Raw genomic sequence first — 72,089 nt, forward strand, 5'->3', positions numbered from 1 at the left:
ATGACTACTAGTCCTTAGACCTGAAGTCACCATGGATCCCTACATAAGGAGTTATGTACTTTGGTTTCGTCAAACGTCACCCGTAACTGGATGGACTATAAAGGCGATTACTGGATATGTAACGAATTATGCAGAGGGATGTGAGTGATGTAGATAAGATCTATCCCTCCTATATGACGGGAGTGACATCGATATTTTTGATAGAGTAAGACCACGAAGTGCATGGCCATGCCCAAATGAGTCAATATGAGATATTGAGCTCATTTGATTTAGTGAGTCTACTTGGAGTTCAAGATTTAGATTGGTCAGAGGATGACACGGTCTATGCCTTACATTGATCAATCTAGATGTATAAGATAGAAGGACACTTGTCATATATTGTGAGGAGTCACAATTAGTAGTCACAAGGTGATGTTGGATCTCAACATTCTTGTAACTTGGGTAGTAATGATGTGTTGCTAGATATCGCTCATTACTTATGCTCCTAAATGGGTTTAGGGGCATTGTCAACGTTACAAGAACCTATAAGGTCACACACAAGGGACAATTAGATGGAGATTAGGTTCATATGATGAACCAAGAGGATTAGATTCATGTGATGAATCAAATTGGATTAAGAGTAATCTTAATTGGGGTAATTGAGTTAGAATCAAGTTGATTCATGTGTTCAATGAGTCTAATTTAGATTATGACTCATTGAATCAATTTAATTAAATGAATTAGATTCATTATATTAAATTGGCTTGAATTAAATGGTTGGATTAGATCAACCATGAGAAAGATTAAGTCAAGTTTGAATTGACTTGAGAGGAAGAGGAAGAGTCAAATTTGACTTGACTTTATGCCACATCATTTGTGACTTGGCATTAAGTGGCCAATGATGATGTGCCACATCATCATGTTTAGCACATGTGTGTGCCACTTCATGGAGGTTACATATTCCCTCTTTAATGGCCACTTAATGCAAAATTGGGGGTTACACTTCTTGTATTGGCCGGCCACTTTTGTGGTGTATGTGGAATTCATTTTTCATTCAAGGCTCATTCACATCTTCTTCTTCCTCAAGCCTCCCTCTCCTCCTCTTGGCGTGGCTGATCAAGGGTGCTAGCACACCTTTGTTTAGTTTTTCTCTACCCATTTGTTCGTGTGGATACTTCTAGAGGATCGTACGCTTGACGATCTTGAGATCCGGCAAACCATTGGACTAGCGGGATAGCGAAGGGCATCGCATCGAGGGTAACGCTCTTATCTAGTGTAGATCTAGACTTTAGAAACTCGTACTCGTATTTTTGTTTTTATTTTTTCTTCGCACGGATCCGGTGGCGGGGGTTTCGGGGTTTCTGCGACGCGAAAAAGCGATTTTCGCGGTCCGAAAAACCCAACAGTGGTATCAGAGCCACGTGCGAAGACTTGTACGAATTTAGTTTGTATTTTTATGAAAAATATAGATTCTGTAACATTCTGTAATTTTATGATTTTTAGAGTTTTTATGGGTATTTTTCTCGTAGAAGCGAAGCACAAGTGTTTCGACACTTGTAGGCTTCGACTACCGAGAAGATTTTTCCAAAACGGCAAGGTTTCGCCCCAAAACTTTTTGGGACAGCGGGCTAAGGCACTGTAGGATCGCTAAGGAACCCTCGCGATGGTTAGATCGCGGGTAGGGGTGCTGCCCCTGGCCCCGTAAGGGGATTCGTTCCGCGATTGCGCCCGAAAACCGCTAAACGGGATCGTCGGGAAATTTTACTCGTAAAAATTGATATTAAGATTACAGAAAATTATAGAAATTACATAATTTAGAATTATGTATAATTTGTGATAGTCATGGCCCAAAAAGACCCAATTGGATTGGTATATTTGTGTTGTAATTCATATTACGGCCTGCGCGTCGTCATTTGATTATGTGTGTTGTATATTTGATACGCGACCTGCACGTCGTGCCTTTCTCCATTTATTCTTGTTGTAAATTAGTTTAGACTCGAATGTAACTCGAGTTTCAAAATTGTAATGTACAAAATTGGAGCCGTGGAAGGTCCACGCGAGACGGAGTTACGAGGAGGGTGCGAGCAACACAAGGTGGTCAAAGGGAGGAGCTTGAGAAGCTGTTGACCTTAGGTTGACCATCCGATCTTCTCATTGGCTTGAGAAGATCGTAGTAGGGCCATGACTAATCACAAATAAATTTAATTAATTGCTTGTGTGTATGTGATGCATGATTAGTAATTAATTAGTGTCTAACGATTAGATTAGATCTAAATCATGTACAAGATGCACCCTTTAGATTAGATTAGATATATCGCGTATTTGATACACATCGACGATTAGATCAGATTTAAATCATGTCAACTCTAATGCCTACTGTGCCGTGATACCTATCACTACCTCGATCACATGTGTTGTTGAATCCGCCAAAGCAGAGTAACACATATTATCTTGGTAGGGTACGGAGGGACAATCTTGGTCTCGCTTATCAATGCATGGGCGAATACAAACTCAATTAGATTGAGTATTCCTAGTTAACTTTGTTGGATCGAGTATAACTATAGGCATTCTTCCAATGGTTGGAAAGATAGGACATAAATCACATTTATATTAATTCTTGGGCGTATTAGCCAAAGCTAACTCAAGTTTTAATATAACTGCGGATAATGATCCTATAAACAAGAGTTGCATAGAGATGTAATTGGTAAATCGTTACCTATCGATCATACTAAATCTTGGGCATATTAGCCAAAGCTAACTCAAGGGTTAGTATGATGTGGATCTTGTCCCACATGAATTATAGAATTCAGTGGGAGCATCATTTAGTTAAAGGCCTAATTAAATGATTTAAAAGAATATGATATTTATTTTCTGTATCTTTCTGTTGTAGATAACCATGACATCGAATATGAACACTTTCTCCCTGCGTTCTGTCCTTGAGAAGGACAAGCTCAACAAAGAAAAACTTGAGAATAGTTCTCACCCAGGAACGTAAATTGTACGTTCTGGAGCAGCCCATTCCGGAGGCTCCTCCTGCCATGCCCCGCAAGCAAACAAAGATGCTTACAAGAAGCATCAAGATAACGCATTAGATGTGTCCTGTCTAATGCTCGCGACCATGAACTCTAAGCTGCAGAAGCAACACGAGTTGATGGGCGCTTACGATATGGTTGAACATCTTCGTCAACTGTATCAAGGATAAGCGCGGCATGAGAGATTTGAGATCTCAAGGACACTATTTCAGTGCAAGATGTCAGATGGGGCTCCCGTAGGCCCATATGTACTCAAAATGATTGGGTACATAGAAAACCTACAGAGGTTGGGATTCCCGCTTGGCCAAGAGTTGGCCACTGACCTGATCTTACAATCCTTGCCGAATAGCTATAGTCAATTCGTTCTAAACTACAATATGAACGAAATTGACAAACCACTACCCGAGCTGCTTAGCATGTTAAGAACTGCTGAGCTGAACCTTAAGAAGGCAAAGGCCCACTCTGTTCTGATGGTTCAGAAACACAAGGGCAAGGGCAAGCCCAAAGGCAAAGGAAAGTCCCAAGCCAAGGGCAAAGGCAAGACACTGAAGCCTAAAGGAGGGGTCGCCAAGGATGCTACCTGCTTCCACTGCGGTCAGACCGGGCACTGGAAGAGGAACTGCAAGGTGTACCTGGAAGATCTTAAGAAGAAGCAAAGTGAGACTTCCACTTTAGGTATATATGTTATAGAAGTCAATCTATCTATTTCTTCATCATGGGTATTAGATATCGGATGTGCATCTCACATTTATACTAATGTGCAGGCGTTGAGAAATAGTAGGGCATTGGCAAAGGGCGAGGTGGACCTACGCGTAGGCAATGGAGCATGGGTTGCAGCTATTGCTGTAGGGACTTATTTTCTATCTCTTCCCTCTGGGCTTGTATTAGAGTTGGATGATTGTTGTTATGTGCCTGCATTAACTAAGAACATAATTTCTGTTTCTTGTTTGGACAAGAAAGGTTTCTCTTTTATAATTATGGACAAATATTGTTCTGTTTATTTAAAAGTTATGTTCTATTGTAGTGCACCTCTGATGGACGGGCTCTACATTCTAGACCTTGAAAGCCCTATCTATAACATAAATACCAAGAGGTTCAAGTCAAATGACCTGAGCCAAACCTATCTCTGGCACTGTCGCTTAGGTCATATAAATGACAAGCTCTTATCCCAGCTCCATAAGGATGGTTTGCTGAACTCATTTGATTTTTAATCTTATGAGACGTGCGAGTCATGCCTACTAGGCAAGATGACCAAGACTCCCTTTAGTGGGCACAGCTGATTTATTAGGACTTATACATAGTGATGTATGTGGCCCTTTCAATGTCACTGCTAGAGGCGGTTATAGGTACTTCATCACATTTACTGATGACTTCAGTAGATATGATTATGTGTACTTGATGACAGATAAGTCAGAATTCTTTGAAAAGTTCAAAGAATTCAAGAATGAAGTACAGAACCAGCTTGGCAAGAGTATTAAGATACTTCGATCAGATCAAGGTGGAGAATATCTTAGCCATGATTTTCGTGACTATCTAGCTGAGTGTGGGATTCTATCCCAACTCACTCCTCCTGGAACACCACAGTGGAATGGTGTATCCGAAAGGAGAAATCGTACCCTATTAGATATGGTACGATCTATGATGAGTCACACAGATCTTTCGACATTCCTTTGGGGCTATGCTCTAGATACGGCAGCTTTTATACTCAACCGAGTTCCATCCAAGGCCGTGATAAAGACACCATATAGGATATGGACTGGGAGAGATGCCCAGGTGTCTTTTATAAGGATTTGGGGTTGTGAGGCTTACGTTCGACGTCAAGTCTCAGACAAATTAGGACCCAAATCCGACAAGTGCTACTTTATTGGATATCCCAAGGAAACTAAGGGATATTACTTCTACATTCCCAGTCAGCACAAGGTAGTTGTGACAAAGACTGGGGTCTTTCTAGAAAGGGACTTTGTTTCTAGAAAGACTAGTGGGAGTACGTTCGATCTTGAAAAAGTTCAAGATGCAGACCATAGCACTGAAGCCTCTATGAAAATTGAACTGGAACCACAAAGTGTTGTGGATGATGTTGTTTCACAAAGAGTTGAGGAACAACAACCAGTTCAAGTAGACATACCTCTTTGCAGGTCTGATAGGGTACGTCGTCAGCCTGAGAGATACTCATTTCTCTTGTCTGACCATAATGACGTTGTGCTCATAGAGGATGAGCCTACCACCTATCAGGAAGTTATGATGAGACCAGATTCTGAGGCCATGAGATCCGAGATGGAATCCATGTACACCAACCAAGTATGAACTTTGGTTGATCCACCAGAAGGGGTAAAACCCATTGGGTGTAAGTGGGTCTTTAAGAGAAAGACTGACATGGATGGACTTATCTATAAGGGTCACTTGGTAGCTAAAGGTTTCAAGCAGATTCATGGCATTGACTATGATGAAACCTTTTCTCCAGTTGCGATGTTTAAGTCCATTCGGATCATGCTTGCTATTGCAGCCTACCATGACTATGAGATATGGCAGATGGATGTCAAAACCGCATTTCTAAATGGAAACCTACTTGAGGATGTGTACATGACACAACCTGAGGGTTTTGTAGATCCACAGTATGCTAACAGAGTATGCAAGCTACATAGGTCCATTTATGGACTAAAGCAAGCTTCTCGAAATTGGAATCTTCGATTCGATGATGCAATCAAATAGTTTGGTTTCATCAAGAACGAAGATGAGCCATGTGTCTACAAGAAGGTTGTAGGGGATATAGTTGTCTTCCTCATATTGTATGTGGATGACATACTACTCATTGGGAAGGACATCCCTTTGCTTCAGTCTGTCAAGACCTGGCTAGGGAGTTGCTTCCTCAATGAAGGACTTAGGTGAGGCATCCCGCATTCTAGGGATACAGATCTATAGAGATAGATCTAAGAGATTGCTTGGCCTAAGTCAGAGTACATACATTGACAAGGTACTCCTTCGGTTTGCCATGCAGAACTCCAAGAAGGGATTTCTGCCGATGTCACATGGCGTGAGTCTTTCGAAGACTCAAGGTCCCTCTTCTAGAGAGGAGAGAGACCGCATGGATCAGATCCCTTATGCCTCAGGCATAGGATCTATCATGTACGTTATGCTATGTACTCGACCTGATGTCTCGTATGCTTTGAGCATGACAAGTAGATACCAGTCAGATCCAGGTGAAAGTCACTGGATAGTAGTCAAGAATATTCTTAAGTACTTAAGATGGACTAAAGAATATTTCTTGATATATGGAGGCAATAATGAGCTAGCTGTAAAGGGTTACAGTGATGCCAGCTTCCATCGATCGAGATGATTATCGATCGCGATCGGGGTTCGTATTAGCATTAATGGTGGTGCTGTGAGCTGGAAGAGTTCGAAGCAGGACACAGTAGTTGATTCTACGACAGAGGCCGAGTACATTGCTGCATCAGAGGCAGCAAAGGAGGCAGTTTGGATCCGTAAGTTCATCACTGAACTTGGGGTGGTTCCCAGTATAGCTGACCCTATTGAGCTCTATTGTGACAACAATGGAGCTATAGCACAGGCGAAGGAACCTCGCTCACACCAACGGACCAAACACATACTACGGCGCTTCCATCTCATTCGAGAGATTATCGAGAGAGGAGATGTGAAGATATGCAGAGCACCTGGCTAATATCGCAAATCCCTTGACCAAGGCTTTGGCACAGAGGAAGCATGATGGTCACACTAGGTCATTGGGGCTTAGAGCCTACACTGATTGGCACTAGTGCTAGTGGGAGATTGTTAGTTAGAGCCCTAGAGCCAATCATTTGATGATTGTATTATGGACTTATTGTATCATATTCTTATATATAAATAAAGACATTTGTTTTGGTTATTATACTTACTTGTATTGGTGCCAAATAAACTAAGTATAATAGCGTCCTTGAGTAGAAGGTTCTCACCTATATCAATCGGTTAGTTGAACCGATAGTGAGATGATATAGGGAACACTACTCTTAATCATTCCTAGTCGAGTATTAACATTCAGAGACAATGTTAATGCAATAAGACTAGCATGTAGGTCAACTCGATGACTTGATCTCACAAGTCATGGATATAGAGATATCAAGTTGACACATGGGTATGCATTGGAGAATGTATACTGAATGACCCGCCATAAGAAAGTATCATGGATCGTTATATGAGTGTCATATACTTTCTCATGTGGCTATTAGTATGACTATTAGTCCTTAGACCTGAAGTCACCATGGATCCCTACATAAGGAGTTATGTACTTTGGTTTCGTCAAACGTCACCCGTAACTGGGTGGACTATAAAAGCGATTACTGGGTATGTAACGAATTATGCAGAGGGATGTGAGTGATGTAGATGGGATCTATCCCTCCTATATGACGGGAGCGACATCGATATTCTTGATAGAGTGATACCACGAAGTGCATGGCCATGCCTAAATGAGTCAATATGAGATATTGAGCTCATTTGATTTAGTGAGTCTACTTGGAGTTCAAGATTTAGATTGGTCAGAGGATGACACGGTCTATGCCTCACATTGATCAATCTAAATGTCTAAGATAGAAGGACACTTATCATATATTGTGAGGAGTCACAATTAGTAGTCACAAGGTGATGTTGGATCTCAACATTCTTGTAACTTGGGTAGTAATGATGTGTTGCTAGATACCGCTCATTACTTATGCTCCTAAATGGGTTTAGGGGCATTGCCAACGTTACAAGAACCTATAGGGTCACACACAAAGGACAATTAAATGGAGATTAGGTTCATATGATGAACCAAGAGGATTAGATTCATTATATTAAATTGGCTTGAATTAAATGGTTGGATTAGATCAACCATGAGAGAGATTAAGTCAAGTTTAACTTGACTTGAGAGGAAGAGAAAGAGTCAAGTTTGACTTGACTTTATGCCACATCATTTGTGACTTGGCATTAAGTGGCCAATGATGATGTGCCACATCATCATATTTAGCACATGTGTGTGCCACTTCATGGAGGTTACATATTCCCTCTTTAATGGTCACTTAATGCAAAATTGAGGGTTACACTTCTTGTATTGGCCGGCCACTTTTGTGGTGTATGTGGAATTCATTTTTCATTCAAGGCTCATTCACATCTTCTTCTTCCTCAAGCTCTTCCTCTCCTCCTCTTGTCGTGGCTGATCAAGGGTGCTAGCACACCTTTGTTTAGTTTTTCTCCACCCATTTGTTCGTGTGGATAATTCTAGAGGATCGTACGCTTGACGATCTTGAGATCCAGCAAACCGTTGGACTAGCGGGATAGCAAAGGGCATCGCATCGAGGGTAACGCTCTTATCTAGTGTAGATCTAGACTTTAGAAACTCGTACTCGTATTTTTATTTTTATTTTTTCTTCGCACGGATCCGGTGGCGGGGGTTTCGGGGTTTCTGCGACGCGAAAAAGTGGTTTTTTCCACTTGAAGGTGCCTTGGATCTTATTGAAAGCGTCTTTCACCCTCGGATAAGACTTTCAGGAGATATAAAAAAATCCCTCGAGCTAGGAAATATTCAACAAGTCTTGTACTCTTTCCTAGTAATTCTTTTGAGCTGTCAAATTCTCTAAGAAGCTTCTCCACCTGCAACGAAAAACAATTCTAGTAGAGCACTTTCAAAGCCTTAGATTACCAATCACTTAGGTTATAATCAAGTAAATGTTTAGTATTCTTACTTCTTTCTTTTAATTGTTCATTTTTATGTTTAAATTAATTGTGCCTACTAATTTAAGTTAAAATAATGAGGAGTTAATTTCATTTGATAGGCAATTCACCCCGTCTTGTTGGCTCCTACTGCCCCAACAGATAGTCCCTGTAAGATGAGCTTAGTATATAAAAGAAGATGCTCATGAATTAAGACACGTTCAAGAGCTTCGTCAACCTCCTTTCTTCCTATTGAGAGAGCTAACGATTGCTGTCGCCTACTATAGAAGACTATTCCACACTAACAGGAACTTGACGACAAGAACCATTAGTCTTTGTGATGAATTCAGATCAGAAATTTATGAGCTATTGTTTTGATTTCTTATTGTGATTTAGAGATTAATAATAACTAAATCTTATTATAGATGCATCTTAGTTTATGTATGATGTATTACAATTCTAACATAAATTACACCTAATCCTCCTGGGCCTATTACAAGTTCAATTCATATGAGGGTTTATTAATTATACAAGAATATATGGAATCGATATCTTTGACTAGAAAGGTTTCAGCAGTGGCAGCACTATATTTATCCTATCTGTGATAATATATCAGATACAAGAGTCATCAGTAAACCTAGATGTACAATGTACATGATCGCATTAGCAATAGGCTTGGCGAGCCCAACTACTTTGTCACTCCATTAATAGTGTCGGGAGACTCGTAGCCCCACGGGTTCTTGCTTGCCCAGTTCCATTGATCACGACACATCTCTTCGATTCCGTACTTAGCTCTGCAGTAGTCATTTTTCGATAAGTAATCAATTCATAGTTTTATGAAATCATAAGTCAATAAACCATAACAATAGTACCAAAACAAATACAACATAGGAACAAGAGCAAGTTAATGAACAAAAGCACAGCGAGTGCATACTTCCAGTTCAACTCTGTTTCTGCTTTGCTAGTGGATGCAAACAGGACTTCGGCATCACCAGGTCGCCTTCCAGCGAGGACGAGTGGGATTTTCTGAAACAGTATCAGTACGAATGAGGCCATTATTTTCACTAACTTGAAACTTTTGACTAAAGAAAAACATAGAAAGTTGGTTAGATCGTTTCCCATCTGTCAGGGAATTGTGGAATGTGTATTGTAGTACCTTTCCAGAAGCCTTCTCAAATGCTGCCACCATTTCCAAAACTGATGTTCCCTTTCCAGTTCCTAGGTTGTAAACTTCACAGCCTGCAGTTGCACAACGTTGTTAGACGAAAAGCCAAGTAGATTCTCTCCAAATTTTCCGAAATAAATACAACAATTCTTTAATTAAAAAGAAAACTTGGCAAGTAGTCATGATTATAAACAATGAGGAAAAAGAATGCATGCTATAAAACAGCATAGTGCATTTAACTTGTGTTAGAACTTAGAAGAGATGATTGCAACAAGTCTTTCACGAGTACAACAAGCTTAATGGAAGTCAATACCTATCTTCGGGTCCTCAAAAAGCTTCTTTAGAGCAGCAATATGTCCCTCTGCAAGATCAACAACATGTATGTAGTCCCTTATCTGCAGTAATATATAAGACGTCCTTAATAAGAGACGCTAGATAAAATTTATTTACATGATAGAAACATCCAGGTAAAACAATTCCTGCAAAGGGAAATGTAAAGGTGAATAGCAAGATTTAACCCAAGTGTTGCACAATTTTTTCTGTGTTTGAATAAAAAAAATAAAGAAAGAATTAAATAAAGCAAATGGTTCATGAAACAATACCCCAGTTCCATCCTTGGTCAAATAGTCATTTCCAAACACTGTTAGTGCTGGTCTCCTCCCAACAGCAACTTGCTGGACCAGGGGCATCAGATTATTAGGAATTCCTTGAGGATCTTCACCGATGTCCCCGCTCGGATGAGCTCCCACAGGATTGAAATATCTTAGCAACATTATCTTCCACTCGCTATCGGCTTGGTGAATGTCACGACATATATCTTCAATCATAAGCTGTAACCATGAAATGAGAAACAATTTGATCATTCATCAAAGCAATACGAGCATTAAATTATAGAGAATTATGGTAAAGAAGAATGAAGATACCTTAGTTCGTCCATAGGGGTTCATTGCGCTTAAAGGCGACTCTTCTGTACAAGGCAAATCCTTAGGCCACCCATAGACAGTTGCTGATGATGAAAACACAAGCTGAACACAAAAACATAAGACAATAAAATAATGTATGGAAAGGGTGCCTCATGCCTAAGAAACTACTGCAGACAAAACTTGGATACAAGCCATAGTTAATAATACCGAGCAGATACTGCTAGTCGAATACTTAACTTCATCATGCAACACAATAATACTTAATTGACAAGAGTCGTTCAAAAGATGAAATCAAACTGCTATATAATCTCATTGTTGTACTCTTTATGCTTTAACTTATATACTATGTACATATTCATGTGCTTAACTATATATTAGCAAGAAACAATGAGCTGCAATCTCTGATAGAATTTTACACTAACAATACCCTGTGCATCCCTCAATTCTTCTATGAAATAAAATAAGTGAATATTCAGTCACTACCTTCTTGCATCTGTGAGCAGCCATTACTTCCAAAAGAGTAATTGTACCAATGAGGTTGTTCTTATAATAAAGCAAAGGCTTCTGGACACTTTCACCCACAGCTTTTAAACCAGCAAAATGTATAATTGCATCAAACCTGTTGATAGAATCCGTTGTTTCCATTACTGTAATGTGCATAATAATTGCCATAATTTAGCGAAAAAATATGCAAATAAAACTAATGTTACTCGAGAAGATCAAAAGAATTACATAGGTTGTAACTACGATGCAGCTTTTAAAACCAAAAACAATCTTAACACAGGAAACCCACAAACCTGTACTAACCATAAAATGTCACTTTGTGAATGCCAACAGATTTGACTAAAAACAGTATTTACAAAAAAAAAAGAAGGGAAATGCATAAATAGAACCAATAACGTCGTTATAAGGCTAAAAAACAGGTATGCATGTGCAATTACATATGATGATAAAAAAAATGGTTAAGACCTACTCTGTCGATGCAAAAACTTCTTCCAATGCCTCTTTATCCCGAATATCAATCTGCAAAAGAATTAACATGTTTAGCAATCAAATCCAATCAAAAACAGATTAGGTAATCTAGCGTTTCCATAAACTTTCATCAGAAAAACAAAGTAAAAGGATCCTAAACAAAAAACATGTGAAATTGCCACCACAAGAAAAGTCAGTTTCTCTTGATTGCAGATATTGAACATAAATTCTTGGTGAAAATCTATCACATATATTATCTCTTTGAAACCTTGCTGACGATTAACAAAAGGAAAGACCTTTTATGGTTACCGAAAACAATTAATATAGTCCTACATGAAAAATTGTAAAAGAAAAAAAAATGTCATAAGCTTAGCTGGGGAGCTATTAGATTAGTCTTACATGAAAAATTGTAATAATATGCTTGATGGGAGCTATTAATATGAGCAATTAAACATTTTGGGACAGTGGTTGAACCTAAAAAAGTCAATTTTCTCACCTAGATAAGTTGGTACAATTTGTATCCGAATATTCTTCTCTAAGGAAATTATGTGTTTAAAGGAGACTCTCCTATGGCAAAGGCTCCATCAGGATTCATATGTTGTTGATTAGGATTGATTCTCGTATTATAAGTAATGCTATATTGAAGTTGATTGGCTCACCTCTTATCCCAAAAACTTGAGTTACGACAAAATGCAAATTTATATATTTATATTCTTAATTGTATTCTCAACACCATATCCCAACATCTTCATATGGGTACATGCATGAACAAAGCTCAAGTGATTACAAAACTTTGTGTAAACTTGATTTGACTTGACTGTTATTTGAATTCCAAGAAGTTGGTTTGAGGTCAAACAGAATTTTTGTTTCAAAATATACTAGGAAAGTGAAATTTTTGGATTGGAGCATTTTGCAAAAATAGATAAAATATTCGAGGCAAATGAAAAAACCTCCACCAAAGAAGACAACTGCTTCTCACAATCTCACATATCCTATCTGTTTCACAACCTGTATTTTTTTTTTTTTTTTGGTCGGAGCACAAACTAAATCTTGTTAGACGCTCATACGTATATATAGTACGGCGTTAAGTTTCGTCTTATGCACTCCCTAATTTGATTAAAGAACTCCTGATAAATCAGAGGCGCCCAGAATCCCAATTTCTCCAATTGGTTCATGGATTAAAATCTTACGACCGCTTTCCATACCCCACAACTAGGAACGATGTTGCTCCAGGATTCACGGAAAGAAAGAAAAATGAAACATGACGATCAAACAAACACTCAAAGATTATAAAGCTCACATCTACGAAAGAAAAACCACATGCATCAACAATCCGCAAACGCAGAACCATACCCAGAGCCAAAATTGCTGCAGTTACCTTATGAAAGGTCAAATTTTTGCGGAACTCGCCGGCCAGCTCAGCGACGCGCTGGATGGCGACCTCGGAGGAGTTGTCGAGGTTATCCACCACGACGACGGAGCACCCCTCAAGGAGGAGCTGCAGCACGGTGTGGCTGCCGATATAGCCTGCGCCACCGGTGACCAGGACGCGCCCGGCAGCGGAGAGTCGGAGCTGCATGCTGCGAGATGAAACGCGACGATTTAGGGCTCGAAGAAACTGCGATCGAGTGCCAGGCAGATGGGAATGCGAAGGGGGGGGGGGGGCGTCTGCGGGGCGGTGTTTATACAAACGATTAGGCGCGGACCAGTTTGGGTGCTGCCCGTCGATATCGATGTGTCCGCATACGAAACTCTCTGGAACGGTTGAGTGGTAATACAACGACCGATACTTTACCACCGACTTGCGCCCGTATTCTTTTATGTGGGCCCCACTCGTAGTTCCAATCACAGGCAGCATAGCTGCATAGGTAGGGCGTAGGGGAGCCAGAAGGACTCTGGATAGGGATGGCAATGGGGCGGGGCGGGGGCGGGTTTGCCATTCCCATCCCCATCCCGTTTTCATTTTTTCGGGTTCGGGGATTCCCCGAACCCGAATCCACGGGTTCGGGGATTCCCCATCCCCGCCCCATCTCCATGATCTATCGGCAGCAACAATGTCAACCTGGAGATAATTTTTGTATGTCTCAAAGAAAAGGTAAGGCTCAAACAGTGCATTCCAGCTAGTCTTATTCAGCTTGATTTCCTGCAAGGATGGCAAACAGGGAAATACAGAAGACATGATTCTGAATAATAGCTCAGGTAAATCATGAAGTACATACAGACCTCGCAGATCTTGTTGCCTATTTGAAGCCAATAGATTAATGTTAACACTATTATTAATATTTTTTAAAAATATCATATTATTATTTATTAATAATAATAATAATAATATTCGGGGCGGGTTCGGAGATGGGGATAGTATTCCCATACCCGTCCCAAACCCGCCCCATTCCCGAAAAATCAGGGATTCCCATCCCCATTTCGGGTTTTCCCCGCGGGGCCCCAAATCCGCGGGGAAAATTATCATCCCTAACTCTAGACGACTCCCGGCACAGAAGGAGTGACTGAATAAGGGCCTGTTTCCCAATTTTTCTTCTGTACACACTTTCCATCCAATCAGAAAACAGGTACATTTTGGTAAACGTCTTTCTCGTGACGTTGATTTTAATGGTTTCGGTGTTGTATTTCGACGTGGAAGGAGGAAGAAGAACGGCCGGTCAGGGAGGCGAGCGCGGCACGCAACGCTCTCGGAGGCAAAAGGCAGGTGGCGGGCAAAGCGCAACGTGGCTTGCGCATGAAGAGCCGGGGGAATCTGACGGCGGAGATAAGGATACCGCTTGACGTCGGAAGTACCCAATTTAGTGAGATATCATTAATTAATTGATCCTTCGTTTTTTTTTAAATATTAAGCCGATTTGTCCGAGGGACACGGGCCCGGCGGCTTGCACACGAAAGGAAATTCGTTGACATAATATATCTGCAGCGAATGGTCGACATGGCCATTTTAAATTAGTTTTGTTTTGAGATTTTACATGTGAACTTAAATCTACTAAAAAAGGGCACTTCATCCTAATAACCAATTCGCATAGTTATTTCGGAATCAACACATTAATTTGATCAATGGCAAAGCTCCAGCGTAATAAAAGATCTACAAGGAAACAATATTGTTTTGTGTTCCTTTGCTATAAACACCTATACAGCAAAAAGCATCTCTCTAACAATAAGAATTATGAATCGATATGGCAATTCAACTTCACATTCCATTCTGAATTTCCACGCTACAGCAAAACTTGATTACAGTTGTAAAGGCAGGGAAAATTCTGCATTACTAAACAGATCATGGCTCCTGAGCCTTTACTGTCTGAAGCTGTCACAGTAGGTTTTATTTCTGTTAGTGTTGAAATTATACCCAAAGCAAGAATCAACTACTGAACTAGATTTACCCTGTCCACGAGCAAATCCACTTGTTCTCGATACATCTCCTTCAGGTCGATGATATCAGCGCGGAGTTCCTCCAACTGTTAAGGTTCAAGATCAAAATCATTTATGCCGAAATCAACTTATCTGAATTGAGAAAGCTTGTTCTTCTACAACATGGAATGTGAAGCACTCGTACTCGTGCTAAAGCAAGTAAATCAGAAATATTTTCCACTTAACCTAGGGAAATTTTGAGGTTGTAATTTTGATGAAGGCGATTGAGGGTGCATACCTCTTCATCACGTTCACCCATAAGTTCTAGTGCCGCTGAGTGCCTTCGCCGCAGGGCTTCTAACTCTGCTCTTAACCCAGGCAAAGTTGCTGCTTCTGCTCTAAGCTTTTCACACTGCTTACGACAGCCATCCATCATTGTTATCAGGAATAGACATTAGAAAAATTATTATGTGATTTAATATACTAGCACTGTGGAAGACAACCTGCTCTGTCATTTTGACTAGTTCTTCAGCAAGAGAATCACGAATAGCTTCCAACGAAGCCTACAAACATGATCCAAGAATAGATTAAATAGGTTCATAAGGAATTGAGAAAGAGTCACCAATATGTTGAACATGAAAGAGAAGGAACCAGAAATATAATTTAAAAACACTACACTAACTAGACCCATCTACAAAAGGCAAGAGAATAGTAAAATCAAGGACAAGCATTTATGCAATATTAATGCACTGTTTTTTTTTTTTTTTGGTTTCGAAGCTCAATATAAATATCTATGTTCTGAACAGACTATGATGAAAGACAATCCTTATATTTCTCAATGACATTGCAGATAATCAAAATGATTTCCTAATGCCACAATTTTATACTCTAGCACATTGTCAGAGTAAAAAATGCATCAAATTAGGCATCAGGAGAATTGTGGATGCCAAAGAAATTTGTATTTTAGCTGCTAATGTTCATTTGTCGATAGACATGTAGTTGTACGAGAGGCCCACTACTGCATCAAAACTTTTTTAAGTATGAAATTTAATAGGCATAGAAATTAACTCTTTACAAGAGGAATATCTACTAATACCAATCAGTGTCAGCATTGTCATACCAAGCGTGAAATATATGATGCAACTTCACCATCCTTATGACGCAATGATGCTTCATATGCACTTTGTGTCATGCTCTTCAGAAAATATGGAGAAACTGTTGCTTCGCCAGATTGTCTCCTCTCTGAAAAAGGGTTATCTGATGAGTCCAAGGATGCTTGCAAGAAAAAGCTTTCTTCCATGCTACCAGAACTCCCAGCACTTGAAAGGTTCCTAACCGATAAGTTTTCTGTGATAGGATGAAGATTTAAACAATTGTTATATAGAAGTAAGAAGCTTTAAGTTTAAAGCAATTGAGCACCAAAAATGAAAAGACAATAGTAGATTTACTGGTTGTATTTTGATTTGCAATTGCAGTAGATTCACGAGAAACAGTTTTTTCCAGTTCATCTTTGGCAGCTCCTACCCTTTCAAGCTCCTGCCAAAATCCAAACATTGAAATGAAAATGCAACCTAATCTGTAAAACATATAGGTGAAGTAATTGCTAAGAAGACATATACTGAAAAGATTTACCATGCCAAGCCAGAGTTCTTCCACTGCAGACTTCCAGTAAAGGTTTAGGCAATCGGTTTTATAATATGTTAACAAATACTTATTTAGTTAATTAAAATGCAAGTGGCCAAGAGACCTGTGATACTGGTGAATGAAAACAATGAAAGGAAGCTACAAATAAGGAAAGGATGGTAAAAATATAGCAAATATATGGTGAAGATGACATGCAACTGTGAAGAGCATCTCAACAAACTCTGCCAAAACTTGAAAGAGTTAAAAACAATGTTAAGTGTGATTACTTAGCACAAACCACTCCACACGGATATAGTATAAGCATCAAAGTCATAAGATATATGGGCATATCCACACATCATCATCATTTAGTCCCAACAATTTGAGGTAGGTTAAGTGGATGTTATTCCTCAATTGAACTTACTGCAATACTATATCACTGCTAATATTCAAATCAAGGGCTCACAATTTTACCAACCAACCAAACAGTGGAATGTATTGAGACACTAGAACGCAAACCAAGTTGTCTTATTTGTTTGTGCTGTTGGTCCAAAATGAGCGAAGGTGTCTTCTGCCTCCAGCACATGAGGTGGAATGCATATGACAATAAGATCCCTCTTCTTTGCTCAGTATGCCTTATCCTCGTTCTTATTCCTTGGTTCTACCTCCACTGTCACCATGTGTCTATACACCAACATGATCTCATTTTACCCCAGCTTTGAACAAGACTTTAAACCTCCCTCTAGTCTCCCTTTTTACCTATCCACCTTCCCCTCTAATCCAATCAACTATGTGTCCGTCTTAGCATTTTCATTTTTTTTCTCAATTAGTGTTTTGCACATATTTTTGGCATTCACATGTAAGGTATGTAACAAAATAGAAAACAATTTATATAATTGTTAGAAAATGCAGCAACTGAAAAAGTTGCATTGGTTCATTCAGTGTCATTATCTTTTGTTATTGTTTAAAAACAGTAGTGACCTTGATGATAAACTGAGAGAAAATAGATTGTGATAGCACAAACATAATCAATGATGATCACTAGATTCTATGATTAGAGTTGAATATATTAGAGTGCAATGTGCAAGGGGTAGATGGAAATCAAATAACATTAATGCATTAAATGTTTTAATTGATTTGAATATTACTGAGAAATCAAAGAACAGGGCTCAATGGAATGGAGGGATGAGATTTATAAAACCAGCCACAAAGAAGAGAAATGGCATCACAATGATGACAATGATGGTGTTTAAAAATCAGTAGTAAAATTACCTTTTCCAACTGACTTGATTCATACTGAAGGGAAAATATTGTCTATCTTGACATCCAACTGACTTGATTCATACTGAAGGGAAACTATGATAGTAGACCACAATACAAATTACCTTTTCCAGAAGTTCTCTGTGAACCACCTCATCTTGTAACTCCCTTTTGTGTTTACTTCTAATCTCCTTGAGTTCTTCTTCAAATTGCTTGGCACGCCCCTCTTGTGTAGCAGCTTCTTCCATTGCTGCTAGATATTCTTGTCTGCTTTCCGATGCCCTTTGCCTTTCCTTTTCAAGTGACTTACTCAGTTGTGTCTGCTCTGTTCTGATACAAGCAATCTGAACATTTGACATAATAATTAGTAATCTGGTCGAATTTATTTATTGAAAAAAAATGAAGGAATAGAAGTGTCAAAAAAGATATAATAAAATAAAAATGTTGCCAAACCTGAGTCTCAAGAACAGTAATCCGAGATAAGTTTTGAGATAAACGTTCATTTAGGGTTCGTTCCTTTTCTTCTGCGGCAGCAGCTTTGGCTTCTGCCTCCTGTGAATTATAATCAAGCCACTATTAGTCTATCAGCCAAATAATCTCAGTAACCTTCACTCCATTCAAAAATCTGAAACACATCTAAAAAGCACCGGCATATAGGTTTGACTATTTCAATTGGTTTTGACGTCTTTAAGGAGGAACAAGAGCTAGTAAGATATCCTACAAATATCACTTATGAGTTTCTACATGTTTGCAAAGTTCTTAAAATTTATATTTCAGATAAAAAATGTAATGTTCTTATCCTCTCCGGTTTTGTTAGTACAATCTCATTATAGGTGATCCTTAAAAAGCATGTAGAAGGGGGGAAAAAACTTCCATAATTGAAGTTGAAGGCATTAGAAATGTTCAAGGTTAACCTGCAAGCGAGAGTTTAGAGCTTTTTCCACACCAGCCCAGGCTTCAGCTCTTCTAGCAGCTGTCTCCTGTTAAAGTTGAAGTTAATAAACATTAAAAAAAAATTCAACTACAGAGGTTCACATTGTGTAGTAGAGAAAAACATGAAGAAAACAAACAAGCAAGCAGGAGAATTCCACAGAAATAAACCTGCATAGCTTCAATCTGTCTTAGAAGTGGCCGAGTTGACTCAGGAACTTGAGTGATCATTTCAGTGTAGCGGAGTTCACTATCCTGGAGATACACCAAGATAAAAGCAATAATTCTCAGAAATAGAACCGACTAATAAGAGGTGCCAATCCATTCATGGAGTATTTAACATTGCCTGACATACATGGTAGCGTTTTTGAAGATCATCCATATCCCTTCTCAGCATTTCTTCTCTAAATGCTGCCTGTAATAATTAAGCAAAAAAAAAAATAAAGAAAAGAAAAGGCAAAGAAATCAAAAGGTCAGCACAGTAATATACAAGAATTTCACTAGCTGCTGAATGGTAACAATAACCTGCTGCTCTGTTCTAGTCAGACTATGCCTCAACTCCTCAAGCGTTTGAATCAACATAGCTTCACGCTCACTTGCTTCCTTCAGGCGATTTTCAAGTTCGACCTTGGCCTCACTGTTAGCTCGTTCCTCTGCTAAGGCTTCAGCTTCTTTGGCTGCATTAAGTGCATTTGTATAAAATTCTTTCTGAGCAGCAAGTTCTGCTTGATTTCTTTCTATTGTTTCCTGCAGCAACTTCTCAGTAGCTGCCTTATCTCTCTTCATACTTTCTACTTTTGTCTCCTCAACCTAGAGAAAGCATTAGTCAGGAAAGAAATAATGTTTGGAGATATCATCTGCTTTTACATACACCTTTCAGATAATGAATAAGTCGCAGCATTCAGCAACTTGACGGAAAACTTATGGAAATATAACAGGCAATTAATTCCAGAAACTTGTTCTAGACAACTAAATGGAACTTTGTTAATCAGAAAATTTTGCAAGAATGAGGGCTGACCAAGATTGTGAGAGCAATGTTCCCATTACCATATGAAGTGATTTTAGACGGAAAATCCTTCATCCTCTTAACTAAGCAGTGATATGAATAGGACTGGAAGGAGAATAGGAGAGGGATTAAAATGAGTAGCATTGATAGGACCTTTGTGTATGGCTAGAGGGGGGGTGAATAGCCTTTCTTTGATTTTTCACCTACAATTTGTTAGCGGAAGCACAAATAGAAATGAAATTGAAAAACAATCAGAGAACAAGGCTAACTCCTCGATTTACTTGGTCTCCACCTCCTTGAGGTGACTAATCCAAGGCGCACACACACCCAATCAAGCTTCACTAAGTTCTTCTCCTTTTCAATCCAAGAGTGACGGTGAAGAAACCTTTACAAGATGATCTCCTCCTTTTACAAGATTTTTAATGAGCTTAGGGAGGAGAGAATAAGAGTAGTAAGGCTTGGAGGTCACTTGGAAAGCTTAAACCTTATGCAGGTAATAAAAACGAAGTAGCTCATATGGGCTCCGACTCTATATTAGAGCAGCTGGAAATCAATGGAGTATCCTATATTAAGAAGTATGGTGGAGCAAGCTACTAATGAAAATGTATTAGCAAGTAGTAGCGCTATATCCAGATATAATCCCCCACAAGAACCTTTGATGGGGCAGGTAAATTATCCACCAGCACAGATTAGCAACAGAATTGACCAAGTAGAGGCACCAGTAATTAATGGCAAATTTAAACCACGAGGATTCAATCACCAGCCATGGACTCTTCCATCTGCACAAACTAATGATGGTGCCATACTAGTTTTACCAGAAGATATTGGTCAATACTCTGAGGTAATTTCTCGTTGGGAATCAATAACAAATAACTTAGTGAATCAGAAAACATGGCTAGATAACAACCAGAAGGTTCAATTTATTGAAAATCTCTTAGGAGAAAAAGATGTGGATACAATGGCGTATGGCATACGCCGCAGAGTATGAAGCTCTGATTCAGATGGCCGGTGAAACGCAGAATATACTCTCTGCAATCAGAAGGTCATTTCTATTAGAGGACCCATATCAGGGTTCAACAGTAGAACAGGACCAGGCCTACATTGATATAGAACGCCTAACATGCCACAGCATGAAGGATATATTTAATTATTTGAATGATTATAAAATCTTGGCTGCAAAATCAGGACGTATGTTTATTAGTACTGAACTGTCTTAAAAATTATTCCGAAAAGTGCCACCTATTATAGGTAATGAAGTTGAGGCAGTATTCAAAGCCAAGTATCCAGCAAATCAGGTTGGTGTAATTCCACGTATACATTTTACTTATCAATACTTGGCAGAAATCTGTAAAAAGACGGCAATCCAGAAAAGTGTGAAGGATCTAGCCTTCTGCAGCAAAATTCCCATACCGGGATACTACAACAAACAAAAGAAGTTTGGATTGAGAAAAGCTAAAACTTATAAAGGTAAACCCCATGATTCTCATGTGCGGGTTTTTAAGAAAAAGAAAGCTGACCAGCAGAAGAAGTGTAAGTGTTTTATTTGTGGGGAACCAGGGCACTTTGCCCGTGACTGTAAGAAACAAACAGGCAATATTGCTAGGGCATCAATTTTAGATCAACTAGATCTACCCTCTGACTATGATATTATTTCTGTTGATCTTAATGAAGCAGATTCAGATGCAATATGTTCATTTTCTGAAGGAGAAGCTGGTCCCAGTTATATTAATTTGGTCCTAGATGATACACCGTGGATTCAGGACACTATATATATGTTGGGCGCAGAAAACTGTGGATGGCGAAGTCAAGTATTCGTAGGAGAAAAAATGAAAAACTGTCAGCACCAGTGGGAAGAAAATCAAGTGATTACTGATAGCAAGTACCTCTGCTGTACATTATGCAAACTGGTAACTACTGATACAATGAGAATACATTGCGTAATTTGTAAAATGACAGTATGCCCAGCATGCGGACCTTTCTATCTCAACAAAACGTTGAAGCTCAAGAAGACTGAAGTTATACCTCCTTATCATAAGGAAGAAAAGGTAATCCAAGAACTTTTGGATTATACAACTTACTTACGAAATATTGTTGACAGAACACCAGTCACTCGACAAGAAGATATGCAATTTCTAAAAGTAAGGACGTTAACTAGTACTGCTAAATTACCTGTTTGGCACACCAAAGGAGCAGCGGGATATAATATATTTCTGGATGAGGAGATTCATATACTTCCACATCAGCAATGTCTAGCCAAAGCAAGCATTAGCTTGGAATTCTCTGAAGGATATTACGCTCGTATTGCACCACGATCAGGTGCGGCTTTTCGATTGAATTATGAAATCAATGCAGGTGTCATTGATTCAGATTTCCGGGGAGAGGTATGCATACTTATTCATAATTTTTCTACCTTTACCTTATCTCTTGCACATGGGAGTTCTATAGCTCAAATGATCTTTGAAAAGATCATGACACCTCTGGTACTAGAGGTAAATGAACTTGAAGAAAAAGAACGGGGAATTGGTTCTTTTGGGTCAACTGACAGGCATGATCCTGAATCTAGTCATGACCTGAACCTAGTCAGGAGTTGGTTTTTCTCGGCCTCCAAAAGATCACTAATCAATCGATTATATAATATGGAGGTTATTCTACAAATACCAGGAGTAAGCAATACCAAAATTCAGGCAATTCTGGATACAGGGGCAACAACCTGCTGTATATGTAAAAATGCGATGCCAAAAGAAGCGTTTGAAGAAATTAATTATAAGGTCTTATTCTCTGGTATAAATTCTCAACAAGAGTCTTCGAAAAAGCTGAAGAATGGATACATGACTATTGGTATTCATAAGTTCAGAATCCCCTTTACATATCAGCTGGAAATGAACTTGAAAGACGGTATTCAAATGCTTATCGGGTGTAATTTTATTAAATCCATGGCAGGAGGCCTTAGGATTGAAGGAACTGAGGTAACATTTTACAAGGAGATTACTACAATCAATACATCACCCGAAGTCTTTATTTCTACTAAAGTCATACCTGAACTGGAATTAAATGAAGATGAATACCTGAATATTTATGAAGAATGTGCACCACAGCACGCTATGATGAATATTGATTTTAAATCTCGGTATTTCCCTACATTTCAAAGACTCAAGGAAGCAGGTTTTATTGGGGATGATCCACTCAAATACTGGTCCAAAAATAAGGTATTTTGTACCTTAGAAATTATTAATCCTGATTTAACAATACAGGACAAACCTTTAAAACATATTACTCCAGCAATGGAATCAACATTTAAATTTCATGTAGATGCTTTACTCAAATTAAAGGTTATTCGTCCTAGTACCAGTAGACATAGAACTATAGTTCAATCAGGAACAACTGTTGATCCAGTAACAGGACAAGAAAAGAAAGGAAAGGAGCGTCTGGTTTTTAATTATAAGTCCTTAAATGATAACATTTACAAGGCCAATACTCTCTGCCTGGGATTAACCTTATTCTGAAGAAGATTGGTAATAGCAAAATCTTTTCAAAATTTGATTTAAAATCTGGATTTCATCAAGTAATGATGGCAGAAGAATCAATACCATGGACGGCGTTTCTAGTTCCACAGGGATTATATGAATGGCTTGTAATGCCAGTCGGTCTGAAGAATGCACCAACTATTTTTTAGAGGAAGATGGATGAATGTTTTAAAGGCTGTGAAGACTTTTTAGTGGTTTATATTGATGATATTTTAATTTTCTCTGAAACTGAGCAACAACATTGCACCCATCTGAACAAGTTGATCAACATTTGTCAAAAGGAAGGGTTAATTCTTTCTCCTACAAAAATGAAGGTGGCGCAACCTGAAATAGAATTTTTGGGAGTCATTATTGGTAATCGAAAGATCAGGCTACAGGAACATATTATTAAAAAAATTATTGATTTTGATGAGAAATCCCTAATAACCCTAAAAGGGTTACGGTCTTTCTTAGGGATTTTAAACTATGCCAGATCACACATCCCAAACTTAAGCAAGATTCTTGGGCCACTTTACTCAAAGACATCACCGCATGGAGATAGGCGATTCAAAGCTTCAGACTGGAAGATAATAAAAGAGATTAAATCCCTAGTACAAACTCTCCCAGATCTTGAATTATCCCCTGAACATGCTTACATAATTATTGAAACAGACGGAAGCATGGAGGGATGGGGAGGAGTTTGTAAGTGGAAAATGGCGAAATATGATTCTCGAAGGACAGAAAAGGTATGCGCTTATTCTAGTGGTAAATTTGCTGTAATCAAATCCACTATTGATGCAGAGATACACGCATGCATGGAGGCTTTATCTGCTATGAAGATCCACTACCTAGACAAGAAGGATATAACTTTGAGGACTGATTGCCATGTTCTTCAATAAAACAGCAAGCAATAAGCCCTCGCGTGTCAGATGGATAGCTTTCACTGATTATATTACAGGAACCGGGGTCAATATTGAATTTGAACATATTGAAGGAGCTAATAATGAATTGGCGGATGCCTTATCAAGAATAGTTCATCACGTTGCAGACAAAGTAACTTTGCCAAAGCACCAACTTCAATTATTGAGTCAAGTCTGTGACTCAATAGAAGAAACGCAAGATGCCAATGACAGCACTAAAGACATTCTGGGAAGGACAATCAAAACCCTGTTTTCAAAAGCTTTACGGGTAGATAAAGGGAATTGAGCCTCGGGGAGCCGTTCCTTTTAAAAGATGGAATCTTTATAATGGAGTCTGTCATGTCTGTCTATGTTAATAATGGAGTCTGTCTTGTAAAAAGGTTTGTAATGGCCGACAAAGGCCAATAATGGGGCAAGAAGATAGAAAAGATGATTAAGTGATTAGATTCGAAGGCAACTTTGATCTTATCCCTTAGATTCATTTCTTCTATAAATAGCACCACCCCTCGTCTGCTTAGAAGCACAAGCGAGCATAACTCGAAGTACTACTAAGCCTTAAGCCTTTCAGTTCAGTGTGAAAGAGTGTGTAAGAGTGTATTGTAACTTCATCCATAAAAATTTCTTGGGTTCAAGTACCCATCGGGTCTAGACTCAGGTTTTCCTCTTGTTTAATCCACGTTACCAAATACCAAGAGTGTATTGTAACTTCATCCATAAAAATTTCTTGGGTTCAAGTACCCATCGGGTCTAGACTCAGGTTTTCCTCTTGTTTATAATCAGTGAAAGCTATCCATCTGACACGCGAGGGCTTATTGCTTGCTGTTTTATTGAAGAATTTGATAATAGCATGACAATCAGTCCTCAAAGTTATATCCTTCTTGTCTAGGTAGTGGATCTTCATAGCAGATAAAGCCTCCATGCATGCGTGTATCTCTGCATCAATAGTGGATTTGATTACAGCAAATTTACCACTAGAATAAGCGCATACCTTTTCTGTCCTTCGAGAATCATATTTCGCCATTTTCCACTTACAAACTCCTCCCCATCCCTCCATGCTTCCATCTGTTTCAATAATTATGTAAGCATGTTCAGGGGGTAATTCAAGATCTGGGAGAGTTTGTACAAGGGACTTAATCTCCCTTATTATCCTCCAATCTGAAGCTTTGAATCGTCTATCTCCATGTGGCGATTCTTTGAATAAAGTGGCCCAAGAATCTTGCTTAAGTTTGGAATGTGTGATCTGGCGTAGTTTAGAATCCCTAAGAAAGGTCGTAACCCCTTGAGGGTTATTAGGGATTTTTCATCAAAATCAATAATTTTTTTAATAATGTGCTCCTGTAGCCTGATCTTTCGATTACCAATAACGACTCCCAAAAATTCTATCTCAGGTTGTGCAACCTTCATTTTTGTAGGAGAAAGAATTAACCCTTCCTTTTGGCAAATATTGATCAACTTATTCAGATGGGTGCAATGTTGTTCCTCAGTTTCAGAGAAAATTAAAATATCATCAATATAAACCACTAAAAAGTCTTCACAGCCTTTAAAACATTCATCCATCTTCCTCTAAAAAATAGTTGGTGCATTCTTCAGACCGACTGGCATTACAAGCCATTCATATAATCCCTGTGGAACTAGAAACGCCGTCCATGGTATTGATTCTTCTGCCATCATTACTTGATGAAATCCAGATTTTAAATCAAATTTTGAAAAGATTTTGCTATTACCAATCTTCTTCAGAATAAGGTTAATCCCAGGCAGAGAGTATTGGCCTTGTAAGTGTTATCATTTAAGGACTTATAATTAAAAACCAGACGCTCCTTTCCTTTCTTTTCTTGTCCTGTTACTGGATCAACAGTTGTTCCTGATTGAACTATAGTTCTATGTCTACTGGTACTAGGACGAATAACCTTTAATTTGAGTAAAGCATCTACATGAAATTTAAATGCTGATTCCATTGCTGGAGTAATATGTTTTAAAGGTTTGTCCTGTATTGTTAAATCAGGATTAATAATTTCTAAGGTACAAAATACCTTATTTTTGGACCAGTATTTGAGTGGATCATCCCCAATAAAACCTGCTTCCTTGAGTCTTTGAAATGTAGGGAAATACCGAGATTTAAAATCAATATTCATCATAGCGTGCTGTGGTGCACATTCTTCATAAATATTCAGGTATTCATCTTCATTTAATTCCAGTTCAGGTATGACTTTAGCAGAAATAAAGACTTCGGGTGATGTATTGATTGTAGTAATCTCCTTGTAAAATGTTACCTCAGTTCCTTCAATCCTAAGGCCTCCTGCCATGGATTTAATAAAATTACACCCGATAAGCATTTGAATACCGTCTTTCAAGTTCATTTCCAGCTGATATGTAAAGGGGATTCTAAACTTATGAATACCAATAGTCATGTATCCATTCTTCAGCTTTTTCGAAGACTCTTGTTGAGAATTTATACCAGAGAATAAGACCTTATAATTAATTTCTTCAAACGCTTCTTTTGGCATCGCATTTTTACATATACAGCAGGTTGTTGCCCCTGTATCCAGAATTGCCTGAATTTTGGTATTGCTTACTCCTGGTATTTGTAGAATAACCTCCATATTATATAATCGATTGATTAGTGATCTTTTGGAGGCCGAGAAAACCAACTCCTGATGCAGTCGACTGGTGTCCAGAGTTGCCCTTGAAGTTTTTCTCCTCAGCCTTTGTCCCTCAGATGCACTCAAGCCTGCAGCTATTCTTCGTGTCATCCTTCACATTGCTTTGAGGTTCACTTCCCTTCACTCCGTTTGCTTCTTGTCCGTGGTCCCTCGGATGCACCATCCTTCACCAATCTTCAAGAACCTGAGCCATGAAACTTTCCAAGCTTGTGCAATCTACCAAGTCCTGCACAACTTAAGTACATATTAGAACCAATATAAATCCTAACTTAAACACTTTGACACACACATCAAAAATAAAGATCGCCCCATTTAATCCTAGGTCGATTGTATCAACATAGCTCTCATCTAAGTTAAACTAAGTTGGCATCCTCAAATATACTACCAGAATCCTTCTTTCCTAAGAAAGAGACTTATCCGGTCCTTACCAAATTCTTCCGTGGGCCGCCTCAGATTCACTGCTGCTCCACCTCAGATTCACTGCTGCTTCGAAGTCTCCACATTGCTATTGGTAGCCCTCTGCTTACCCACTTCGCTGCTGCCTAGTAATCTCCCTTAACCCCTCCTCTCTGTTTATAGTTTCATACTTTGATCTCCCACCCCTCAGTGATTGAAAGAAGAAATTGAATTTGATTCTTTCTATCACGTCTCATGCTGGCCAGGAGCACAGTGTTGATTAAGACCATAATTGACCGACCACAGGAATAACCATGTGGTATGGGCAACATAGAGTAATTTACCCCATGCCAGCAAGTTTCATGTGTCAATCTCACACCGGCCAAAATTTTTCGGGTGTGTTAGGGGGCACAACTCGGTATTCTGTACCATGGTTAGCTCATCAAAGCCAATAACTCTCTTTTACTAGTCCACAACTCTTACTGCAGATTTAGTAGAATCAAACTAGGGTGTCAAAGATAGCAAGATTACACAATAAGATAATGGCATGTGAAAGCTTAGAAATCCCAGTAAAAAGAAGGAAATGATTAACATGTGGGAAGAATATTTTGGTTTGAATTTAGGTTAACAGGAAAGCCATACTAAATTACCTGGAGCTTTGAATTGAGTCTTTGTTTTTCTTCTTCAAGCTCCCGAATCTGGTACCAAAAGCGCATCACCAAACAGAAAGCATATCTTAAGATGGTCAAATAGCAATGATTAGCATAATAAAATAATCAAAACATATAGTCCTAGCCTGCGCCCTTAGTTTCCTTATAGTTGCTTCTTGAGCAGCCTGCTTTTTTGACAGCTCTTCACCTATAACAAAAGGTAAGCCATGGCAATGAAGTAATTAGTGGATATTTGCAGGTGCAAAGCTGATATTTGTTAATCCAAAACATCAGCTATGACGAGTATTGAGGGTTTATTTAAAAACTTCTAGATAATTTATGGTTTGTTTACATTACAAATGCTAGAAAAATCAGCTAGCTGAGTTAGAAAGCCTACTATTGAGAATATCTCTAGTCAGCCAGGGAGGTAGTTGAGTTTGGTATTCTCCGCAAAGATATATATTACAATATCCACTCAGGATAATCAAAGAATATATTACTTAAATTTTAAGAGATCTAAATATATGGCTTGATGTTTTTAAGGTGACTAAGTGTCCATTCAATAAATTAAAATTCTCTGAGTTTAATTTTCTATTTTGCATATTTCCATTTTCTTGCAATTAATGGAACTACAAAAATAAAAAGATATATTAGAATTTTGGAGAGAAGATGGACAACTAATGTAAATATATAAATGCACACACATAAACACATATATATAACTGCTATCATTTGTGGAAAAGAGCATTTATTGCGAAGCCATACCCTAAGTGTGATAGCAAGAATCCCAAGGCCAATTTGGTAATTATCATCTCTTTTCTCCACTAATGAAGTCTCCAACACATACCCTACGTCAAGTTAATGCCTTAAATTTATTTCTTTGGAGTGGTCACAAATCTAACTGTCCTATTGTCATATTCTACTCCAGATAAAGAAATAAAAAACATTGAATTTACTGATAAAGTGATTATTATCATTAAGTAATAAATACTGAAGTAGGAAAGGCATTTCTGACATATAGTCATCAAATATAAGTTTAACAGAAATTGTAATTTCCAAAAAGATAGAGATAAACCTTCTAAGATTTTTTATTGAAACATACAAATTCATAAATAAACCTAAGGTATGTTAATGAAAATTTGCACCTCTTAATAAAAAAAATCATGCATTTGAAATGAATTGTGGTTCATAGAACTAATTGTGAGACGTTATATATAGAGAAGTTTTCTCTTTTGATCATTTGTTTTCACTTTCTCTTATACAATTTGTTCCATTTCAATTATTTGAAATGGATTTAGCTTCGGCTAAATTTTCTCAAAAACAAATAAATCATATTGATATATTTTTCTTTCGCACGATGATTCAATTGTGTAGAAAAAAAACAGAAACTGAGATTTTAAGTTTAGAAGAACTTAAGCACATTTTGCATACTTGAGCACATTTTACAACACCAAGAAGCCAAGCTGAAGTTAAGCTAGTTTAGCAACAAAACAACTGTAAAGCTTGACATAAGTTAAGCAAATTGAGCATGGGCTTAAATTTAGTTGTGTCAAAGTCATGCTCTGTCAGGATTCCTTCAAGTGAGCTTGAGCAAGGTAAAGCATGATTTACTAAATCCATTTAGAGGTCCAACTGCAAGGCTACTGAAATTGCAGTACTCCACTGAAAAGCAAGAAAAATTATTTACGACATACCTTCAGCCATAACTTGACTAATTATCTCATCTTTCTCCTTCAAAAGAGCAGCAGCATCATTTTTTTTGCTTTGTTCTCTCCTTAATGTATCCCTTTCTCTGGTAAGTGCGTAAACCTGCAGAAAAAATTTGGCATTATTGAACAAGTTATGGTGCACAAAAGATTTATTTTATATTTCAGCAGCAAGAGAGACAGCATGCTAATTCATTAATATGTGACTACATGAACCAAGATAATTCATTAATATGTAATACAGGAGATAAGACCTAGAGCCTGGAGGAGATTTTCTTGGTAACCTTTTACCTTCACACCTTCTACTCAAATTGATTCAACTCTTCTAAATATAAATCTACTGGTCGCCTTTTAACATGTCCCCTCCATCTCAGCCTATTTTATCTCCTTTTATCATCTATTGGAGGAACACTTAACTGTCTCAGATATTAATTTCTATTAGTTTATCCTTCCTAGCAACTTCAAATCCACAGCTGCTACATTAACCTTTTAACTGAACTTTTAGAAGTAGATGCTTAATATCATGGACTCTCTCTCTACCAATAGAAGAAATGTAAATTGCCAGAAGGTAACAAAACAAGTCACAGCACTTGGTATTTACTGAGAAGTAAAAAAATTGAATATAATGAACAAACACATGAGAAACTGATATCCTGGATGCAGATAGAAAATTTTCTTCCAAGGAAAGGTCATCTTTCCATGAAAAAAAATATACAATTAAAATTTGAAGATATCATGCGTGTAATACCTAACATTGAGACACTTTCTAATTGTAACAATGTCAAAATATATGTTTTGGTGTGAAACAGAATCAAGACAATCAGAAACTGAAATAATAAGCCATTGTTGTCTTCCACAAGGTCATATCATGGTCAGCAAGATGGTTAATACAGATACGTGAATCAGAAACTGAAAGAACAAGTCATTGTTATCTTCCACAAAGTCATATCATGGGCATTAAGATGGTTAATACAGACTCCATACCTGTGTCAGATACTGACACTCCATGTGGACTCTTTGTCCCCTATCACATATAAGAATTTTTAGAAACAACCATGCTGAAAATTCACACCCGTGTAAAGGGTACTCCTGCCCAAGTTGAATTAACATAGTATGCCATAACAGTATGTGATCAGCTCAAACAATTAATCTTTACTAATCTTTTTCAAAATATTGGTCATGCTTTCTAAGCTGATCAGAATCCTTCAGTAATTGTTCCCACTGCCAACTATGTACCCTTTTGCTTTCTTCTGCAATCATTATTGATTACTGTCTTCCTCAACACTATCTTATATTTGAATGGCTATGCATGTCATATTGCAGCAATAACCACCATACCTAGGTCCATAATTTATATCCAAACTTATACATCGTGCAACAAGACAGGACAGTCTAAACCTGTAATTGTTTCAAGCAGCCATTCTTATCAAATGAGAATAATAAAAATGGTTTTTGGTTTTACATTGTAATCAATTGAAAGATAAGGACACAGGACAGAAGTTAAATACCAAATCCCTCTATCCAAATGTTACATGAACAAATAGAGGCCACACATTCAAGTGAGTAAACAAATAGTTGAAATACGCAGATCAAGTCAACGTGAATTGTATATTCTAGTGAGATATAGAGAGATGACATAGTGACATGAAAAACAGGAAGTGTAATGTGTTATTTGCACCTTTCTTTCAAGAGATGACACCTTTTGATGATATTCATCTCGTAATGCATCTATTTCATCTTCTTTCGATTTCCTCTGTGAAAATAACCAAAACTTAGAATCAAATGACAAGGCATTTTAACCAAAACAAGGAACAAAGTTACATCACTCAATAAGAAAGAAATAAAGAAGAGAACAACCATGTCAAAAAACACAAGTAAAAACTGTATATGCAGAAACTAACAGAATTCTCCATGTCAACAGATCTCAAAGGTCAAAACATGCAAACTTATGGATAAGCCATTTAGTGTTTACCAGTATGGATGTTTCTTACTGAGAAATTATACAACCCATTATCATGCAACTCATTGAAATGCATTGAAATCCCAGCTTTCATACATTTAATTACATTTCTAAAGGACATGGGAAAAGCAGAAACCTCTTGGTGTGACCTTTCCTAAATTTACATGCAAGGATTAACTCTATGAATAAGAAGAGTCTACAACATAGACTCGAGAGGCAAACAAAACAGAGGCACGACATCTTCTATATTGCTAAAGAATGCATATGTATAATTGCATTTGTTTTAATAAAAAATTTTAAGATATTGCAAGCTCCAACAAAATACATCAACTACAAAGGTACCTTTGTGGAATCTACTATATTCAGTAGTAAAAACAACATATACTAGTTTCTTAGCTACCTTTAGATCCTCAATAACAGATTTCAACTGTTCATTCTCATTCATCAGTTTAGCAATTTCATCAGCTTTAGCCTGCAAAATCATGCTGATAAAATGTTAAGCAATACTAATGGGTGTAAGAAACTAATATCGTACTACAATACCTGAAGAAGATTGTTACAGTTAAAAAAAAAACATCAACAATCCAAAATTTCAAGATGTTAGCATTTCAGAAAGCCACAGATCATAGCCAACTAACATCCAGTTATAGAACAAACGACAACAAGCAACTTCGAGTATTACTATTGGAAGTACAAGGGTGACAAATTTTGTGTCATGGTACAAAGGACCTCTTGACAAAATACAGGTAATGTTGCATAAGTTGGCATTTCCATAATCCCACATTACTTAAACTGAATTACCTAAAATTTTATTACCTGGGCTTGCCTAGCGGCACCTTTTAATGCAGATTCCATCATTCGCATTTCCTGTTTTACCTTCTCTATTTCCCCTGGCTGATCCACTGAACTTAAAGCATTATCTGATGAAATAAATAAAGGCTTGGCACCTTCATGTTCATCATCTGTTTCCCTGGAGTTTTTTAATGACTTGGGAGATGCATTGGTATCATGAGTTACTGAGTCAGATGGCATTTCATGATCCTGCTCAGTATGGATTGCAACTAGAACATTGTTATATGATGGTTCATTGGCATGATCATACTTCTCTACACTAACAGGAAGTGCAACTGAAGTTTCTTTGCCAAGGTTTTCTGGGACAAAAAGTACTTCAGAATGTTCAGAAGACTCTTTATCTAGAGGCTGCTCAGCCTTAGTCTCCTGTATGACATCAGTTCCCTGTGAATCAAGTACATGATGTACCTCTTCAGGGTTTTTTAGTACATTGTTGACAGTTAATTCTACAGAGTCAGTAATTGGTTGTGAAGGATCTTCTGGTCTTGAGTTATCACTAGCTTGGATGTCACCATCTGTTTTCTGTTGGAAAATAGATGATGAATCTTCTTCTTCCTTGCTTCTAGACAATGAAGTCCCCGTTTCAGCTTCCAAATCATTTGGCTCAACACCTTTGTTCACGTCAAGGCTTTGAGGCTCTTCAACCATTGTGTTGGCATTAGCAGAAATGATGTCAGTATCTTTAGTTATAGAATCTTCATGTCCCTTGTCAGAAATAGTCGGTTTACTGATGGGTAAAGATGATGGAACACTTGAGGCCATTTCATGTTCTTCAGCTGTTAAAGGGTGTTGTGAAAATTCAGCAAGTACTGTTTGTTCAGAAGCATTTTCCTCTTCTTTTTGCCCCATGAAGGACATCATAGGTTCAAAAAGGCCTTGCCTACCAGATGTTGATGTCCATTTTCCAGAACCTGATGGACAAAACAAATGATTAAAACCTTGTAAGAAGCAAATATGTCATGGTTCAACAATGTCTAATTTCTAGAAAAACAAAGATAAACAAAACTCATAACTCATGGATAAAAATATAAATTATACAGGAAGAAGAATTACATGATAGGTAGCTTGTGGAACAACATATGCCTGGAGGTTCTTTATTAATTGAGGAACAACTTGTACACCTAATCGCTCAAACAAGCCTACACTCTACAGAACTTTGAAAATTCAATTTTTATAAAGTAGAAAGAAGAGGAAGAGACATAAGCATATTTACAAAATAATTCAAATTAAGCACGGTCAGAGAGTACCCATCACTTATGTTTTGGTTCTTTATATTATATATATATACAAACATCATTCAGATCCTACCATAATGCTGGGGAATACCAGCACTTCCGTCTCCTATGAGTTGCACATAAATGAGAAAGTTCACTAATAATTCTTAAGGACAATAAGAACAAAAATTCAGCAGAAAGATTGTCTTTACTTATACCGATATGCCTCAGGCAATTAAGAAATCATCATATTCACACACACTAAAAAAAATGAAGAACGAGAAATGATGATGAAAAACATAAATATATTACCATCGTCGCTGCCATCGTGTTTCTCCTCCAATCCGAGAGCACTATCAAAATTCTTCTCGATGTTCTTCACGCTTTCACTCAGTTTCGACACGGCCCCAGCCAGATCCGGGAAGCCGCCTAAAGACACATTCCCAAACCACGCCATCCTCCGCTATCCAATTCCAAGCCCCTTCCTATTGTGATCCCAGATTCAGAGCTTGCATTTAAGCATCCACTTTGTGACAGAAGTTGCCTCAAGGATCCAGATCCTGACACGTAAGACACGATGCATTGAAATACGGATGTGAGATCCAATTGAGCCGAGAAAGTGCGATCATCTAGCAGAAAAACGATGGGGAAGAGTCGGGGCGGAAGGAAAGCAAACCTCAATCCGTAGAAGAGCTCCGGATCCGGCGGATCGGCCCAGCGGAAACACAAAATAGCCTTCGCGAGTCTCAGGATTTGAGATTCGCCGATCTGCCCACGGGCGCCGACGGCGGATTGGTCATAGGCGGTGCGCCAATGCTGGCAACGGGCCCAGTCGTGCAATTCACTCGAAGCTTGGCAAATCGGTCATTTTCCCCCGTAATTTTATTTTATTTTTTTTACAAAAATTAAAATGGCATCCTGAGCACCCTTTCATAATTTTATTTCAAAATATGATTCAACGCTATTATAGTTGATAGCTACTATATGTTATATAGTAATTATATTTTAATTTCTACTTGTATAATATATAAGTATTTTAGATTAATTTTGATATGATCAATCAAATTAAGTTAAATTTTATATTATTTTAATATCTTATGTATAAGTGTACAAGAATTTAAGAATATAAGAAGTCGAGCAGAAAACGTAATTAGCGAAAAGGATGACAGAGGAAGCTAGTCGACAAGCTCAGTGCATCCGAGAGACGAGTTACTATGAAAGAGTGCACCGACGGACAAAAAGAAAGAGTGTGGCACATACAAGGGACAAAAAGTCGGGGAGGAAGTATGCTCGAGGAGAAGGTCAAAGTTGGATTTAAAATGAGCTTAACTTCGGATGATTGGAGCATCACCCACGTAAAGTTGGATTCGGACAAGTCAACTCTGAGAAGCTGCCAGATGTCGGGATGAAGGCACCTCCAAGGAGCTAGAGGCACCCTCACGCCCAATGAAGAAGGCGCCTCCAAGTGGATTGGAGGCACCCTCGAGCCTTAAGGAGAAGGCACCCTCGCGCCTCCCTTTGAGGCACCCTCACGCCTCCCTTGGAGGCGCCTGGATCAACCAAGGTGCCTCTAAATGACCTGAGCTATTGGTTGATTGTTGGAGTTTGGATAAATTTTTATCCACGCTGAAGGTGCCTCTAGGCCACGTCAACATAACGGTAACATCTTCCAAAAGGCTATAAAAAATACACCTAGAGATAGAAATTAATTAACAATCACTATACTAATCTTCCTAGATATTTCTGAGCTTTTAAAGTATGTAAGAGACTGCTTCACTTTCAACGAAGGAGATTTTTAGTGAACTTTCAACTGCCTTAGACTAACAACCACCTACGTTGTAACCAAGTAAATTTCTTAACCTTCTTACTTTTAGTTATTATTTTTATGTTAATAATTTGTACTTAATTAATATTATGTCCTTGCTTAGTTCAAATAGCAAGAAAAGATTCTAGCTAACTCTTTTTCAAGGCTATCCACCCCATCTAGCCGGCCTAACGCAGACCTACAACTAGTATCAGAGTGCAGCCACCTCAAAAGGGCTAACTGAGCAAAGAGATGATAGGATTTAGTATTCACCTGCCAAAGTTCAAGGGGGAGTTCGCAATATGTAAATGTCGAATGGAGGTATTTTTTTTTAAATAGACTCTGATATTTTATTAATAATCAAGAATGGTTTGTAATACCCAAAGATCAACACAAAAAAGAAAAAGAAGAATATCATTGGAACAAGAAGGAGCAAAATGATTTTATAGCCAACGACAGAGCGAAATTTCACCTATTAAGTGTGATACTGCCTCAAGAAGTTAACAAAATTGACGCCTATGGATATACCAAAGAACTTTGGGAGAAGTTCTTGGAGTTGCACGAAGGGATCTCAAAGGTCAAACTCGCAAAACGGGATCTGCTCCGGAACCAACTCAGCAACCTCTGAATGGAAAAGGAAGAATCGGTTGCTCATCTACACGCAAGAATTAAGGAGCTGCTCACCAGACTCGAAAACCTCAGAGAACTGGTAATAAATTGGGACTCACTAAGGTATGCGCTGAATGCTTTTCCGAGAACACCCGAGTGAACGTCTATAATAGACTATCTCTACATTCAATGGCGGAGCTAGGAATTATAATCTATCTGGGCTAAAAAATTTTAACGAAAAATAAAATTATATATATATATACATTAGACATGAACAAATAATTATTAGAAACTAATACGTCATAAAAATTTTGATCGCTAATGCATTTTGTAAAGAAAAATTGATTTCATCATTAAATTTAGCTGTAAAATTTAATATCCGTTGTTTAGCGATGAAATTTAATATCCGTCATTAAATTTCTTAATATTTTAAAAAAAATATTAAGAAAAACATATAATATTATCCCACAAAAATATTTTAGAAACTAATTTTTACAAGACAAATAGAACAACTATAACTTGTATCTATTACTTTAACCCAAATCTATACAAACACTCATTGTCTCATTCATCAACTAGATAGGAAAATGATAGATACTAAAAATATAACAAAATATAAATTATTAAAAGATTTATAGAAGTCTAAATTTGAGTAGAATCACAAAACTTATAGACTAGACAAGCACATCAAATAGGTAACTAAAATTCTGAGTTGAAATCACATCAAATTCTAGACAAAAGGTAACTATAAAAGCAAGTTGGTAACTCTGGAGTTAATCCTTGGGTCATTGCGGATAATGATACTATGAGTTGCATCAACAGTAATAACTTCGAAGTATTTGTAAGTCGAATCCTGCAAAACACGAGAGGACAAGTATAAAATGTTAGCGGTATAAAGTTCAATAACATAAAAAAGAAAATTAATCTCACCTCATTAATCCAAAATATTAGGTGTAGCAAACACAAACAAATAAAAAGTCTTGAAAGGTTGAGTGGCCAATGAAATATATAGCAGGTAATGGGACAAACATGAAAATGTATCTAATCAACCAACCACTTGAATTGCGCTCCAGCTGCAGTTTTCAGTTGAAGAACTTTCACACCATCAACTTCTTAAATAAAAATAGAAAAAATTAATTAGCACAGATAACTCACAAAGTAAAAAAATTATTTTATGATCCATATATACATACACATTATCGAAGTTGTGTTCTACGATTCTTCAAAGTATAATATTCATTAATGATAGAATCTGTATCAATACTTGAAGCAAACTCTCTTTCAACGTAGATAATCATAGAATCTGTTAGAAAATCTTCTCCCATTCTATTACGAAGAACTATTTTAACATGCTTCATAGCTGAAAATGCACGCTCTGTAGTTGTTGTAGAAACGGGCAAAGTTAAAATTAGACGAATCAACTTGTCAATCAAATTATAGTACTGTAATTTTTTTGTTTCAAATAACCCTTGACACAATTCTAAGATAGTGGACATTTTTTGAAAATTTTCATGACAAACCACATCGAGCTCATAATGTTGTAGTTGTCATCTCAAATTATGGATTTCCTGTTCAATGAAGTTCTCAGGATAATACTTCTTAGCGAGATTACAAATCTTATCAATGTTGAACCGATTAAAATTATCTTTTGGATCCAAAGCAGAGCTAAGCATAAGAAGTTCTACTGTCTCATCACTGAATCTAGAGTTTAACTCTTCCAATTGAAAATCTATTGCAGCATTAAATATATCATAATGAAAGTGATGCTCAACTGTGATGACATCCTTTTGCTGGCATGAACGACTAGAATGCTTATAACAAGCACTCATCTCTGGTATATCAACATCCAATCTTGTGAAAAATAATTTAACATATGAAAGAAGAATATCAAAACTATCATTTCTCAATGTCAGAAGAAGTGCTTTAGTTGTAGAGACCAAATCCATTGCATTTACGATATCAAGAGATTTTTGTTGCAAGGCACGACAAAGTAAATCTGTGATCGCCATATTTTATGCATCAAATGCAAAATAAAAATAAAATCAAAAGATTTCATCACTATTAAGGAACCACCAGCTTCCCCACGCATCGAAGTAGAGGAACCATCAGTGATAATATTTGCAAGCACATTAATAGTTGCATTATACTTATCTATTAAGTCGCAAATAGAATCAAAATGGGAGCTCCAACGAGTAGTTCCTACTCGATGCAAAGTACCAATCTGATTAGCTCCTCGTCCAGTCTCGCGTTCACCAGCAACAACAGAACGTGCAATTTCATTAACTTGAGCAGATTGTAACTCGGCATTGCGTTTGGACGAAGATGTAACAAGATTAACAATAGTCGTCAAATTTGAAAAGAAAAGTCATATAGAGATCTCATTTTCAGCAACTGCAACTAACGCTAGTTGGAGTCGATGGGCAAAACAATGTACATAATATGCATAGGGGCAATTTTTAAGAAATAAAGCTTGCAATCCATTAAAAGCACCACACATGCTGGTAGCACCATCATACCCTTGACCCCGAATATTGTGTATTTCTAGATTATATCTGGTGAGGACATCACATATTTCTTTCTTAAGTGTTGCAGCTGTTGTATCATGAACATGCACAATTTGGAAAAAAATGCTCCCGTAAAAAACCATGAGCATCAACAAATCTCAAAATTATAGCCATCTGTTCTTTGTTAGATATATCCTTCGCTTCATCCACCAAAATACAAAACTTAGAATCTCCAATTTCAGCACAAATTTTGTTCCTGACTCTATTACCAATAATATGTGAGATTTCTTTTTGAACTTCTGGTGAGGTATATTTTGCATTTCCTGGTGCTTTCTCTAAGATTACATCGCCAATACTAGCATTCCATTTTTCCAAAAGTTTTAGCATCTCAATGAAATTACCAAAATTTTGGGAAGCTGAAGATTCATCATGACCTCTTAATCCACATGCTTGCAAACTCAGCCAACGGACACTCTCAATTGTTGTCGCAAGTCTTAATCGATTATTTTGAATATGTTCAGAAAATTCTCGATTCATAACTTTATCTATATGCCGAGTTACATTCATCACATCAACAACAGATTTTGCAGATTTATTATGCACTGAGTTATAACTTCCCATATGTGACAAAAAGGCACACTTGGCTCCATCATTAACGCGTTTCCAACTTTTAAACCCTTCTATTGTAAATGCAGATTGTTGTGCTTCACTTAATTCAAAAAGATAGCATGGAAAACAAAATGTTGCATCCTTTGAAGGAGAGTACTCTAACCATGAAAATTTTTTAAACCATGTATATTGAAATCGACGATGTTGCTTTCTTGATTCAGACCGTGGGTACTCCTGCAATTTGGGTTGATATGACCCCATTTTGATATAAGCTTGTCTAATTTCATCACGATGATTAACAAGATGTCTCCACATGGGAATACGCAATCCAGGATCTCGTTCAAGTGAAGTTTCATCAAACTCAACTCTTTGAGATTTAGAAGGAGGTTCGAACTCTTCGTTAGAAATGGATGTATTAGTCTCGGTCCTCTCGGAGGATGAAGGATTATCAATTCTTGGCTTAAAGAATGATAGAATATTGTTTCCCCCTTTTCTCTCTTGATTTAACATTAAAATAACTTAGGACAAACACATTTTGACATGATAAAATCTTATGAATTTTAAATAATGATTTCTAATATAATTCTCACTTTCTCTTAAATAGATTCAATATCAACTGCAATAGCTAAAAATTCAACATTATTTAAAGTAACAAAATAATTAAGAAATCAACTGGTTTAATTCTATATAAGAAAAAGATTAATAAAAAGAAATAGAAATATGTTGTCCCTTTCTTAAGCGTAACCACATATTAAAAATTAAAGCTTGGTCGTATATCTAGTAAAAGAATCTTTAATTAATTTCAATATTGTATTAAAAACTTTGATTAAGCATTTAATCATGCATATTTATGCATTTCATTACTAGTATTTCTTGCCATAGTAGATAATAAATAATTAATAGAATAAAAGTTAAAAAGTGAAACTAAGCAAACAAATAAAAGCAAACCATTTTGCATTTGTTGTAACATTTCAAACTAGTTGTTTGATTCGGTTAAACATTTAACTGTGATGGATTTAGGAATGCATTTTAATCTTATAATTAGGTTATTGATTAGGCATGCATTTCAATTAGCTGTGATAAAAAAACTTGGGAATTGAGATCAGCTATCAAAGCAAAATAAAAAACATTTTAATTGAAGATTAAAACAGAAATAACAGTTATTTATACTTACAGAAATTGTAGAGCAGTAGTAATCACGAAGCAACAGCGGAAGAGAAAAGGAGGGGTAAGGATCTGTGGAGCAATTGCAACGTTGTATTTGTGTAGGCGTGCAGCAATCAAGAGAGAGAGAGCAATAAGAATCACGAAGCAAACTAGCAATCACCGAAGAGGAAAAGAGGGATCAACGGAACTCTAAAGAAATTGGAGTCACGGAGGAGCAATCGTGAGAATCTTAGGAGTAATGAGTCGGCGGCAAGAAACACACAGGGAAGAAAAAAAATAGACGAAGAGTAAAAAAGAATTAGGAATATTAATTACAATTTATTTATTTTTTAATTTTTCTTTTAAATTTGTTAAAAAAATAAAATGTCATGGAAATAAACTTTTTTAAGTTTCATTTTAAATTTGTTAAAAAATAAAATGCCATGGAAATAAACTGGGCAGACAATGATAGAATCAAGAGGGCAGAAGAATTAGGTTAGAAATTAAACATGACATGGGTTGGGTTGGGCATGGGCTACCGGGCTAAAAATTCAATAATACACAAAATAAGAGAAAAATAAAACTTAAGTTATATATATATATATATATATATATATATATATATATATATATATATATATATAGATAATAAATTGGGACCCCGGGCTACAGCCCGGGTCCCTTAGTATGTGCCTCCGCCCTTGTCTACATCTCTAAGGACTTTGAGGTAAGTACTTTAAAGAATTTATTTTCAACTTTTGAACTTCACGAGTCAAGATGTGCAGGTTTAAAAAATAAAAAGAAAAGTTAGCTTAAAACTTAGCATTGAAAGCCAACAAAAAGGATTAACCAAAATCAGATTCTTCACTCAACGACGACGAAGAAGCATTTATAGTAAGCAAGCTAAATAAGTTTTTTTTTAAACTAATAGATTTAATAAGTCACAGGCCAAGAAGTTTCTTCTGGAAAAGAAGAAAGTTAGATGCTACAACTGTCAAGAAGAAGGACACATAAAGAACAACTGCCCAAAGCTAAAGAAAAGTGAGAAAGAAAAAGACAAAGGGTCAAGACAGACAAAACACAAAAAATCTAAAGACAACGTGGGAAGAGTCATTGTTAGAGTCCAAGATCGAGGTATACATCGAACTTGCACTTATGGCAAATCATCAAAAAGCTAAAGATGAAACAAGCTCATCCGAAATGAGCATCGAGAGCATCGATGAAGGAGGAGTTTCAAATTATGAGTCCGACATAATAAGTGAGGTACAACTCTTATCTCCTGATTAGTTGTATGAAGGTATAAAGATATTATCTAAATCATTATGCAAACTATGAAATAAATGTGTGGATTTAAAAATAGAAAAATAAGGAGTTAAAGATAAACTTAGCTAAAGCATGTCCATTAGAACTGTTCGACGAAATTCAAATGGAAAACACTAAATTAAAAGAGCAAATAGAAATATTGAAAAAGAATGATGCATATTCAATTTTTTTTGTCAATTTCAAATCTTAGAAATAATGGAGAACAAAATTAATATATTAGGAATCATAGGGGCTAAATTATAAAAAAAAAACTTAAATATTATATTTAAAAAAAAATATTTTATAAATCCAGTAGGTAGAAACTTATATTGGATTCTCAAATCATACTTAGTTTGATTTAACTAATTACTATATGCATGCTCAAAATATAATTTGCTTTAGTTTTAATATTGTTTGAAAAAAATTAATTAATAGGCCTTCTATTTATATTTTCCCTTCAAGTTTTTTTACGTGAAAAATGAAATTATTATCTATTAACAAAAAAATGAAATTTTTTATCTTTATATTATTTTTTATGAATTTTCTAACAAAAATCATATTTTTAAAATTAAAATTATTTTAAAAATTAATTTTTGAAATAATTAATTTTTTTTGTAACATAACATAAAATTTTTTACTGAAAGAAAATATTTCAAAAAAATTCGATCATTATATTAATTTTTATGAATTTTTTTTATCAATGGCAATATTTTCACAATTAAAAATTCTTTAAAAATTTATTTTTGAAAAATTTAATTTTTCTATAGATAAATATTACATTTCATTAAGAATATACACCATTTACTAACTAATTTTGGTAAAGCCTAAAATAAAATTATATTAATATCCTTTTTTATAAAAAAAAATATATGCACTGTCATGATTCTCTTTAGTCCTACATCTTAGGATTGATAATACTATAAGCAGAAAAACTTCTATAAATATCTTAGGCCAACGATGTTAGATAATATATATTTCTTAGCCTTTTGGCCAAGATCAATATATGTTCTTCTCAGTTTAATATATGATATAAAAAATTTAATTAATTTTTTTATGAGCGAGAGTCTATTACAGTATCTTGTTTTTGTAGTTCTCGAGTGTTGTCCTTGCATTGTACTATTACATGGGCCTAGTGCACCCTTATCAAGTTCAATTTATGTGTATGGGATACTAATTTATATATATTCATGCATTATATTATATATGCAACGCATGTACACAATGGCTAGTACTTAGAAAAATTGACATGATTTTTTGAAGTATAAAACTATCTTTAAACATTAATTTTTCAAAATATCCATTTCTATCTCAAAATATTTATTTTGATAATATAAAAATAATTTATTCATGAAAATTTTTATAATGATCCAAAAACTTATCTTTAACATCGACAAAAAAAAATTCAATATTTTTAAAAAGTTAAAATAATTTTTCAATTATTTTTAAGAAATCTGAAAGTTAATTCTTAAAAATCAATTTATTTGCAAATTTATTTCGGTAAAAATTCACAACTTTGGGATGTTTGTGTATGACTCCTCAAAAAAAATTTTTCCAGATTTTTCTTTTAAGTCTGTCTATTTTTTTCCTTATTTTTTTTTATGTGATCAAATGGAGAGATTAACTAGATGATTAAATGTAGGAGGAGGTTTTATTGTATTTATTCATTTCTTTAATTGCTATTTTATTGCATTCATCTTATTGATATTTTATTTAACACTTGCACTTAAATATCATATTTAAGTTTTAATTATATTTTTTTAATCTGTTTAATCCTAATCTTAATTTAAGTAGATGCACATAAAAAAGGAACAGGCTCGATGCATCCAAGGGATGAGTTGCTGCTGAAGAGTACATCGGTGGACTAGAAGGAACTGTGCAGCGGATCCGAGGGACGAAAAGTCGGGGAGGAAGCCTTTTCGAGGAGAAGGTCGAAGTTGAATTCGGGTAAGCTCTGTTGGAATATGCCTGGTGCGATGTGTGCCAAAACATGTTTCGTAAACATGCACAGCAAAAAATAAAACAATAATAATTCCTAAATTATTACATCACACGCACCATACATATACAAGGATATAACATGCCAAACATAATCGCATAATTAAATTTTTATGGAAAGTAAATTTACGTTAGGTGTACCTTACGGATGACATGTAAAGAGAAAGACATCAACCATAGTGACGTTGTCGAACCTCACCTTTATTCGTATCCACGTCGAGCTCCTCAAGATAACTCCTTGAGTATAAGTCTCTCCTTCGGAAGTTACTAGCCACGAGCGAAGAAGAGGGATCAAGAGGAAGAGGAAGAGAAGTACACAAGGAACAGTTTTCTCCCTTGTGGTGGTCACGGCAACAAGGGGAAAGGCTTCCCCTTGTTGGCGGCAGCAAAGAGAGAGGGGAGAGGAAGAGGAGAAGAGAAATTAGGTTAAGGTTTTCCAAAAACCTTACAAGCCAATTATTGATCTCATGTGTATAATTTTCTCTCAACCATATCAATATATAACCCTCATTAATAAGTTGGATTAGAAAGTTCAAATCCAACCCATTATCCCTTAACTAAAAATTCGTCCATTAATCCCTTAGTTTGGTTCACAACTAAATCAAGTTGGTTCATGACTAATTCATGATTAAATCAAATATGGTCTAACTCTTCCATAAGAGATGTGGGTCATCCACACTTCCATTGTGACAAATATTTCCATATTTGTCTTATGTATGGTCCAACCAAACATTTATCTCTTGATCTAAGAATCCTATTTTTTAACTTATTTTACATCTTTTAAAGACTCGTTAGTGCGTGTGACCCAATAGGTTCTCGGTTTATCTTGACCGCCCATAATTAATTACTTAATTATAGAACGATCATGAGTGGCACTAGTAGTACATCATGATCCCCAATTAGCCGAAAAATCATAGTTGATCTTAGAATTAATTCCGTTGGGGTTGCAAGGTTTCAAACATAGTCTCACATTGAAAACACATGGAAAGATCATGAGTTTATAAGAAAAAAGATATTTACATTAGCATGAGGCCTTTTTGGGAGAGCCCAAGAGAAAAACCATGAGGGTTTAGGCCCAAAGTGGACAATATCATATCATTATGGAGATATCTAAATTCTTTTCAATCCTACAATTGGTATCAGAGTGAGGTCGCTCTTCACCGGACTAACCACTAGAAGAAGCACGAGCCAGAGCCATGATCCAAAATTAAACCATGTGGGTGAAACCTTGAACAAAGTAGGGGAAGCCCTTAGCAGGTCAAGAGTGACTCAATACTTGAGGGGAGGCCCTGAGCAGGTCAAGAGTGACCCGATGCTCGAGGGGAGACCCTAAGTAGGTCAAAAGTGACCCGATGCTTGAGGGGGATCCTGTGGTCCTTTGTTTGAGGGGGGAATTGTTGGGGTTGCAAGGTTGCAAACATAGTCCCACATTGAAAACGCATGGGAAAGATCATGAGTTTATAAGAAAAAAGATATCTCCATTGGCATGAGACCTTTTGGGGAGAGCCCAAGAGCAAAACCATGAGGGCTTAGGCCCAAAGTGGATAATATCATACTATTATGGAGATATCTAAATTCTTTTCAATCCTATAAACCATTCAGCAACGATAGTGAGTCGTGCCTCGTTCCTTTCACTCATCTTATACCCACTTGGTTCAAGACATGGTCTATGTGTCTTGTCCCCACTAGGCTGACTACATCACACCTAGCCCAAGTAATACTTTCTCATTTTATGGATTCAAATTACTCGTACATGTGTATAAGAGTCTCACACTCTTAATATGTGATGCTTTGGCCAAATACTTTGAGTAATAATTCTAATGAATGGTCATAGGGTATACGTCTCCTTGCAAGGAGCGATGAATCATCTGTGGGCTATCCAAACACCTTCGGGTACTTCAACTTATATCCAATCATCCCGGGTCCACACCTCAATGAGATGCTTGCTTGAGATGTCAAAGTATAAGTCTCCATGACCAAGATGACTTGTATACCTCAAGTCGAATGAAACTTGCACTCGTGCTGCAGTAAGAACTATATATATATATATATATATATATATATATATATATATATATATATATATATATATATATATAGCCATATGAAGTCTTACAGCAAGTCACTCTAATGAACTAGTTACCATAACCAGCATCCATGTTTAACTCTCGATATCCCAATGTCTCCAGCTAGTGAGAAAACAACTACTTGGATGAACGAAGGAGTATAACCTGTGCTAGTCTTACATAATTGATGGTATCTGAATACATCAATTTAACGACTAGAAAAATTTTAATATATTCATAATTGCACATGTAGAGATAATCACTAGTTGCGATCCAATCATAAATTCTCTCATGCTATGCATTATATTACGGACATTCAGTAAATGAGTTTAAAATAATCAAACATATAATATGTACTCAAATAGTGAATCTATACTTATCAAATAAATAGAAAAAAAAATGTAAGGCGATTGCCTTAAGACAACCCTCAAATTCTAACAAGCTCAACTCCAGATGACCAGAGCATCACCCATGTGGAGTTGGGTTTAGATAAGTCAACTTTGAGGAGTTGCCAAATGTCGGGATGAAGGCACCTCCAAGAGCTGGAGGTGCCCTCACCCCTAATGAAGAGGGTGCCTCTAAGTGGATTAGAGGTGCCCTCACGCTTCAAGGAGGAGGCGCCCAGCTAGTCCATAGAGGTGCCCTGAATCAATTGAGGCACTTCTAAATGACCAGAGCCATTGGAGTTTGGATAAAGTTTTTTCCACGCTGGAGGTACCTCTAGTTGATCTAAGGCACCTCCAAGCACATCAACACAATAGTAACATCTTCCAAGAGGCTATAAAAAAACCCCTGGAGTTAGGAATTAATTAACAATTATTATACTAATCTTTCTAACTATTTCTGAGCTTTCAAAGTATATAAGATGCATCTCTGCCTTCAATGAAGGAGATCTTTAGTGAGCTTTCAACTGCCTTAGATTAACAACCACTTAGGTTGTAATCAAGTAAATTCCTTAGCCTTCTTACTTTTAGTTATTATTTTTATGTTAATAATTTATGCTTAATTAATATTGTGTCCTTGCTTAGTTCAAATAGCAAGAGAAGATTCTAACTCTTTTTCAGGGCTATTCAACCCCCTCTAGTTGGCCTAACGCGAACCTATACAATCAGTTTCCAGGATTTCAATATTTGACAATATATCTAAGTCTAGTCAGTTTGATGAATGGTTGATTCAAATATGATTTAATGTTTGGAAGAGAGAAGTCTAGTCAGGACTAGATGACTGCAAGAGCACGTCCTAACCGTATGTTAGTCAGTTGAGAAGTCTATTAAGTGATTAGTCCTAACTGGAAGTTAGGCTAGGATAAGTCCTAATCGGAGCTTAGATCGATGAGAAGTCTACTGAGTGACTAGTCTTAACTATAGGTTAGGCAAGGAGAAGTCCTGATGAGTGGAGTCAGGCAGTGACAATTTTAGTAAGTGAAGCTAGGCCCTAGTTAGTAAAACTAGGTGGTAAAAGTTTTGATAAGTGAAGTTAGGCATTGAAAGTCCTAATGAGTAAAACTAGGCCCTAGTGAGTGAAGCTAGATAGTGAAAGCCCTATTGAGTGAAGCTAGGTAATGGAAAGTCCTAGTGAGTGGAGCTAAGTAGTGGAAACCCCTAGGGGGAGTGATAACCATCATTTTGTATTGATATTTTGATTCATATAAGCATATCATTTGATCTTCTCATGTGTTAATTCCACATTTATACCATATTTCATGAATTGCATTCATTTGTGGACTTAATTACAAATTATATCATATTTGAGGTATTTGATGCTAATATTTTGTTATATGTTTTGTAGGATCAAAAGGGTCATGGACTTGATCAGATCAGACCAAGTTTGGATTCAAATATAGGGCTAATTGAAGAGATCAAGTTCTGAAGTAATATGGACCGTTCATCCAAGATCGGAGTAGATCTAAGACATCTGTGAAGAATCTGGTCCATCCAAGCCAAAGGGTAGTAGATCACAACCATTGATCGAGATCTGAAGATTTGGAACAGATTTGGAGCAATTTCCATCGTTGGATCGATCTGAGGAAACCACAGCCGTTCATCATATATCTGAGATTTGATTTAAATCACATGAGAAGCTACAGTGTGGGATCGTCAATTGCTACAATTCGCGTCAAGACACAGGGGAGCGCAAGCTCGCTCCAGCGATCTTCCTTCCTCGATCCATTCCACCGCCGACAGTCAAGAGAGGTCAAGGGCGTCCCTTCCTCCGGTCATCAGCCATCTACCAGCCGGCGACGCCATCTCAATCATCTAAACACCAATTTCTGCCGCAACTTCGTGCGAGGAAGAAGAAGCTGAGAAGCAACCAGATTCGATCTGGTTTCCTGATCTTTAAGCCGGAGATATTTTTTCCTTGGAGCTCTGCACCCATCTGAACCATCAGAAATGTTTGCTTCTGTTTTCTCTCTGATCTTGATTCATTTCCAGCCAAGTTATTCTGTTTGTTCTCATTGCTGAGTTCTTCATCCGATGCACACCAAATCCAAGCTAGGGTTTCTCCAATTTGATTAGTTTGAATCCTCTGAATGCTAGTTTCTTCATCTTTGTTTGAATTTTAGTTTTGTTGTAGCTGATCAATGCATAGTTGATTCAAATTCCCTTGCTATTGCTTTGAAACCTTTGGTTAAGGCCACTGTTCTTGATTCTTGATGTCTACACAATTTAGATTTGCTTAATTGTTGCATTAGGTTATTCTTGTTTGTCATTTCTTCAATGCAGTAGTTTAGATTAGTTAGCTTCTTTGTTTGTTAATTTCCATGAGTTGAATTAACAAATGTAGCATAGTTTTAGGTCCTTACTTCTTCTCTTTGTTCAAAAGTCAATTCTGAAATCCCCAATTTATATAGAAAACCCCAAGCCAACAATAATTGATCCTAAGACTATCATTTTACCATTTACATTCGTTGGGAGACGACCCGAGTCATCTCTATACTACATAAGTGTAGAATTAATTCGGTCACTTAATTCTTTTGATACCTATTTCACGACAAGGGAGGTAACCCTAGGTAATGAGAAGTTTTAGAGGAATGAACTCCAAGCATGTGTGATCAAAAGGTTTCCGGTTGACCGCGTGTAGTGACTAGACTAACGAGTCTTAAATATTGTTAAAACTGCCTCTTTAATATTTTATATCTATTGTAATAACTTTGTGTTGTAGGAAAGTCTTAGTTGATCAAGTTAATCAGACAATAAGAAGGACCACAAAAAGTCTAAACAAGTTTAGAGGACCAGATGTTTGGCAAGTAGGGTTTGGTAAACAATTAGAGGAGAGAGATTGTGTGAGGATGAGTCCCAATGGGACTATAGGCGTTAGTTCAAGAAAAATCCATTTTAGAAATCTAAATTGAGACTAAGACTAGATCCTAGTCGTGTTAGAGAAGATCTAATTCATAAATTTTATTATGTTAACTCTGTTTTGTAGGTATTCTTTGTTATTTTAAACTAACATATTTTGTAGGATTTAGATTAAAAAATAAGCCTCAAATGAATAGTGCTTAAGGGGCTTCTGCTGATTGGAGGCATCCTAAGTAAGGCACTGGAGGCACCCTGGATAGATGGAGGCATCTTTGCTTATATAAACTTCGTTGATGAAGTTTCAACCATTGGAGGCGCCTTGGATTGATTAGAGGCACCTCGGATGGGACTAGAGGCTCTTCCAAGCGGATAAATAACAACGAACTCGAATCAAATTAGCTCAAATGGAGGCGTCGTGGGTCATTGGAGGCATCTCCAATGCAGTATAAAGAGGGGTTCGACCAACTCTTTCAACATCACTTATGAATAAGCCTTTTCTATTATTTTGCTACGTCGTCACTCTGATATCGCTCTAGTGTGATTCTGCTACACCCAACTACTGCAGTCAGACCGACACTGACCTTGAGCTACGAACTGCAACTACAACAAGTGTAGGTAAAAGTATGTTTTTAGTTATTATTATACTTGTATAAGAAAGTGTAGATTGTTACACTTTCCTCATTTCTGTAATCAACCTCTTTGTCTGAAGGTTTTTTGGAAGAGATTTTAACGAATTGCCCAATTGATATTGTCCAATGAATCGAGGGCCTTGGAGTAGGAGTTGTTAAAGACTTCGAACAAAATAAAACCAACTCACATAATTATTTTTCGTTGTGCTTTTCTTACTTAATTTTTGCCCCGCGTACTTAGTTTTTTGACAATTTTTTAAAATAAAAAAAAGTTTTAAAATGAGATCCACTCCCCCCCCCCTCTCTCTTTCATTTCGATCCTACAACTTCTACATGCTCGATGATGATTGGATTATATTCATTTGAAATATAATGAGTGTTATGAAGTTCCCATCATTTAGTTGGCTCGTTGGAATACTGTTTTAATCAAGTTATCATTTAGAAAAGTAAAATCAAATTGATATAAAGTCGTCATTGTAGAAGCTAGTAGTTAGCTTCTACACGATCGATCATAATCAAATAATGTTCTTTTGAAATATAAAAAGTGTGATAGAGTCTCAATCATTCATTTTGCTCGTTGAAATGTTATTTTAACCAGGTTATCACTCAAATAAGCAAAATCAAAATGATATAAAGTCACTATTGTAGAAGCTAGTTGCTAGCTTCTACAATGTGTAGAAGCTAGCAAATAACTTCTACAACGTGTTTACCATTAATCATAAATGGGGCGCTCATCAATGAAAATGCAAATGATGGGTGTCCATTTAATTTTTGTCTATTTTCCCCTTATTTTTGTTGTTATATTTTAAATTATAACAATTTATTGATGGGCGCTCATATATGAAAATGTAACAAATTATCCCATCATGGCTGGTCCCAAGCCCGAATAAAGGAGGAGGTTGTATTAGGTTGCCAACTATCCTTAAAATATGATAAATGTTCAATAAATAGATTCATTAAACTATTGTTCTAATGCTACGTTGTTCCCCAGAAGGAACATGTTGCAGGATCCGACTGTAATATCTTGGCAAGAACAGCTATATCTTCAAAACTCAGGTGTAGTGATAAATATACAAAAGTTTACATTATAGGATCCGACTGTAATGTATCGACAAGGATCACTATCTCTCTATAAGAACTTGTGTACAATGTTAAATATGCAAGAGTTCTCACACCATAGGTTGGATAATAATAAATATTACAAGAAAACTAATAGTTTAAGATATGGAACATAAAAATAAAGTAATTGAGATAGTAGATATAATGATTAAAAGAAGAATTAGTATTTTATGTGTATAAAAAAATAAAATAGATAGGCGAGAAGATAAAGATGATAGAGAACTTGTACTTTAAGTTATGATATACAAGAAAAAGTAAATAAGAAATGGAGTGAATATTGTTGTAAATATTTTGTCAAAGAATGAAGTTATAAAAATAGTTAGAAAGAGAGATAGAATTATAGGTCTCAAGATAGTAGTGACGAATGAATCTATGAACATTGATGCAGTGATTAGGTGGGGCCCCACCCTACCATCACGTGGAGGTCAAAGTCAAGATGCTCAATGGATGGGCGATCGGGTGGTCGATCGGGTGAGTTATACGTCGATCGGGGAGGGGAGCATCGACCCATCATCTTGGTACAGGGAGTAATCAGAATGGCGCTCAAGGGACGTGTAGAAGCCGAGCGGCTAATCCCGCTCGGCCTGACGTCTATCCCACTCGGCCCGACGGTGGATGACACAGATAGAGGACTTTCAGCCGAGCGACTCTCCCGCTCAGCCCGACGACGAACGACATGGACAAAGGACCTTCGGCCGAGCGGCTCCCCCGCTCAGCGTGACAGTGGATAACGCATGGATATCTGAATTCTAGCCGAGCGACCATTCTGCTCGGCCAAGCAATAGACACAGGAGGATATCCTTCGACATCCTTTTGGGAGCTAGCGTTGCTGACAGGCGGCATGGTCAGACAGAGGATTGTAAGATGGAAGCTTCCACTGTCACTTCAGAGATATGCTCAGCCTGTTAAGGTATTGTGTCAGGGACACTTTACTAGTATGTCTCTTCAGGGAAAGTTTGGGATAGTGTGCCCATTTTAAGAAGCGTGCACACACGCTACAGGAGTCCTATATAAAGGGGGGTCCAAGCATCGACGGAGGTATGCTTTTCTCACGATTTCTACTGTTGCACTATAGTTCTCTTTGCACCTTCTTACTTTATCGGAGACTGACTAGAGCGTCGGAGGGCCATTGTCGGGGACCCCTTCCCTGGCTCGACACTGACGCTGCTTATGTTGCAGGTAGGAGCGAAGTCCACCAGAGGTCAGCAAGAGCGCCACGTCCTCAGCATCCATCTCCTCGACTTTGAGACAGGATCATATTGACGTCGTCTGTGTGAACCGTCACCTAAATTTGAGCCGAGAAGATGGAAGACGTTGGATGACTTACCACCATAACGCTCACTCAAGAGGAGTTGGAGATGCTCGTGCAAGCATGGGTAGCAAAAATGATAGAGCAACAACAACAACAAGCAATAGCAGATCGGCCAGCACCGCAACCTGCAACCTCAGTGTCCGATAGGCGAGAGGGGCAAGAAGACCGAGCGGAGCAACTCTCTGTATGAGGGTAGAACTGAAGGTCAACCAGCACCCAAGGGGAAGTGACGCTCGCACCAATCCCCTTCTATCAAGCTCTATTCCAAACTCCCTCGGAGATAGCCCAAGCGCATCAGGGGCGGGGATCATCTTCCGATGATGCACCCATTCAGGATGCGCGAAAAGGAAAAGCGCCCCAAGGCACCGCGTCCCCTGAACGGATCAACATGCAGTTCTCATAGGAGATCTTACAAGACCCTCTTCCTTGACACTACACCCCGTTGGCGAATGGGACGTACAACGGGGTGACCGACCCAGATGATCATCTGGATCGGTTCGATAATGAGGCTACGTTGCACCAGTACACGGACGGAGTAAAGTGCAGAGTCTTTCTCATGACTCTCTCCAGATCGGCGCAAAGCTGGTTCAAAAGACTGTCGGATGGCTCGATACGAAGTTTCAAAGACTTCTGAGTCACCTTCCAACACCACTTCGCTAGTAGCCGGCGCTACCAGAAGACAAGCGTCAGCCTCTTTTGTTGGACCCCGTGGTGTTTTGATGTGATTAACCAAGTTGGTTAGGTCCTGCTTTGTGTTTGACTCCTGTGTCTGAGTGTGCAGGAGCTTAGGAGCGCAGGAAGTCGAGCGGAAGATGTAGCTAGCGAGAAGGACGGCATGGGAAGGGAGTCGATGGGCTCTGTGCGTCCGAAGGACGAGAGAGCTACGGAAGAGTACACTGGTGGGCGAGAAGAACGTGTGCGGCGTTCGAGGGACGTTAAGCCGAGAGGAAGACTGCTCGAGGAGAAGGTCAGAAATTGGGTTCGGGTGAGCCCTATTTCAGTTGGTCGAAATCACCCAAAAGAACGGGACTTCGGAAGACGAAGCAAAGACGCAAGCAAGCTGGAAAAAGCTACCAGCCAGCTTGGAGGCGCCCATCAGGCTTGGAGGCGCCTCTAGCTTGAAGGCGCCTTCAATGCCTGTTGGAGGCACCTCAGACCTGGCAGAAGTGAACGTTGGCTTTTGGATAAAGTTTTATCCACTCTCTCGATGGAGGTGCCTTGGACCCCGATTGGAGGCGCCTCGGGCATCCGAGATAGGATTTCCAGAGGCTATTTAAAGGCCTCTGGAACTAGGAATTAAACATCCACTGTTTCATCAACTCTGTAATCAATTCCTAGCAATAGTTCTAAGCTGTAAGAGTGTAAAAGACTTCTCCACCGTTAGAGAAGGAGATTCTTCTACTGCGTGCTTTTCATCGCCCTGGATTAACAACCTTCTTGGTTGTAACCAGGTTAACTCCCGGTCTTCTCTCTCTTTCTATTTTGCTTTATTATTTTAATTCTTTTATTATTGTTATTGCACTGTCGAGTTGAAAAATCCGAGGAGGGTAGTTTTAATTCGTGCAGGCAATTCACCCACTCTTACCGGCCTCCGCTGCACCAAATCTTCACCCTAAAACAAGAGCCCAAGGAAGCGCTCTGAGCGTACATCCAATGCTTCAATCAAGTGGCCATGGACATCCCCTAGGTGTCGTCTGAGATCATGATGAATGCCTTCACCCAGGGGCTCGCCGAAGGGGACTTCTTTCGGTCACTCATCAGTAAGCTGCCCCGGGACTTTGACCACATGCTGAAAAAGGCCAATGAATACATCAACGTGGAAGAGGCCCAGCCGGCCAGAAGAAAGGAGGCACCAACCGAGCATTTGGCACCGACCGAGCGTCGACCGGCTAGCAGCCATCTGCTGCCCAAGGGGCTGAGGGCTGAAGGAACACGACCGCACCAAGAGAATAGGGCGCAGGTCGTACAGCATGTGGCGTCCGGTTAGCCCAAGGCATCCAAAGGCAAGGTATGGACGCCTATGTTTTGTTTATTCCACCAACTAACGACGCACAACACATGGGACTGTCGAGGACTGACGCCAATCGTCAACCGACCGGCCCCCAGGGGATATCGCCATCGCTCCCCATCTCCTGATCGATGAGGTCGTCGCACTCGACTGAGCGACGAGAAGAAAAAAGGGAGCCTGAGCGCCATCACCATCAGCGGAGGGAGGAAATCGATCCCTCTAGGATCCCAGCCGAGCGAAATAGGTCATCTGCCCGGGAAGAGGAAAATAGGAACAACGCTTCTCGAGGAGAGATAGGCATGATCGTCGGAGGGCCGACCGGCAGAGACTCCAACCGTGCTAAGAAATCATACGCTCGGCGGTTGGAGATCCATGCTATAGGGTGCAGCAAGGAGAAGGCCAAAGGGCCTCAGATCAACTTTGGTTCTAGCGATTTGGAGGGTGTCGAAATCCCTCATGATGATGCTTTGATCATCCGAACGATAATCGCTAACTACACCATTCACCGGACCTTCGTCGACACTAGGAGTTCGGTGAACATCATTTTTAAGAAGGCATTCGATCAGCTGCAGATCTATTGTCGCGAGCTACTTCCCATGGCGACCCCACTCTATGGGTTCACAAGTGGATGAGGAGGACTCGGACCACCAACTTCATAGTGGTGGATGCACCATCGGCCTACAACGTCATCTTGGGCTGACCGACCCTCAATGAATTTCGGGTGACAGTATCCACTTACTGCCAAAAGATAAAGTTCCTAGTGGACGAGTAGGTGGGCGAAGTCAAGGGCGACCAACTAGCCGCTCGGCGCTGCTATGTGGAGATGGTCAAGACCAAGGCCAAGGCTGCTCGAAAGACTCCACAGCTAGAGGTAAATGCTATCACTGAAAAACCTCCCACTTTGGTGTATGAAGAAAAGGAGGAGGTTCAGATCCACCCGAGCTGGTTGGAAGCCACGACCTTCGTTGCCACCGACCTAGAAGAAGAGAAGAAGGCAGAGCTGATCGCCTGCCTCAAACAAAATCATGATGTATTCGCTTGGTCAACACATGAGTTGCCCGGCATTTCCCCAAGCGTGGCTTCATGTCCGACTGGATGCTCGGCTGGTCAAACAAAGAAAAAGGGATTTTAGTGCAGAGCAGAACATGATCATTCGGGCAGAGATAGAGAAGCTATTGGAGGTTGGCCACATCAAGGAAATCTAATTCCCAAGCTGGCTAGCCAATGTGGTGCTAGTCTCTAAGCCGGGCAACAAATAGCGGGTCTGCATCGACTTCCACAACTTACAAGACATGCCTGAAGGACTTCTATCCGCTGCTCAAGATAGATCAACTAGTAGACTCAACGGCAGGTTGCGAGCTGATCTGCATACTCGACGTGTATCAAGGATACCATTAAGTATCGCTCGCTCGCAAGGATCAAAAGAAGGTCAGCTTTATCATGGCCGATGGAACATACTGCTACAACGTCATGTCGTTCGGACTGAAGAACGCCGGAGCCACCTACCAAAGGTTAATGAATAAAGTATTCCGACGGCAGATCGGTCGTAATATGGAAGTATACGTCGATGACATACTCATCAAATCCCTTCAAGCTGCTGACTTATGCGCAGATATCAACGAAACCTGCCAGATGCTAAGGGCATATGGAATAAAGCTGAATCTGAGCAAGTGTCTATTCAGCGCAAAGAGTGATCGCTTCCTAGGCTACATCGTCACCGAGCGAGGTATCGAAGCCAATCCCAGCAAGGTCCACGCTTTGCAGAACATGCCTCCACCTTGGAATTTGAAGGAAGCTCTGAGGCTGACCGACCGGATCACGACGTTGTCCCGGTTTATATCCAAGTCATCCGATCGAACCCTGCCATTTTTCAAGATACTACGCCGAGCCACAAAATTCCAATGGGATGCCGAGTGTGACCGAGCACTGGAGGAGCTAAAGGAGTACCTGAGCTCACTACTTGTGTTAGCCAAGCTAGTCGCGGGTGAGTCGCTCTGGATATATTTGTCATCCAACGAATATGCCATTGGATCAGCTCCAGTCAGGCATAACGGCCAAGATCAACAACCTGTATATTTTCTGAGCCATATATTGAAGGATGCTGAATCTCGCTACACTGGTCTCAAAAATTTAGCCTATGAACTGGTACTCGCCACGCGGAGGCTTCGCCCATACTTCCTTACACACTCTATAATAGTGATGACCAACAGTGCTTTGGGGAGGGTTCTCCTCAATCCTGAGGTGTCTGGATGGCTGATCAAGTGGACAACCGAACTTAGCGAGTTCTGTTGGTGTGGTTAGCACTAACGGTCTAACTCAGGTTTTGATGAATGAAAAATCAGGTTAAGTTAGGTTTGTTGTTATCTAATACTCTGACCGAGTGTGCAGACGAAGCCCTGGGTGCTTGCTTAAGTCCATACAAGGCTTTCTTCAATTTATAGACATAGTCAGGGTGTTCTAGACTCTCAAACCCAGGTGGTTGTCCTACGTAGATTTCTTCTTTTATTAGTCCATTTAGGAATGCTGACTTAACATCCATTTGGTATAGTCTGAACCCTTTGTGTGTTGCATAACTTAGTAACATCCTAATGGACTCTAGTCTAGCTACTGGGGCATATGTTTCATCGTAGTCAAGTCCTTCCACTTGACTAAACTCCTTAGCAACTAGTCTGGCCTTATTTCTAGTAATTTCACCTGTTTCACTTAGTTTGTTTCTAAATACCCATTTTATTTCTATTATTTTCTTATTCTTGGGTGGTGGTACCAAGTCTCAAACTTCATTATGCTCAAATTGAGCTAATTCTTCTTGCATAGCTATGACCCAGTCTGGGTCAAGTAGTGATTCGGTTATGGTTTTGGGTTTAATTTTTGAGATTAAAGATATTTGACTTAGGTTTCTAAAGGAGGATCTAGTTTGAACCCTAAGATCTGGGTCACCAATTATTTGATCAGTTGGATGATTTGGTTTGACTCTTATTGTTCTAGGGGGTTGACTCTCTTGAGGTTGTTCTTCTTCTTCATGACTTAGGATTTGGTTGGTTCCTTCAGAGTTATTATTTTCTTGAACAAATTCACTTGATGGATGTTGTGTTTGTTCTAGGTTTTGTTTGGATTCTTCAAATTTTACATTAGTGGTTTCTTCAATTCTTAAGGTAATCTTATTGTAAACCCTGTAGCCTCTACTATTTAGGGAGTATCATAAGAAAATTCCATTTTCAACCTTGGAGGTGAATTTTCCTAAATGTTCTCTTGTATTTAAGATAAACGCTGGGCATCCAAACACTCTAAAGTATTTTATATTAGGTTGTTTATTGTAATAAACTTCAAAAAATATTTTGTTATGAGTTTTGTTTAGTGTTGTTCTATTTTGTACATAGCAAGCTGCACTAACAGCTTCTGCCCAAAAATATTTAGGTAAGTTGTATTCATTTAACATTGTTCTAGAGGCCTCAAGTAATGTTCTATTTTTTCTTTCTATAATCCCATTTTGTTGGAGGGTTTTAGGGCATGAAAATTCGTGATGGTAGCCATTTTCAAGACAGAATTTGTTAAAATTATGATTTTTAAATTCTCCCCCATTATCACTTCTAATTCTTTTAATTTTAAGGTCCTTTTCATTTTCAACTTGTTTACAAAAGTTTCATCCTTATTTTTAACTCAGAGCACTAATTGTTGGTGCGGTTAGCACTAATAGTCTAACTCAGGTTTTGATGAATGACAAATCGGGTTAAGTTAGGTTTGTTGTGATCTAACACTCTGACCGAGTGTGCAGACGAAGTCCAGACAGGTCGACGGGTTGACCGGATGTCTGGCACGAAGTCCAAGCGGGTCGACGGACTGACCGGGCGCTTGGCGAGAAGTCCAGCTAGGTTGACGGGCTGACCGGATAGCTGGCGAGAAGTCCAAGCGGGTCGATGGGCTGACCGGACGCTTAGCGAGAAGTCCAGCTAGGTCGACGGGCTGACCGGATAGCTGGCGAGAAGTCCAGACGGGTCGAAGGGCTGACCGGACGTCTGGCAGGTAAGTAAAGGTAAGTCACTGGAAGGGAGTGACTGTGAGGACGCGTTCCCGGGAAGGGAACATTAGGCGTCGATCCGGCTTAGATCTATTTCGGATCTCTAAGTCGAGATCGTCACTGGATTCCGGTCTCGGAAAGACGGAATCTAAGTCATACTTTTTATGTCAAACTTATAAACTGTGCTAACACTCTGTTTTGTAGGATATACATTATTTATTTGCCTCGGACTAACCTTGCCTTGCAGGAAAGTTGGTTTCTGGAGAAAGGTGGTCCGGGCGCTCGGAGGGGATCCGGGCGCCCGGAAGGGATCCGGGCGCTCGGGAGGCAATTTTTATCTAGATCACGCGTCGCCACGTGGAGCTCATTGGTTGGACCTGCCATGTCTCACCAGGGCGCCCGGAAGGGATCCGGGGCGCCCCGAGCCTCATATAAAAGGAGGGTCAGGGGGGAGCTTCAAATACAATTGAAAAAGAGAGATCTTCTACTGCTTGCGCTGCTGCTTTGCGCTGCTGCGACGCTAACAAAGCTCCGACAACACACTCTTTCTTCTTTGGTTAATTTTCTTGTCGGTATCGCTTTAATTTTCATTAGCATTTCAGCACTTAGTTTGTAATAATTTTTCGAACTGCTAGTGATTCCACCGAAAGCACTCTTGTGTGTGGGCCTTGGAGTAGGAGTCGACACAGGCTCCGAACCAAGTAAAACTGGTTTGTGTTAGCGTTGTGTTTCTATTTCCGCTGTGCATAACTCTTTTCGAACGAATTCTTTAATCGATATTCACCCCCCCTCTATCGAAACTTCACGATCCAACAAGTTCGACATCCAATATCAACCCTAGGTGGCGATCAAGGCTCAAACCCTAGCGGATTTTGTCACAGAAGTCCAGAGTGATGAGCCAGCGTGCGACCTGGAAGATATATGTGGATGGCTCATCCACTCGGCAGGGCAGCGGGATCAGCTTAATCCTCATCTCACCTCGTGAAGACCGGATGCAGCTGTCCATTTGGCTGGACTACCGAGCTACTAACAACGAACCAGAGTATGTGACATTGATAGATGGCCTGCAAGCAGCTCGACACGTGGGAGTGGATAAAGCCCTCATTCACTCGGATTCCCAGCTCGCCGCCCAGCAACTATCCGGGACTTTTGAAATAAGCAGCACACGACTAAGGTTCTATGCAAAGGCTTTTGAAAAGCTGAAGGTCAACTTCCAAGAAGTGGTTATATAGAAGATCCCTCGATCAGAGAACCAAGCCGTGGATGAGCTAGCTAAGCTAGCCAGTTCGTTAACGTCGATCGTCATAGGTCAGCCGATCGAGCAAGTCTCATTGGTGGCCCATATCGACCGTATGAAGGGAATCACCTTCTCGAATGACTGGCAGACGACCCTGACAAAGTTCTTACGTTCGGGAACTACGCCTATCAATCCAAAGGATGCATGCTTGATAAAGAAGAGGGTCGGTCGATTCACATTGATCGGCGACCAGCTTTATAAGAAAGCCTTCTCCCATCTCTTACTCAAATGTGTCGGACCAAAAGGCGTCAATTACATCTTGAATGAGGTACACCAGGGCTCTTGCGGAGGTCATCCGAGCGGCCGCATATTGGCCCGAAAGATAATTCTGGCTGGATACTTCTGGCCGACCCTCTAGGAGGATGTCATTTGGACGGTGGCAACTTACCTGTCTTGCCAGAAGTACCACAACATGCCACACCGACTGACTGAGGAGATGAAAATGTCCATGATATTGTGACCATTCGACCAATGGGGCATGGACATCATGGGGTCTTTCCCTATGGCAACATGTCAACGAATGTTTCTATTGGTGGTAGTGGACTACTTCTCGAAGTGGGTAGAGGCCGAGCCACTTGCAAGAATCATCAAGCAAATGGTCACCAAATTTATTTGGTAGAACATTATCTGCCGATTCAGAATCCCACTCCGACTCGTGTCTGACAATGGGAGGTAGTTCGTCGATTGGGAGCTCAAAGAATGGTGTGAAGGCTATAACATCCAACAATCCTTCACCTCTGTAGCCTACCCTCAAGGCAACGAGCAAGCAGAAGTCGCCAATCAGGAGATCCTCAGAGTTTTGCGTGCTTGTCTTGACCACATGAGAGATAGTTGGGTCGACGAGCTCCCCAGCGTGCTATGGGCTCTTCGCACGATTCCGAAAGAGGCGACCGACGTAACACCATTTCAGTTGGTATACAGCGGTAAAGCAGTCGTCCCCATGAAGGTCGGGGTAGAATCCGATCGGGTGTAGCATTACGATGAAGGGAACGCTGAACTGAGGCTAATGGAGCTTGACTTGGTGGATGAAGCAAGGGCAAAAGTCGTCGTGCGGATAACGGCCTACCGACAATGCATGAATCAAAATTACAATCGGTGAGTGATCCCGAGGTCCTTCCAGGTTGACGACCTCATCTGGAAGAAAGTGAAGCCGGTTGGTGATGTCGCCAAGGTCGAGGCACCATGGGCGGGACCGTTCAAGGTCATGCGGAAGCTTCGTTTAGACGCCTACTATTTGGAGGACGAAGAGGGGAGGCAACTCGAGAGGCCATGGAGCGCGAGCCATCTTCAACCCTACAGGGCTAGATGAGAGGTGTGCAAGTGAATCCTATACTTTGTATCTGTTGTGTGTTTGCTGAATGTAGGGCAACGTTTGAATAAAAAAGCAAAGGCCTCTTCAAGGGCATATTCATCAACTGTCAAGCGGCGACCTTAAATCTGGGTATGAGTGTACATAAATCGTCGACATTAAACGTGTGTCTCCATCAATGGTCAAGCGGCGACCTTAAACCCTCGTCTCTATTGTCTCTATCAAATTGTTGAGCGGCAACGTTAAACGCGTGTCTCCATCAACCGTTGAGCGACGACGTTAAACATGTGTCTCCATCAAATCGTCGAGCGGCGACGTTAAACGCGTGTCTCCATCAAACCTTCGAGCGGCGACGTTAAACGCATGTCTCCATCAAACCATCAAGTGGCGATGTTAAACGCGTGTCTCCATCAACGGTCAAGCGGCGACCTTAAATCCTCATCTCCATCAACCGTCGAGCGGCGATGTTAAACGCTTGTCTCCATCAACGATCAAGTGGCGACATTAAACCCTCATCTCCATCAATCGTCGAGTGACGACGATAATCGCGTGTCTCCATCAAATCGTTGAGCGGCGACGTTAAACGCAAGCCTACCTCAAATCGTCGAGCGACAACGTTAAACTCGAGTCTTCACCAAATCGTTGAGTGACGACGGTAAACGTGGGCCTGATTTGAATCGTCGAGCGACGACGTTAAACCTGGGGCTTCATCAAATAGCCAAGCAGCAACAATAAGACCCGAGTCTATGTTGGGATGTATACTATAAGCCTAGCTTTTATATGAACATCTGTTTTGAAATATTTTGAAATGAGAATCACCTTGGTCAAATGTTTGCATTTTATATTTATATATATGTCAATGAAGTTACCCATTTAATTTATATTGTAGATAATATGGTGTGTGGTGCCACACAGAAAATCATGTTATCGGTTCCTTATAAATTATAAATAGTAGCTCACAACCAAGATGGATTGAGGCAAACCATTGGATTGATTGTAGTGTAATTTGTTATTAGTCTATCTTGGATATAAAATTACGCTAGTACACTATGTGTGTATTGAGCAGGATCGTTTGAGGTTGTTCGATTTATACTGACTACGTAAATGAACAGAACCTCTATTATTATGGATGTGTGTCCTCTTAATCCCTATATAATAACAAGCACGTATATTTAGTATTTATTTCTTTAACTTATCAATGAGTGAGATTTATTTGTTAAATCAATAGGCCCGATGAGTTGAGAGATAGTATCATTCATATAGTGTGTTGTTGATTATAAAGGAGAACTGTGTCCTATTTATTTAGGTTGATGATGTCCCCTTGAGGAGCTCATAAGGATTATCATGTAAACCCTACAGGTGGACTTAGTCCGACATGATAATAAAGTTGAGTGGTACTACTCTTGGAGTCAGATGTTAATTAAATGAGTTGTTAGTAACTTATTTAATTAACAGACATATGATATCTTAAACACAGGGAGATTAACACACTCATGATAAGAAGGAACCAATATTGTAATATAGGATTGGTGCGGTAGTTCAATAATAACCCTTTAGTGATATGAGTTATTATTAATGGACTTGAGTTGGGTGTTCGGGGCGAACACGGGAAACCCAAGTCCATCGGGAGGCCTAAACCAATTCCTCCTCTAGGTCTCTGTTATAGCCTCAATATATAAAGTCTTGCATCCACCTTTCCATAACCGGGTTTGATTTAACTTGGTTTGGTTTAACTTAACTTGGTTTGGTTTAACTTAACTTGGTTTGGTTTAACTTAACTTGGTTTAGTTTAACTTAACTAGGTTTGTTTTAACATAGTTTGTTTAGATTTTTTCTAAACAAAATTTTATTAATTTTTCTTTCCTTGTAACTGACAACAAGTCTATAAAAAGGAGTAGAATGTGGCCCATAAAACCTAACTTTCTAATTCTCCACAATCTTCTTCTCTCCTTGTGGTCGGCGCCCCCTCTTCCACCTAGGGTAGGCGCCACATCCACCTCTTCTTCTCCTTGTGGCCGGCGCCACCTTCAACCCCACGTAGGGTCGGGGCCACCTCCACCAAGGGTCGCCCCTTTCCTCTCCTAGCTAGGGCCGGTGGCACTTTTTCTTCTTGGTGGCTGACGACTTGAAGAAAAGGAAGAAGAGGAACACAAGGAAGAAGAGGAAGGAGAGGAAGAAGAAGAAGATTAGAAGGTACCCCATCCTAGAGACTCCTTTTTGTGGCCGACGGTTTTGGAAGAGAAGAGAAGGAGGGTGGTTTTCTTCTTGGTAGATCATCGTCCACACGACGTCCAAGAAGAGGAGAGGAATACGACAGAAGATCAAGAGATCTTTAGCTACAAAGAAAAGGTACAACTAATTCTTTAATTCCACTGCGTATCTAGTTTCGTTTTTCTTTGTATTGATTTTGCGTATCGATTTTGAATACCAACACAAGAGGCCAGCGATCTTATATTTCGATCAAGGTGTGCTTTGATCATTCAAGAACTTGCTTGATTGATCGAACACATCTTTGATCGAACATGCGAGTTGCTAGGAAGAGTTCTGTTCTTGAACAAATTTTTTTGTACAGGGAAATTAAAACAAAACGGAATTCCAGCTCCTTCAAGTGGTATCAGAGTAGGTTTTCTGCCTCTGAGTGTTTAGTTTTCGGTTAAATTATGCACTGTTCATATATAATTTAGGCAGGATAATAGTAGGATATGCAAAATATATTAACTCTGTGGTTGCAGGCATCCTAGTTCTAACTATTATGGCCTATTGTGTTTGTATGTGATTTGAACCCATGGACATGTCGAGAGTATTTTGTGTGTGCATGATTGTAATTATTAAATATAGCCAGAGCTGTATTAGTTTATTTTACATTTTGTTTGATCTAGATTACATGTACATTCCTTCGTGGAATATATGATTGATAAATGTAATTTTTTATTTCTTATTGGTGCGGCTTACTATACGTGGTGCTACCTTGAGGACTAGAGGTGCAGCGAAGAAGGAAGCAAGATAGATGCGACGACATAAACCCTAGGGTCAATGACTAGGTTTTCTCCTCCTCACCTGGCTAGGGTTGGCGATGGCTAGGGTTGGTGGCATACGGAGGGTAGCGATGGATGAGGCCATAATAGTTAGAAATTTATTTTCATATTTATTGCCTTTATATATTGTGTTTGTGTGCTTGTGTGCATGTGTGATGTGTGTGCATGTTAAAATTCCTCGATTTTAAATAACTAAGTGAGAGAGGGATTATTTAAATAAATTCCACGGTCTCCATTACTAGTTTGTAAGTGATGCATTCAAACTTGCACGTTGGCTTTGAGTACCTCCCTCCATATCAGATGAGTTTGTTTGCAGATCACTAGATCAAACTTCCTCTATATATGATTATAGGAAATTATTTAGGTATGTGTGATCTTCTCCATTTGAAGGGGCACAATCCTAATTAGTGGGCTAAGTATCAAGTAATGGTATACACTTAGGCGCATTTAATAGTATCCTCCCCATCGGAGTCACTGCTATTATTTGTGTGACCGAAGATGAACCAACTATTAATTTTATTTGTCATAAAGTTAGGTTGACAAGATGATAAAATTAATGGGTAAAATCTCCTCTTACGAATGTTTAAATTAGTATATGTCCACACTATCGTGGCATGCGAAATTCACTGTGTTTTGAGGTGTTGGTGAATTTAAATTATATTGTTTGAGAAATCAATATTATTTTAAATTCTAAAGTTTTGACCAAATATTTTATCTTGTGATTCTCAGAATTTCAAAATGGCTTTTAATCCTCTTGTTGCTATTTTAAAAGAAAATAAACTTACTGGTCCAAATTATATTGATTAGAAATGAAACTTGGACATTGTCTTAACTGCTGAAGAATACAAGTTCATACTTTTCGAGGTCTGTCCTAGCGTGCCTAATAAGGATTCTAGTGAAGAGGAGATAGAGAGACATAGGAAATGGGTCAAGGCAGATGAGATAACGCAGTGTTACATTTTGGCTTCTATGTCAAATGTGATGCAGCATCAGCATCAGGCCCTACCCACTGCCTATTACATGATGCTCAATCTCAAGAAACTCTTCGGACACCAGAATCAGGCTGCCAGGCAGGAGGCCATGAGAAAGGTAGTCTGTCCTCGCAGAAAAGAGAACAATAAAGGTATATTTTATTCATTAGTTGTTGAAACATGTTTAGCGGTATTATCTATCAGTACCTGGTGTGTAGATACGAGAGCCACTGATCATGTCTACAATTCATTGCAAGGGTTCCAGGAAACCCGACGACTACATGAAGGGGAGATCACCGTCTACATGGGCAATGTTACGAGAGTGGCGGCTGTTGCAGTGGGAGATATTTATTTATCTTTTGATAGGAATAAAACTTTGATTTTGAAAAATTATCTTTACGTACCATGTTTTAGAAAGAACTTGATTTTAGTTTCTAAATTTTGATTTTAAAAAATTATCTTTACGTACCATGTTTTAGAAAGAACTTGATTTCAGTTTCTAAGTTATTTATGGATGGATATTCTGTTTTTTTTGATGACAAAGTGATTGTCAAGAAAAATAGGGTGGTTATCTGTTCTGGTGCGTTGGTTACAATTTGTATACTCTTAATCCAATAACTCCCACGATGCAACAAATGAAAATTAATAACACATCTTCTAATTCTAATAAGAGAAAGCAACTTTCGAAAATGAACCAAACATATCTTTGACATCTAAGGTTGGGTCATATTAACTTGAGTAGGATTCAAAGGTTAATAGCCAATGGACCTTTGGGTTCATTGGTAGTGGAAAACTTTCCGACCTGTGAGTCTTGCTTAGAAGGAAAAATGACCAAGAGGCCTTTTAAGGCAAAGGGGTATAGAGCCAAAGAAGTGTTGGAATTGGTTCATTCTGATTTGTGTGGACCGATGACTATCCAGGCAAGAAGTGGTTTCGAATATTTTATCTCTTTTATAGACGACTATTCAAGATATTGGTACATTTACTTGATGCGCCGCAAGTCTGAGTGCTTTGATAAGTTCAAATAGTACAAGGCTGATGTGGAGAAACGTCATGGTAAAAGTATCAAGCCACTATGGTCTGATCGTGGTGGAGAGTACCTCTTAGGAGAGTTTAGGAATTACTTATCAGATGTCGGGATTCAATCCCAATTGTCTGCACCTGATACACCTCAACAGAATGGTGTGGCAGAACGAACAAATAGGACTCTTATGGAAATAGTTAGATCAATGATGAGTTATTCAGAATTACCAAATTCATTTTGGGGATATGCTCTAGAAACGAAGACGTACATTCTGAACTTGGTACCTTCTAAGTCAGTACCCTCTACTCTCACAGAATTGTGGAATGGGCATAAGCCTAGTTTGAAACACATTCGGATTTGGGGTAGTCCAACACATGTGCTGAAGGGAGAGGCTGATAAGTTGGAATCACGTACAGAAGTTCGCTTGTTCATGGGATATCCTAGAGGAATGAAAGGTGGTTTTGTTTTATAGTCCTAAAGATCAGAAGGTCATTGTTAGCACCAATGTCCAATTTTTAGAAGAGGACTATGTAATGAACCACAAGCCCATGAGTAAAATTGTTCTTGAAGAAATAAGAGAGGACACTTCTACTTTAGTACCAACGGTACAAGATGAGATACCACAAGTAACTGTAACACGTGCCATAAATTATACACAATTACAAGTAGTGCCTCGTCGTAATGGGAGGGTTGTTAAACAACCTGAAAAATTAATGTTTTTGGGAGAGTCTTCGGACTTGATCCCTGGTGAACATGAAGCTGATCCCTAGACATATAATGAAGTACTCCAAGATAAAGATGCAGCATCTTGGCAAAGTGCAATGAACTCTGAAATAGAATCTATGCATTCTAATCAGGTCTGGGAGCTTGTAGAACCACCAAATGGTGTAAAAGTCATTGGATGTAAATGAGTCTATAAAAGGAAAAGAGGAACAGACGGGAAGGTGGAAACATTTAAAGCGAGGCTTGTTGCGAAGGGGTATACTCAGAAAGAGGGAATCGATTATGAGATAACGTTTTCGCCGGTAGCTATGTTTAAGTCTATCCGAATTCTTTTATCTATTGCTGCTCATATGGATTATGAGGTTTGGTAAATGAATATCAAGACAACTTTCCTTAATGGAAGTCTTGAAGAAAACATCTATATGAAGCAACCAGAGGGATTCATTGTGAAGGGCAAAGAGCATCTTGTATGTAAGCTCAATCGGTCCATTTATGGACTGAAGCAAACTTTGAGATATTGGAACATCCAGTTTAATGAAGTGATCCAGTCTTATGGATTCATTCAGTGTCCGGATGAGTCTTGCGTATACAAGAAAAGTGACGGAAACGTGGTGGTATTTCTTGTACTATATGTAGATGATATTTTACTCATTGGCAACAGTGTCAAAGTGTTGTCAGACATAAGGGTATGAATGTCCAAGCAGTTTAATATGAAGAACTTGGGAGAATGTGGACATATTCTTAGGATTAAAGTAATAAGGGATCACAAGAAAAGGATGTTGTGCTTATCCCAAGCTTCATACATCGATACTATCCTAGCTCATTTTAGCATGTAAAACTTCAAGAAAGGTTTTCTACCTTTTAGGCATGGAGTACTTTTATCTAAAGAGATGTGTCCTAATACATCAAAGAAGATAGAGGAGATGAAGGCAGTTCCTTATGCTTCGGTTGTAGGAAGCCTAATGTATGCGATGCTATGTACGAGATCGAATATCTATTTTGGCGTGGGCATGGTTAGCAGATATCAAAGTAACCCAGGACCGGGACATTGGACTGTCGTAAAGCATATATTAAAGTACCTAAAAAGGACTAGAGATTATATACTGGTTTACCAGTCAGATGATTTTCTTCATGTGGGTTACACAGATTTAGACATTCAATCAGATAGGGACAGTAGTAAATTAACCTTGGGGTATGTGTTTACTTTGGGAGGTGGAGCCATAGCATGAAGGAGTGTTAACCAGAAATGCGTTTCAGACTCCACCATGAAAGCTAAGTATGTGGCAGCCTCTGAGGCAGCCAAAGAAGCTGTATGACTCAGAAACTTCTTGATGGACTTAGATGTGATTCCTGGTTTGCCCAAAGTTATCACAATTTATTATGACAACAGTGGTCCGGTAGCAAACTCGAAGGAACCACGAGCCCATAAGGCAAGTAAACACATTGAGCGCAAGTACCACCTAATACGAGACATCGTAAAATGAGCAGAGGTTGTTATCGCCAAGATTACATCAGCAGATAACCTGTCAGATCCTTTCACTAAGGACCTTTCGGCGAGAGCCTTTGATAGGCATGTTGAGGGGAGGAGAATCAGATGTATGGCAACATTTATGGCAGCATAGTCTTTTAGTATAAGTGGGAGATTGTTGGGATGTATACTATAAGCCTAGCTTTTGTATGAACATCTGTTTGAAATATTTTAAAATGAGAATCACTTTGGTTAAATGTTTGTATTATATATATATATATATATATATATCAATGCAGTTGTCCATTTAATTTATATTATAGATAACATGGTGTGTGGTGCCATATAGAAGATCATGTTATCGATTCCTTATAAATTATAAATAGTAGCTCACAACCAAGATGGATCGGGGCAAACCATTGGAACGATTGTAGTGTAATTTGGTATTAGTCTGTCTTGACTATAAAATTATACTATTACACTATGTGTGTATTGAGTAGGACTGTTTGAGGTTGTTTGATTTGTACTGACTGCATAAAAGGACAGAACCTCTGTTATTATGGATGTGTCATCTTAATCCCTATATAATAACAAGCATGCACACTTAGTATTTATTTCTTTAACTTATCAATGGGTGAGATTTATTCGTTAAATCAATAGGCTCGATGAGTTGGGAAATAGCACTATTTATATGGTGTGTTGTTGATTATAGAAGGAATCTGTGTCCTAAATTATTTAGGCTGATGATGTCCCCTTGAGGAGCTCATAAGGATTATCATGTAAACCCTACAGGTGGACTTAGTCCGACATGATAATAAAGTTGAGTGGTAGTACTATTGGAATCAGATGTTAATTAATTAGGTTGTCAGTAACTCAATTAATTAACGGACATACGATATCTTAAATACAAGGAGATTAACGCACACATGATAAGAAAGAACTCATATTGTAATATGGGATTGGTGCGGTAGTTCAATAATAACCCTTTAGTGGTATGAGTTATTATTGATGGACTTGAGTTGGGTGTTCGGGCCGAGCACAGGAAGCCCAAGTCCATCAGGAGGCCTAAACCAATTCCTCCTCTAGGTCCTTGTTGTAACCTCTATATAAAGCCTTACAGCCACCCATCCATGAGTTGTAGTTGTTGTGGTTTTTGGTTAGCCTCCTCTTTTCCTAGGGTCGGCATGATAACCATGATTTTACTACATTATTTTGATTCATATATGCATGGTTTGATATTGATTTCATAGTTTAAATCATGGTTACATCACATTTTGTGCATAGTGTGTATTTTTGGACTTAATTGCAAATTATATTATTTTTGGTGTTATTTGATGCTAATATTTGATTCTTATTTTGTAGGCATCAAAGGATCTTGGATTTTGATCTATTGGACCGAAATTGGGCTCAAATCGGAGTTCAAACGAGAAGATCTAGCCATTAAGCATTATGGGCCGTTCATCAAGAATAGGGCAGATCTGGACCATCCGTTGAAGATCTGGCCGATCCAACTTAATGGGGAGCAGATCTGAGCCATTGATGAAGATCCAGAAGTTTTGACGCAGATCTGAGTTCATCTAGCTATTGATCCAGCCCGACTTAATCTGGACCATTTATTGAAGACTAGGCGGATCTGGGCCATCCAGTGATGATCTGATCGATCCGACCTATGGGAGGGTAGATCCAGACCCTAGATCAACATCAGTACCTTCGGATCAGATTTTGGATGACTTTTCACCATTGATTTAGCCCGGAATCATCTCAACCGTCCATTCTAGATCCAGATCTGATTTAAATGAGAAGCTACAGTACCCAGCTTCTTGGTCGATTCCTCCACACACAATAGCTTCGTCCCGGCGCGATTTTCTCCAGATTTCGGCCCCTTTCTCTTCTCCGATCATTCTCCCGAGCTTCAACCTCGGTGAAGGACGTCCCAGCAGCTTCATCCCGATTCTCTGGAACCGATTTGGGTGTTCCCTCCGGCGCAATCTCCATTTCTTCGATACCTCTGTTCACCTCAGATTTGGAGGTGTTCTTCCAAATCTGAGCTCCGATTCCCATCAGAAACGCTAGGCGGTGGTCCTCCGGCGTTGTTGAGCTTCATCCGACCACAATTCGCAATCCGTAGCTCCCATTCCAGATTCAGAGGTCAAGGATGGCAGATTTCTAGATTTTCGGCATTTTCTTGGGTTTAGGGTTGTTTCAGCTCGTCGGGGGTGGTCCGTCGGTGTTGTTGAACCTTCCTTGAGCTGATACGCAGCTGAGACGATCCATTAAGGTCCAGAGTCGGGTGGTTTCGACTTTGACACTCTTGTGTGACGGCTTGAGTGTGTAGTTTGGTAGATGATTGAGGGATTGGATTGGTTTACCTTTTTAGTTCATTTTATTTCTGTTTTATAGCTTAGATTGGATTCATTAATTGTTTGTTATGTTTTTAGCAGTAATTTAGTATTTCATTACTTAATTGAAGCTTAGTTTAAGTTTAATTTGATGCTTGGTTAAGTGTTTAGAGTTTACGTTCTAAGTTAGGGTTTACATTTTGCTGTAGATCAGATTTACTTGAGTCTTGTTATTTCAATCTTCATTTGATGTGTGTTGATGGATTTATCACAACGTAATGTGACAATGCGTAATGATTTGTTCATTGGCACATAATTATGTTTCACTCTTGCTTTAGATTAATTTCTTAATTGCTTTATTTTTCCTCTGTTAGATTTAGATTTAAAGCTTAAACCCCCAACTCCATTTTTATATTGAAAACCCCAAAAAATAGGAATAAAAGACAATCCTAAATTACATTCTACCGTTGGTTCCTCGGATCAATCCTGGGCTCGTTACTACAACATTATTGTTTAATTAAGGGGTTCAGTGAATATACATTGTTAATTTGATAAGCATATTTGTGACATTTAATATAGATTTTAGGCATTATCACGGCGCCACCTTCCTCCTTTCCTAGGGCTGGCGCCACCTCCATCCCTTGCTAGGCCCGGCGCCACCTCCACCTTGCTAGGGTCGGCGGTTCCTCCACCTTGCTAAGGCCGGCGACTCCTCCTCCTTGCTAGGGCCGGCGGCTCTTGCTTTCCTTGGTGGGCGGTGGCTTGGAAAAGAAGAAGAGGAGGAGAAGGTGCCTTATCCTAGATCTTCTCTTAGTGGTCGGCGGTTTGGAAACAATGAAGGGAAGGGTGTTTGTTATCTTGGTAGATCATCGCCCACACAATGTCCAAGAGATGAGAGGAATACAACAGAAGATCAAGAGGTCTTTAGCTACAAAGAAAGATACAACTAGTTCTTTGATTTCGTCGTGTAATTAGTTTAGTGTTCTTTGTATCGATTTTGAATATCAACACAAGAGGCCAGCGATCTTGTACTTTGATCAAGGTGTGCTTTGATCCATCAAGAACTTACTTGATTGATCAAACACATGTCTGATCGAAAATACGAGTTGCTGGGAAAAGTTCTGTACTTGTACAATTTTTGTACAAGAGAAATTGAAACAGAATGGAATTCCAGCGCCTTTAGAGGACACCCTCAAGCAGCAACTTATGGATGTTATACTTCTGACCGGCTAACATGGCCGCAACATTCAAATAGTCCGATCGGCTCTTGTAGCTTTTCAGTGGGGGTTGAGGTGCCACTTCGAGCTGCTAGTGGGTCGAGAATTCTGGATGCTCGGGAAGACGCATGAAAAAGAAGTACTCCCTCCAATGTTTATTGGAAGTTGACATTTTATCAAAAAACACTAAACTGGCCCTAGACTAGAAGAGGAAGGTCCCCGGCTTGGACAGCTTCGGATAATAAAAATAATGAAAGATCCGAGGGATAAGAGGGATGTCATGCAGCTGAAACAAGATGATGACGCCGCATAGAAGACGGAAGGAGTTCGACACGAGTTGAGTAAGAGAGATACGGAAGTGTTTACAAACTGTGATAATGAAATGATGGATAGGGAATCACAGACCGGCGGTAAAGTGATCCTTGAACAGATAAATGGTGCCAGTCAGGGGAGCATTTGGCGGATCAGACGAGGAAGGTAGAATGATCTCATGGTTGGATGTAATTTCAAA

The 72,089-nt window shown here is 38.8% G+C and overlaps 3 protein-coding genes and 1 pseudogene across 4 annotated transcripts; 1 reads left to right on the plus strand and 3 right to left on the minus strand.

The window, feature by feature from the left end:
• Nucleotides 1-9,086: 9,086 nt before the first annotated feature.
• On the minus strand, nt 9,087-13,399 carry LOC122006004 (UDP-glucose 4-epimerase GEPI48-like). The gene is made up of 9 exons (XM_042561299.1): nt 13,126-13,399; nt 11,749-11,798; nt 11,259-11,394; nt 10,776-10,877; nt 10,455-10,682; nt 10,166-10,247; nt 9,844-9,926; nt 9,622-9,713; nt 9,087-9,481 (listed from the first exon to the last, which is right to left on the minus strand). The coding sequence occupies exons 1-9, from the start codon at nt 13,324-13,326 to the stop codon at nt 9,376-9,378; spliced, it is 1,080 nt and encodes a 359-aa protein (XP_042417233.1). The 5' UTR covers nt 13,327-13,399; the 3' UTR covers nt 9,087-9,375.
• A 1,377-nt stretch (nt 13,400-14,776) lies between these two features.
• Nucleotides 14,777-34,620, minus strand: LOC122006005 (golgin candidate 5-like). 2 transcript variants are annotated; one of them, XM_042561302.1, is made up of 20 exons: nt 34,455-34,620; nt 34,091-34,338; nt 32,529-33,475; nt 32,113-32,184; nt 31,431-31,505; nt 29,741-29,855; nt 28,193-28,254; nt 28,047-28,094; nt 19,437-19,721; nt 19,267-19,326; nt 19,083-19,166; nt 18,896-18,961; nt 18,435-18,533; nt 18,107-18,325; nt 16,547-16,634; nt 16,219-16,445; nt 15,602-15,661; nt 15,397-15,510; nt 15,131-15,205; nt 14,777-15,048 (listed from the first exon to the last, which is right to left on the minus strand). In XM_042561302.1, exons 2-20 carry the CDS (start codon nt 34,233-34,235, stop codon nt 15,025-15,027), a joined length of 2,865 nt encoding a protein of 954 aa, XP_042417236.1. In that variant the 5' UTR covers nt 34,236-34,338; nt 34,455-34,620; the 3' UTR covers nt 14,777-15,024. The 2 variants fall into 2 exon arrangements, with proteins under 2 accessions (XP_042417236.1, XP_042417234.1); XM_042561300.1 differs by having other exon boundaries at nt 14,777-15,054.
• A 3,118-nt stretch (nt 34,621-37,738) lies between these two features.
• Nucleotides 37,739-38,200, minus strand: LOC122004433. The gene has a single exon (XM_042559323.1). It carries the CDS (start codon nt 38,198-38,200, stop codon nt 37,739-37,741), a length of 462 nt encoding a protein of 153 aa, XP_042415257.1.
• Nucleotides 38,201-42,725: 4,525 nt separating this feature from the next.
• On the plus strand, nt 42,726-42,895 carry LOC122007515 (annotated as a pseudogene).
• Nucleotides 42,896-72,089: the final 29,194 nt, after the last annotated feature.

Source organism: Zingiber officinale, chromosome 7B (assembly GCF_018446385.1).
Source record: "Zingiber officinale cultivar Zhangliang chromosome 7B, Zo_v1.1, whole genome shotgun sequence".
Classification (NCBI taxonomy): Eukaryota; Viridiplantae; Streptophyta; class Magnoliopsida; order Zingiberales; family Zingiberaceae; genus Zingiber; species Zingiber officinale.

Excerpts from the sequence above, each read along its gene's own strand:
- LOC122006004 (XM_042561299.1), bottom strand. The coding sequence starts at position 13,326 with ATGCAGCTCCGACTCTCCGCTGCCGGGCGCGTCCTGGTCACCGGTGGC. Across the intron at positions 11,799-13,125 it reads AAAATTTGACCTTTCATAAG|ATTGATATTCGGGATAAAGA; the intron begins GTAACTGCAGCA and ends ATTCTTTTGCAG. Across the intron at positions 11,395-11,748 it reads GAAGTTTTTGCATCGACAGA|GTTTGATGCAATTATACATT; the intron begins GTAGGTCTTAAC and ends TTCTATCAACAG.
- LOC122006005 (XM_042561300.1), bottom strand. The coding sequence starts at position 34,235 with ATGGCGTGGTTTGGGAATGTGTCTTTAGGCGGCTTCCCGGATCTGGCT. Across the intron at positions 28,095-28,192 it reads TAAGGAAACTAAGGGCGCAG|ATTCGGGAGCTTGAAGAAGA; the intron begins GCTAGGACTATA and ends TTTTGGTACCAG. Across the intron at positions 16,446-16,546 it reads TGCAAATCAAAATACAACCA|AAAACTTATCGGTTAGGAAC; the intron begins GTAAATCTACTA and ends ATCCTATCACAG.
- LOC122004433 (XM_042559323.1), bottom strand. The coding sequence starts at position 38,200 with ATGGCGATCACAGATTTACTTTGTCGTGCCTTGCAACAAAAATCTCTT.